At 44.0% G+C, this 72,089-nt stretch overlaps 1 protein-coding gene and 1 long non-coding RNA gene across 2 annotated transcripts; one reads left to right on the top strand and one right to left on the bottom strand.

The window, feature by feature from the left end:
* The first annotated feature begins 15,407 nt into the window (after nt 1-15,407).
* On the top strand, nt 15,408-52,001 carry LOC307200755 (uncharacterized protein C14orf132). The gene is made up of 2 exons (XM_079949637.1): nt 15,408-15,880; nt 51,540-52,001. The coding sequence occupies exons 1-2, from the start codon at nt 15,854-15,856 to the stop codon at nt 51,762-51,764; spliced, it is 252 nt and encodes an 83-aa protein (XP_079805763.1). The 5' UTR covers nt 15,408-15,853; the 3' UTR covers nt 51,765-52,001.
* A 3,558-nt stretch (nt 52,002-55,559) lies between these two features.
* LOC307200901 lies at nt 55,560-56,870 on the bottom strand. Its single transcript, XR_013832470.1, has 2 exons — nt 56,776-56,870; nt 55,560-55,678 (listed from the first exon to the last, which is right to left on the bottom strand). It is a non-coding gene; the product is annotated as an uncharacterized lncRNA (long non-coding RNA).
* Between the last annotated feature and the right edge of the window lie 15,219 nt (nt 56,871-72,089).

Here is a 72,089-nt window from a genome sequence, read left to right as displayed (position 1 = left end):
ATGCTACGTATTTATTCTTGCCTTTTAATTTTACCAGCAGGGGAGAAGTTGGTGTAGATGGGAATGGGGTCTGCCCATCCCTGGTCTAGACTATTGTGTGCCACACAACTGACAAAACCACCACTCATCAATAAAGCGACCCCAAGCTGTCATTCTGGAGGAAGAAGTGAACACTCTTCCCTTGTAAACTCACCCAGAGTCCCAATAAATCCACGCTACCAACCCCCTCCTGCTGTTTTATGTTTGCTTGGCGGAACTCATCCAGGAGGCAGGAATGCAATCCTCTTGTTCAGCTGTAAATCAGTTGTGCCCTACTCATTGGAGACTCTGTGAACAGGCATCTATCTTCACGCTGCAAAACTAAACATTGCAGTACAACTGTGTGCCATGTAAGATTGTCGCCTGCTTCTCTGGGTTGCAAAGCATCCTCAGGAGGGAGGGATTTGCAGGAAGAAAGGGGCAGAAGGGGATCTGGTGTCCATTGCCATTCCTATTTCTCTCTGAAACATCCTCTGCCAGCTGCTTTTTCCTTCCAGATGTTTCATAGCTATGTGTATTTTGCAGTGTGGCTCTGGAATACCATGGAATGAAAAACGGCTTGGTGTTAAGAAGTTTCAGAGAGAAACTTCCTCCTCCCTCCCTCCCCACCTCTCTCTCCCTCCTCCACCTCCTCCCTTCCTCATTGAAAATAATCACTCCAAGGGTATTTTTCAAGGGAAAAACAGCCAGTGGGCTTACATTACATGAAGCCCTTGCTGCACATGACTTGTCAAAGAGGCAAATGATACTAGGATTTTTTTTTAATCAGCATCACTGCAATATGCTTCCTTATGTCATCTTTCACTTCAAGGCTAGGAATGGCATCTCAACCAATCTGCAGGGCACCATAATAACAGCTGATTCTGAGAAAAGAGGGAATCAGCTACCGTTGGGGAGAGAAATGAAACAAAATTGGTCTCTCAAGGTGCTAGATGCACATGAGAAAGTTGCTGTGATAATAATGGCTGGTGTTGGGGTTATGGAACGATTCAGATCCCTTCTGCTGCCTTACCTTTTGCCTGCTGCTTTCAGGAGTCACCATGATGGCTATCCAAGTTGTAGTTCAGTGGTAGAACATCTGCTTTGCACCCAGAAGGTCCCAGTGTCTCCAGGTTGGAAAGTCTGGAAAGTCACTGCCAGTAGATGTAGACAGTACTGAGTGAGATAGGCCAATGGTCAGACTGTATATGGCATTTATTGACCTGACTAAGGCTTCTGACACTGTAAATTGTAATGCCCTGTGGACTGTGCTTCTGAAAATTGGCTGCCCAGATAAATTTGTAAACATCATTCAGCTCCTCCATGATAATACGACAGCAACAATCGCAGATAACCATGGCTCTCAAAGTGAACCATTCACAGTGGGATCAGGTGTTAAACAGGGTTGTGTTTTCGCCCCAACTCTATTCATTATCTTCATTGCCATGATCCTATACTTTGTCAAAGGGAAACTCCCCACCGGAGTAGAAATCATATATCAAACAGATGGAAAGCTCTTCAATCTGAACAGGCTGAAAGCAAAGAGTAAGGTTACCGTAACTTCCATTATAGAGCTTCAGTATGCTGATGACAATGTAGTGTGCGACACTCAGAGGATGACCTCCAAAACATCCTAAATATTTTTGCAGAAGCTTATGAAAAGCTTGGCCTATCACTCAACATCCAAAAAACCAAAGTGCTGCACCAACAAGTACAAAATAACCCCTCTTCAGCACCACAAATCCAACTCAATGGTGTAACGTTGGAAAATGTCGATCACTTCTCCTACCTAGGCAGTTATCTTTCCACAAGGGCCAACATTGATGCCGAAATCCAGCATCGCCTGAGCTCTGTGAATGTGGCTTTCTCCCGATTGAAGTGCAGAGTGTTTGAGGACCGGGACATTCACAGGGAAACCAAAATGCTTGTTTACAAAGCTATTGTACTACCAACCTTACTATATGCTTGTGAAACATGGACCACTTATAAACGCCATCTCCAACTCCTCAAAAGATTCCATCAATGGTGTCTCCAAAAAATTTTACACATCACTTGGGAAGACAGGCGAACTAATATCAGTGTACTGGAAGAAGCAAAGATCACCAGTGTTGAAGCAATGATTCTTCAACATCAACTTCATTGGACTGGTCATGTTGTGCGGATGCCTGATGATCGTCTTCCAAAGCAACTACTCTATTCTGAACTTAAAAATGGAAAGCGTAATGCTGGTGGTCAGCAAAAGAGGTTTAAAGACTGTCTCAAGGCAAATATATATTAAAAAAAGTAGTATAAACACTGACAACTGGGAAACACTGGCCTGCGAGTGCTGCAGTTGGAGAATAGCCTTTACCAAAGGTGTCATGGGATTTGAAGACACTCAAACTCGGGACACAAGGGACAAACATGCTAAAAGGAAGGCACGCTTGGCAAATCCACACCGTGATCAACTCCCGCCCGGAAACCAATGTCCCCACTGTGGAAGGACATGTGGATCCAGAATTGGCCTCCACAGTCACTTATGGACTCATTGTTAAAAGCATGTTTATGGAAGACAATCTTACTTGGCTACAAGCGATCGCCAAAGAAGAAGACTTCTGTTAGGAAGCCTGTCATTTGCAGAAGGTGGTATCAGCTTCTCCAAGAAAACATCTGGAGCAATGGACTCTGATCCAGGCTCAGGAATGCAATACCTCATGGACCGCCTCTTTCCATATCAACCTACCTGGACCCTGAAATCATCTTCTAAGGCCCTTCTTCGTGTGCCTCCTCCTTGAGAGGTCTGGAGTGTGGCAATGCAAGAACAGGCCTTCTCTGCAGTGGCTCCCCATCTATGGAATGCTCTCCCCAAAGAAGTTCGCCAGGCGCCTTCATTATACACCTTTAGGCATCAGGCAAAAATGTTCCTTTTTAACCAGGCCTTTGGTTGACCTGATCAACATCCTATGCCCTTTTAAAATGTGGCTTTTTGGGGGAGGTATTATTGGGTTATTGTTTTTATTTATTTATTTATTTATTTGTTTATTTATTTATTGTGATCTTTTTTGTGAACTGCCCTGAGACCTCTGTGCATAGGGCGGTATATAAATTTAATAAATAAATAATAATCCAGAGTCCTAAAAATGCCAGTGTTCTGGATGGCGGTTTACAGTGCACATCCTTAAGTCTGAATTGCGCACAGACCCAGGACAAGGATTAAATATCCTTTTGATGGTGCTGTATTGGGAAACAGTCCTTGCTGATCTACTGTAAATCACCCAGAGAGCCATCTGTAGATCTCCGTTGACCTTCTACTTATCTCTGGTCTAGGTGAGGCCATAAAACTGGGCCAGGCTACGCAAAGAGTTTCATTAACTCCAGGGTTCCAATTAAGCTAATTTATTTAGGAACAAATGAGAAAATCGATTCTGAAATGGGGGGGGGGGGAATAAAACAAAACACAAGAGTTAACTAGCTAACCTTTATATGTGAGCCAAAAATAGAACAGTGTGCATTTCAAAAGAGCTTACAAGCAGGGTCTGGGTGTCTACAGGCAAAGAGTCAGGCCTCTTGACCAATCCCAAGAAGAGCCAGGAGAGGTGGGCACTGGAATTCCAATGGTCCAATCAAATAGCAGCAAAAGGCCATGGTCTTTGGTACGTCCTGCGCATTCCTTTAGATAACAATTTGCTGAGTCATGCCAAGGCCTTCCGCTGATTCAGATTGTGGTGCCTACAGATGCCTGGGCAGGCCTATGCATAGTTTTAGCTCAGAGGCTTGCTATAGGAAAGAGGGAGGGACCACTGGTTCATCACAAAGGCCAGATGTCGAGATGAGTTGGGACCTTTCTTGTAGGGTAAGGCTGGAGAATCTTTTCCAGCCTGAGTGAAGCATTCCTTCCAAGGGGAACCTTCCAGTGGGGCTCTGTATTCCAGTATGGAGGGGTAACAGATACAAAGCCGTCAACGTTTCCCCTTTTTAAAGGGAAATTCCCTTATTCCGAATAGGATGCCTCGCAAGAAAAGGGAAAAGTTGACAGCTATAAACAGATATGCTTCTTACCTCTGTAAAAAAAGTAAAGGACCCCTGACCGTTAAGTCCAGTTGCAAACGACTCTGGGGTTGCGGCAATCATCTTGCTTTAGTGGCCGAGGGAGCCGGCGTTTGTCCACAGACAGTTTTTCCAGGTCATGTGGCCAGCATAACTAAGCCACTTCTGGCGAAACCAAAGCAGCGCACGGAAACGCCGTTTACCTTCCCGCTGGAGTGGTACCTATTTATCTACTTGCACCTTGATGTGCTTTCGGACTGCTAGGTGGGCAGGGGCAGGGACCAAGGAACGGGAGCTCATCCCGTGGCAGAGATTCTTACTTCTGTACAGTAGACTAAATTCCAGCTGTGCAAAAGCCAGAGGTTTGCACAAATACACACGCCCTTCCATCCTGGCACTATTGCAGTTCAAGGACACATAATAGCCAGCCAAAAATATTTTGAATGGGCTGCAGAGCAGGACCAGTGAGAGGTGCGGACTGGGAAAGGGAGTGTTGCCTAGTCAGAGCCCCAAGGGCAGACAGGGAACCGGGGGGGGGGGGCTGCATTTGGCCACCAGGCCTGAGGTTCCCAACCTTTGGCCTAGTGGACCCTACTACACGTTCCCTACCCCACCAAGATTCAGGTGGACCTGCCTTACAGGAGCTCTGCCATTTTGGAAATACTAGTTTCCTTTGTCAGGCTTTTAAGCAAGAATATACGTACAGTGGTACCTTGGGTTAAGCACTTAATTCGTTCCGGAGGTCTATTCTTAACCTGAAACTGTTCTTAACCTGAAGCACCACTTTAGCTAATGGGGCCTCCCGCTGCCACCGCTCCGCCGGAGCACGATTTCTGTTCTCATCCTGAAGCAAAGTTCTTAACCCGAGGTACTATTTCTGGGTTAGCGGAGTCTGTAACCTGAAGCGTATGTAACCTGAAGCATATGTAACCTGAGGTACCACTGTATTTCATCTTCCCGGGGTCCTTTTTTGCTGTTTGAGGCAAGATCTCTGCCGTGTTCTCCTTTTTATTCTTATATGATTTTTTCCCGGCTTACATTTTGTGTTTACTGTGCTCTTATCTTGCAATCCCCCTGGAAGGCCCTTTTGATGGAAAAGGTGGCACTGAAAGCAGATGAACAAAAGAGAAGGGGCAAAGAGCACCAGCTTCTTCTCTCTGCATTTTCACTTCACAGATCATGCAACAATGTTCTGGTGCGTTTCCCCCCATTGTTCCCCTAAAATACCTGTGCAGGCACATTTCTGTCACATTACACGGGTGGGCGGCTGGGAATTCCATCAAATTACCGATTATTTATTCAGGTCCCTAAGTGGTGCTGAAGGATGAATGAAAAATGTAAAGAGTTCCTTAAGTGCATTTTCTTCTGGCAATTCAATCCAATCAGGCTCTGGTATTAAAAATTCAGCATCTCTCGTCTGCTTTCTGTTGTAAGGAAACAACAGGGGGGGGCGGTTTGGCAGACATTCTGCACTCTGTCTCCAGGCAGGGCTCCTCAGATCCATTTGGACGGGGCTCACCAAAGGCAGCAAACCTCCAGATGCTTCGCTTGGGTGAATCCCATGGGGCTCCCTAGTGCAAAGCACAGAACACAATAAAAATGGGATGGTGTTCATGTAGGGACAGTGTTTAATTGACAACACTGTACATGAATTCAAAGGTTACCACTCAGGATACAGATTTATTTTGTGTTAAGTGTGATGGGTATTCAGCTAGGTTTTACTCAGAGAATAGGCCCACTGAAATTAATGAACATGGCTAAGTTGGGGCCATTCGTTTTGTTAAAAGAATCCTAAGGTCTCAAATATAAATTAAATGTTCATAAATGCACAAGACGAACACATGCGTAAGTATATAAACCACATGTCTGAAATAGTACAGGAGAGCAATCCTGACTCTCCCAAATTGACCTCAAATATTTCTCTGCAAGGAGAAAGGAAATGGGAAAACCCGCCCCGCCCCCCTGTCTTTGCTTACAGATCATGTTTAAAGGATGTATTTGTGTATGAATAGGGTGAGCTTGTGACCTGGATTCAGGAACTAAACTATTAACCATCACAAAAGAATGGCCAGGCTGCCTAGGTAAAGCAATCAGTGACTATTATCAAGTATCCTGGCAAGCAGAATTTCTGTTGTAGACCACCTCCTTCAGTAATGTATGTATGATGTTTCAGGGGGGGTGGTCTTGGGCTACAGGGTGTTGTTGTTGTTTAGTTGTTTAGTCGTGTTTGACTCTTTGTGACCCCATGGACCAGAGCACGCCAGGCACTCCTGTCTTCCACTGCCTCCCGCAGTTTAGTCAAACTCATGTTGGTAGCTTCCTGTCACTCCTGTCACAAAGGAGCCTCTACTGAGGCAAGATGGACACAGAGGAAGCCTCTCTGTGGAGACGGACATGGAGATGCCAAGCAGTATCCTGAACAAACCTCGCTGGCCCTGCCCACTTGTAGAAGCACACATTTACTTGCCCAAAGCAGGAATGCTTGCCATTTGCTATGTTAAGTCTTGTGTCTGCCCCACTCTTCAAAAGGAAGAGGCAGGGGGATGTGGAGTCTGTTGGATCAACATCTCAGCTTGCAATTAGCCATGTGATTCACCCGCTGCACATGTAAACCTTGTCTTGTCTATATATATATATCACCCAGATCTATACATTTATTAAACACTGGCAGAAATAGAAACCCGAGTTCGAGTTCTTCTGGCAGCAAGGGCCAGGACACACTCTGTATAGTCTACCTTTCAACCAACAAGTATTGCCAGGATAATAATAATAATAATAATAATAATAATAATAATAATAATAATAATTATTATTTTATTTGTATGCTGCCCATCTGACTGGGTTGCCCCAGCTACTCTGGGTAGCTCCCAACAGAATATTAAAAACACGATAAAACATCAAACATTAAAAACTTCCCTAAACAGAGCTGCCTTCAGATGCCTTCAAAAAGTCTAACAGTTGTTTATTTCCTTGACAACTGATGTGAGGGCGTTTCATGGGGCAGTTGTGACTACTGAGAAGGCCCTCTGCCTTTGCCCTATTGAAAGATTAAAAGGAGGGAGGAAACTGAGGACTGGTGGTTCCCCTGTTTTCTGGGTCTGCCCCACTACCAGACCTTCACTTCTCTAGTCCAGAGGCAGAATACAATTGTGGGTGGATGGTTCTCTCCATCTTGTGAGATTAAAAACAGGGAACTTTGCTAACTGGGCCATGAGTCCCATCCAGCAAGCTAATCCTTGCATTCCAAATGTTTGTATTGTTTAAAAGAGGTCTAAGAAAGGAGAACTTTGAATTGCTTTGGAGACTAGAACACGACATACAGTAAACGCAAACACACATAAATACGAGCACATTTTTAAAAAATCCTCTTTGGAAGCCAGACTCAACTGTCAAATTTAGTTAGATCTGCTTTATGAAGCAAAAGCAGAGCTTATGCACACATTCAGTGCAACAAAGGATTTCCTACTATGCCGCAGGAAATCTGACAAACCCAACGATTCACTAATTGACGTATGTTCCAGTGCTCTGAGCGGGGAGGAGGGGACGACAAAACCCTGTCCTCCCCCTTTTGAAGTAAACAGCTTTAAAGCAAATATTCACGAAGCACTCTAATAAACCATAGTCTGTATTTGAGTGAGTGATGCATAGATGTCTATGAGAAGGTTCAGTTACTCCCTGGTAAGCATGTATAAGATAGCATGTATAAGATATTGCAGCCTGCATTTGGCTTCCCAGGTGATGTCGAGTTACATATTGCATAATTCGTCCAATGCACGAAGTCAACCTTTGCCAACCTGGTGCCCCCTGTTGTCTGGTGGCAATGGGAGTTGTAATCTAAGCTACCCAGAGGTCACCTGGTTGATGAAGGCTCTTCTAAGGCATGGGGATATTTTATTTGTTTGTTTCTTTATTTAGGAGAATTAATTAGAGAATCCCTTATGAGGAAAGTGTTAAGTTGTGGGTGAACATATCAGACGACACAGCAATTCTTCGGACAGCTCTTGTTTATTCACAGGCCAGAACAGAACTGAACTGAAGGGTTCAGCCAGCCTGCTTATATAGAGCTCCACTACAACGCAACAGTAACAACTTTCTGTAACTATCCAATCACTGAACGTCACTTTCAATTCCTTATTTGCATATGTGGACCTGAGTGAAAACTATCTACAGTATCCTCCTGCTGGCCCAGGGTGAGAACTTCAGTACATAACAGAAACTTTGCAGCACAAGGGGACAAGAAGGAAGTTTTATAAAATTATTCATGGCCTGGAAAAAGTGGATAGAGAAAAAGATTTCTGCACTGCTACAACACCTGAGCCTCTAGTGACAAAGCTGCATCTAGGAGCACTGCTAAATCACGTACCTGCTCCTTCCAAGGTAGGGCACCCAAATCCAGACAGGCAACTGATCTTTTTGTCAGGCATGAGAGCCACTCACCCACAGAGCCCTCCCCCTTCCTAGGCTTCATACTGAATTTCTCCCCTCGTCCAGCTCACTGCAGCAACGAGGCAGTGCACTGGTCCAGGGCCACAAAACTACAAACAATAGGAGTCCCCACATAGGGTAACACAAACAGCAACATGACCTGGAACTTTGTGAAAACTTAAAATGTACATATATTGAAGTCTCATGTCTGCAATGTACTTTACAGACAATGAATAAACCTACCAATAGTGTGGAGTGCTGATAAGGGTTGGTTTTGACATTATTATTATTATTATTATTATTATTATTATTATTATTTATATACCGCCCTATACCCGCAGGTCTCAGGGCGGTTTACAGAATAAAATCAAAATATAAAACCACAAAATCCATAATCGAAATAAGAATAACAATCTAATAACACCTCCTCCCAACCCACATTTTATAAAGCCATAGGATGTCAATCAAATCAACCAAAGGCCTGGTTTATTAGAGTGTGCATGTGCACAGGCACAAATATAGATGAGAGATGCTTCATGAGTCATAATGTCCTTTTTGCCCATGGCCCCATACTCCAAGTTACCTTGCCGCTTCGAATGCCATAAAGTGAACCCTATATCCATGTTCTCAATGCTGAGTAATAAACAAGCCATAAATCTAGAAGAAGTGAAGTTGGGGAGAGTCAGCTAAATTACTTTCATTAGAGCAAATTTTATTAAAGTGTATTTTACCTATTTATGAAGCGCACAGAATGCTTTTCACCACAGTGTGGTCCACACCTCACAGCTTCCAATCAAACACAATAAAACCAGGACAATTAACATTAACAATACAGCAGCACAGACTTGGCCTGAGAGAACAGATATGCTTTAACTAGGCAGAAGCAGAGCAGCTTATCAAAGGTGTAGCCATCAATATTTTCCTAGGCAGGGAGGGGGGAAATTCCAGAGTTAGGGTCCTCTTAATGATTGCAGTCCGCCTTGCATCTTCCCAGACAGCAACATTTGCCAGTGGGATGAGAAGGGCTTGCTCTGCCAATCTCGAGAGTCCAGGTTAGCTGTAATTCAGATGCAAACCTCCATATCTTCACCAAGGTGTCCATACAAGTAGAAGAAGAAGAGAAGAGTTTGGATTTGATATCTCGCTTTATCACTACCCGAAGGAGTCTCAAAGTGGCTAACATTCTCCTTTCCCTTTCTCCTCCACAACAAACACTCTGTGAGGTGAGTGGGGCTGAGAGACTTCAGAGAAGTGTGACTAGCCCAAGGTCACCCAGCAGCTGCATGTGGAGGAGCGGAGATGCGAACCCGGTTCCCCAGATTATGCATCTACCGCTCTTAGCCACTACACCACACTGGCTTTCCAGTGTGGAGAGTAGGTCTGCTTGGTTAATGTAATCGTTGTCAAGTTTGTGTAAGTCCCAATTCCCTGGTGAAAATTCTTCTCATTCTGAGTTGCATTTAGAGATTCTGTGTAGTTGTAATAGAATTCCTCCTGCTATGAAGCAAACCACAGACAATGCGGTTTTCATAAAAAGCCGGTCTTCAGAAGCCCAATATGTTCAACCATGGAGGCAGAGCGTAGTCAGAATGGCTAGTAGCTCCTAGAATCATAGAATCATAGAATCGTAGAGTTGGAAGAGACCACAAGGGCCATCGAGTCCAACCCCCTGCCAAGCAGGAAACACCATCAGAGCACTCCTGACATATGGTTGTCAAGCCTCTGCTTAAAGACCTCCAAAGAAGGAGACTCCACCACACTCCTTGGCAGCAAATTCCACTGTCGAACAGCTCTTACTGTCAGGAAGTTCTTCCTAATGTTTAGGTGGAATCTTTGGTCTTGTAGTTTGGAACCATTGCTCCGTGTCCGCTTCTCTGGAGCAGCAGAAAACAACCTTTCTCCCTCCTCTATGTGACATCCTTTTATATATTTGAACATGGCTATCATATCCCCCCTTAACCTCCTCTGCTCCAGGCTAAACATGCCCAGCTCCCTTAGCCGTTCTTCATAAGGCATCGTTTCCAGGCCTTTGACCATTTTGGTTGCCCTCCTCTGGACACATTCCAGTTTGTCAGTGTCCTTCTTGAACTGTGGTGCCCAGAACTGGACACAGTACTCCAGGTGAGGTCTGACCAGAGCAGAATACAGTGGCACTATTACTTCCCTTGATCTAGATGCTATACTCCTATTGATGCAGCCCAGAATTGCATTGGCTTTTTTAGCTGCCGCGTCACACTGTTGGCTCATGTCAAGTTTGTGATCAACCAAGACTCCTAGATCCTTTTCACATGTACTGCTCTCAAGCCAGGTGTCACCCATCTTGTATTTGTGCCTCTCATTTTTTTTGCCCAAGTGCAATACTTTACATTTCTCCCTATTAAAATTCATCTTGTTTGTTTTGGCCCAGTTCTCTAATCTGTCAAGGTCGTTTTGAAGTGTGATCCTGTCCTCTGGGGTGTTAGCCACCCCTCCCAGTTTGGTGTCATCTGCAAATTTGATCAGGATGCCCTTGAGTCCATCATCCAAGTCGTTGATAAATATGTTGAATAAGACCGGGCCCAAGACAGAACCCTGTGGCACCCCACTAGTCACTCTTCTCCAGGAGGAACCATTGATGAGCACCCTTTGGGTTCGGTCAGTCAGCCAGTTACAAATCCACTGAGTGGTAGCATAGTCAAGTCCGCATTTTACCAGCTTCTTTACAAGAATATCATGGGGCACCTTGTCAAATGCCTTGCTGAAATCAAGGTAGGCTACATCCACTGCGTTCCCTTCATCTACCAGGCTTGTAATTCTGTCAAAAAACGAGATCAGGTTAGTCTGACACGACGTATTTTTCAGAAATCCATGCTGACTATTTGTGATCACAGTATTCCTTTCTAGGTGCTCACAGACTGTTTGCTTAATGATCTGCTCCAGAATCTTCCCTGGTATTGATGTCAGACTGACTGGGCGGTAATTATTTGGGTCCTCTCTTTCTCCCTTTTTGAAAATAGGGACAACATTTGCCCTCCTCCTGTCTGCCGGGACTTCGCCTGTTCTCCAGGAATTCTCAAAGATGACTGCCAGTGGTTCTGAGATCACATCTGCCAGTTCTTTTAATACTCTTGGATGCAGTTCATCTGGCCCTGGAGACTTGAATACATCTAAACTAGCCAAGTATTCTTGTACTATCTCCTTAGTTATTCTGGGCTGTGTTTCCTCTGCTGAATCATTTGCTCCAAATTCTTCAGGTCGGGCATTGTTTTCTTTATCGGAGAAGACTGAGGCAAAGAAGGCATTGAGGAGTTCAGCCCTTTCTGTGTCCCCTGTTTGCATTTCACCATCTTCTCCTCTGAGTGACCCCACTGTTTCTTTGTTCTTCCTTTTGCTACGAACATACCCATAAAAGCCTTTTTTGTTGCTTTTAACCTCTCTAGCAAGCCTGAGTTCATTCTGTGCTTTAGCTTTTCTGACTTTGTGTCTACACGTGCTGGCTATTTGTTTGAATTCCTCTTTGGTGGTTTCCCCCCTTTTCCATTTTTTGTACACATCCTTTTTAAATCTTAACTCAGTTAAAAGTTCTTTAAATAGCCACCCTGGCTTCTTTAGGCACCTTCCATGTTTCCGTCTCATTGGTATTGCCTGAAGTTGTGCTTTTACTATCTCCCTCTTAACAAACTCCCAGCCATCATGAACTCCCTTTCCTTTTAGTATTACTGTCCATGGGATCTCACCCAGCGCTTCCCTAAGTTTTATGAAGTCGGCTTTCTTAAAGTCAAGAAATTGAGTCCTAGTATGCTTGGCTGCTCCTTTCCGCTGTATAGTAAACTTCAGAAGAGCATGATCACTCGCGCCTAATGATCCTTCCACTTCTACCCCACTAACCAGGTCGTCAACATTGGTTAGGACCAGATCAAAAATGGCTGTTCCTCTTGTTGCTTCTCCCACTTTCTGGACAATGAAGTTGTCTGCAAGGCCAGTGAGGAATCTGTTTGACCTTATGCTCTTGGCTGAGTTTGACATCCAGCAAATATCCGGGTAATTGAAGTCCCCCATTACTACTATCTCCCTTCCTTTTGCATGCTTGGCCATCTGTTCCAGGAAGGCATCATCTATGTTCTCCGTTTGGCTTGGGAATCTATAGTAAACTCCCACAATGAGGTCCCTGTTATTCATCTCTCCCTTAATTTTGACCCAAATGCTCTCTTTGGCTTTGAGATTCTAAATCTTGGATCTCTTCACAGGTATACACATCCCTGACATATAACGCCACTCCTCCTCCTTTCTTGTCTGGTCTGTTTCTCTGAAATAGATTGTAACCCTCCATTATTACATTCCAGTCGTGGGACTTATCCCACCAGGTTTCAGTGATGCCTATTATGTCATATTTAGTTTGCTGTACCAAGAGCTCAAGCTCATCTTGTTTATTACCCATGCTTTGTGCATTAGTGTACAGACATTGAAGTCCATTAATCATTCCCCCGTGTCTCTTATTTAAGGATTTTTTCCTCCCACCACTAGGTCTGCGTGCTGTTTGCTCCATTTGGTCTATGACATTTGGATGATCATGTTCATCAATTGATAGACTCCTACCTTCAGGAGCACTGTCTTCCTCCCCCACATTAGTCAGTTTAAAGCCCTCCTGATGAGGTTTCTGAGATTTTTGGCAAAAACATTCCTCCCAACCGTTGTGAGGTACAGCCCATCTCTTGCCAGAAGTCCATCTTCAAGAAGGACTGACTTTGCTGCTCGTCTTCATATACCTGATCGACTGTAACGAGGGAGAGATCCTCAAATGGAGTCTGCTCTTCGTCTTCCATTCTAGGGGAGAGGACCTAAAGCGATTGTGTATTTCTAAACAATCAGAGCGAACCCTGGGCCTCCTACCTCTTTGAGTCACGTTTCTCCATATATTTGGCTCCTGTGTTGGTGAACTAGCCTCCTTCTCAGGGGAGTCCCCTGTCTCCTCCTTGGTGGAGACGGTGTGCTCTGTTGCTTCCAAGAAGAGCTCCAGCTCTCTAATTCTTTGGAGCGTAGCCACACGTTCCTCCAGTTGCTGGACTTTGTCTTTTAAGAGGGCAATCAACATGCAATTGCTGCAGGTAAAGCTGCCTGCAACCTTTGGCAAGATGGCAAACATTGTGCAGGAACCGCAGGCGACTGCAGCTGTTCCCTCACTCTCCATCTTGAGAACGTGTTGTTGGGGCTGGCTACAGTGGTCCTCCATAATAAGAAGCGTGCAGACAGGACAAGTAACTCCCCCCCCCCCAAAAAAAACCTAGGTCTCCCCCAACAAACGTTTGAGACTAGCTCCCCTAAATCTAAAGATAGATCAAATTGTGCGCGCCACTAGGCGCGCGCCGCTGCCCTACAAGCTCTGATAAGCTCCTCCCACAGCTAATCACCTGCCTCAACAGAAACCCTGCCCCCTCTGACCTTTGCACAGGGAGAGCAGCTAATCAGCCACAAGAAACACACACAGGAGAAAACCCTTTTGCTCCTTCTTCAGCCGCTGCCCTACAAGCTCTTGAAATTCCCATCCTCCGTGCACCCTCTTTTAAAGCCATCCAAGTTGGCGGTATATCACTGCCTCCTGCAGGAGTGAGTTCCATAGTTTAACGATGTGCCATGTGAGTAAATATTTTATCTGTCCCAATTCCTCCAGCCTCCAAGCTTCATTAGATGCCCATGAATTCTAGAGTTATAGGAGAGGGAGACCCAATGAGCATATACAAGAAATTAAGGTTTCACCCCAACATATACAACTTTACACTTTTCTTTTACGCTGAACTGCACTTGCCAATTTACCACCCATTCACTCTGTCATCCTTTTGGTGCTCTCCAGGGATGCAGGTGGTGCTGTGGGTTAAACCACACAGCCTAGGACTTGCAGGTTCGAATCCCCACGACAGGGTGAGCTCCTGTTGCTCGGTCCCTGCTCCTGCCAACCTAGCAGTTCGAAAGCACGTCAAAGTGCAAGATAAATAGGGAAGGTAAACGGCGTTTCCCTGCGCTGCTCTGGTTCGCCAGAAGCGGCTTAGTCATGCTGGCCACGTGACCCGGAAGCTGTACGCCGGCTCCCTCAGCCAATAAAGCGAGATGAGCACCACAACCCCAGAGTCAGTCACGACTGGACCTAATGGTCAGGGGTCCCTTTACCTTTACCTTGTTTTCACCACCCTGAACCATTTAGTACAGGGCCACTCCTGATCATTGTGGGGTGAGGGGTGGGGACACTCCATTTCTACATCTCTCCCTGCAAAGAACTGTTCCTTTATCCTTACTCTAACCAAATCCTGATACAGGAAGTCCTCTCCTCTTGAATCATAGAACTGTAGAGTTGGAAGAGAGTCGGAGGATAATCTAATCCAGGTAAGTCCAACAGGTAGATCGTGATCTACCGGTAGATCACTGGACATCTGTGGTAGATCACCGGTTCCTCCCAAAGAAGCCTGCACCCCTTAAAACGAGGCTTTTCTCCTCCCCCAAAAAGCTCAACAGATTACTGCCTGTTTTGAACTCTGGGAGTTGATCGCAGGGTCTTGGGAGCTGGCCACTCACCCCGATTCCATTGCAGGAATACGGGGATCGAACCTGCAACCTTGTCATCATCAGCACCGCGCTCTAACCAACAGAGCTATTTCTTATTCCATAACTGCGCAGTTTGCTCAGGAGTCTTTGGTGAGGCGCCTTGTAAAAAAGAAAAAGATAGAAAGCCTTTTGAAAATCTAATGAGTGCTTACGAACAACGGAGATGCTGTAAGGCTGGGAAAACAGAAGTGACCTGTTGAACGTCTGCCTGCCTCTCATATCATCCGGGCATTTTTTTTAAGGCACAGGAGACCTGCCAAGGGGGAACACTGTCACACACACTCCATCTGCGTGTGCGTAATGTGTGTGTGTTTGGCATCGTAGCTGGGGACTCAGGTGGTTGGCTGGCTTAGCAATTTCCTTCGCACGAGGCAGAAGCCGGAGCAGGAGGCGGAGAGGGGAGAGCCTGTCCCCCTTTGTCTGCTGCTGCTGCTGCGACTGAGCGGCCCGGGAAAGGGGGCGTGGCCAGGCAGCAGCGAAGGCGGCTCCTCGCGCGGACTAGTTGCTTGTGGAGACTCCAGCTGGCGCCGCCGCCGCCGCCACAGCCAGCATCGGGGCGGACCATGTTCCGAGGAAGCTGGGGACAGCCAGGCAGCCGCGCGGGCTCCGCCACCCCAGGGAGCTGGAACTGGTAACGCGCCCCAAGCTGCTGCTGGGGGAGGCCCCTCCCCAGCCCCCCAGAGACGAAGCCACGCCGGGGGGCAGCAGCAACCTCAGCACCAGCTTCACCGCCAGCTCGGCGAGGAGCACCAACAACAACAGCGCCAGCAGCAGCAGCAGCAGCAGCAGCACCTCGGGATCCAGCAGCACCATGGATCTCTCCTTTATGGCCGCGCAGGTAAATGGCGAGAGGCGGCGTCCCGACCCCACCCCGTCGAGGGTCCGCTGAGCCTTTGAACCGCCCCTCTCCGCGCCCCCGAATATTGGGAGGCGGGTGGTTTGCAACAGCGGACACCCCCCCCCCAAGATGCGTGGGTCATCCGTCTCTGACATCCATAGCCGTCGTGATGAATGAAAGGGGATTTTGCGTAAAGCGCTTAGGATTCCAGCGGAACAGCTTTGAGGTTCTGGGCGACTAAGCGGGATACAAGTCCCGTCGAGTGAATACAGTGAAATGAATGGAGGAGGCTTTGGATAGAGGGGCGACATCGAAGCCGCCCCTCGCTAGGAAAGGGTATTGCGGTTGCACAGGTTTCTGGGTGGATGCTTTGAGATGCACTGACCCCCCCTTCCTTTTCTATTTTTAGGCGAGGAACAGGAGGAGGGGAGTGGGGAAGCCTCTCTCTCCCTCCCTCTCCCTCTCCCTCTCCCCCTTTGTTACTTTCCAGTAACAAGAGGTTTTAGGGCTTAGTGAAATAACCCCGAAAAGAACGTGGGGATGGGGGGATAAAGAGGTTTGTGCAAGATTTTTCTTTTCCCCTTTATTTTGAATGCAACAAGCCGATTTCCCCCTGAAGGAGATGAAGGGCTGCGTCTGCCTTGCAGCAGCAAATAATAGAATTCTCCAACTGCACTGATTTCTTTCATTTGCTTAAGATGTTTCTGTCCCACTTAATAATTTGCATTTCTAATAATAATAATGTATTACCCGTCCGTCACCCTAAGGTCCCAGGGTGTATGCAAAATTCAGTATGCTTGGAAACCTGTTAACTGTGGGATAATTAGATTTGGTGGTGTGTAGCATGAGTAAGTACACCTCCCTGTGGGGATAGAGCAGATGGGTAGGAATAATTTTCAAAATCCACCCCCCAATACTTCTATGTATATATAATGTAACAGCACTATCCTCTATGTTTACTCAGAGTAAGCCCCACTAAGTTCAATGGGATTTACTCCCCATTATATAGATATAAGATTGGAGCTTTACCTGTGCTTGTCTACTGAAAAATAAGCCCCACTGTCCTGCTCTGGGCCTGATCCAGTCATCTTTCCATCCTCCCTGTCTTGACCTACCCATCCAGCACAGCCATGCTGACTCTGGCTGATGGGATTTGTAGTCCAAAACATCTGGGAAGTATCAGGTTAGCAAAGTTCGATCTACTGTTAGATTTCTGGCTTGCAGTAGATAACCAAGGATTTCCAACACACAGTTGTTTAACAATAGCAGCAGCAGCAACAAAAACAACAACAACACCACACACACACACACACACACACACACAGAGTTAGCTGCTGATATGAGTGGGGGACAAGGACTTAAGGGAAAACGAGTGCAGTTTTGTATGCAAAGACTGAGAACTGAGTTCCTAGACATGCATACCACAGATGCTCTGTTCCTTAATTCTAAGGGTGTATCCACCCCTTTCCTAAACCACTATTTTCACAGAATCATAGATATGTATTCTGGACTGGACTGGACTGGACTAGGCTCCAGCTGGCGAACTTCAGTATTCTAGGGTAAAAATAAGTCGATTTTGCAAGCTTGATGCCTTATGGCAAAAGGTTTAGTAGAGCCTCAATGAAGGATTAAAGTTTAATTTCCTATATGGAAGGGAGGAAGCTCCTGCTGATTCTTATCTCCCCAGCTGGTTTCTTGACTGACCTCATATAGTGTCACTATATGATGATCAGTGTTAGGAACTGAGATATGAAAGCTAGGAGCTAAATGGCACCTTAAACCTAGGTTATGGGCACAACAACGGAATGTCTCGGCACGCTTTTTAAATAACAAGAATACAAAGCTGAAAATGAATGAAATGCAGCTAAAATAATATGTTCATTTTTCACATGGTTTAGTCTTTCCCCTGCCCACCCCACTAACATTCTTAAGAGGGTCTCTTCTCCAGTCTTCAGAGAGTATCTGGAAGTGGGGAGGCAGAAAAAGTCCTCTTTTCCTTCCACTCTGAAGTTTTAAATCTGAAATCTTAGGCACAGAGCTCAGAAACTGCTCGCGCTAATGAAATTCCTCGTCGCAAAATGCTCCTAGAACATTGGGAGTTTCAAACACTGAGGGCAATAGATCTGGTGTAATCCTACTGTTCTTGTAAAAAGAAGAAGAAGAAGAAGAAGAAAAGCAATCTTTTGGCATGACCAACCAAGAAATCCTCCTGCACAGTCCTAGTGAAATGAACAAGAGGTGCATGAGAACATGGGTGCGTTTTTGCATGGTTCCCATAAATTGAAATGGACTGTGTGTAGGTGTATATCTTAGAAAGGTGTATATCTTAGAGTGCTCATTGTTTGGAAAGGTGGGTTGTGTAAGTACCCAGACTATGTTTTGAAAAGTTTTCTGTCTTTGCCATAAGGGCAGCTGAAGTTAGAAATCGCAGTAATAAACAGCAACTCCAGTTGTCATTGATCATTACTGGCACGCTTTCTCTCCCTTTTTCTCAAACATGGCATCTTAACAGTAGCTTTAGGAGCACAGCCAATATATTCTTGCCTGCTGGTTACTATCTAGCTGTCTGGCCCATTCATACTTATTGCAAAGCTTTGAGCTTATGTCAGGTGATTTCACGTTAAATTGAATTAGGCTGCATTAAGGAGAGATGAAATATTTGTCTGCTGGTAATTCTGACAGGCTTCCCTGCCCCCCACCTGACATAAATGCCTGTCTCTTCTCTCAGGAAGGGAAGAAGACCAGTTGCAAAATGGCTCTCCAGTTACTCAGTTACATTTTGCATGATGTATTTTGGTAATAGGGAGAGCCAAAAGAATGTGGTTGTTTTACACCATAGCTCAGTAGCTTTGCATTCAAAAGGTCCTAAGTTCTGCTCTTGACATTTGTAGGTAGGGCTGAGAGAGAACCTTGCCTAAAACCTGACTTAGTATAGTGGTACCTCAGGTTACAGACGCTTCAGGTTACAGATGCTTCAGGTTACAGACCCAGAAATAGTACCTCGGGTTAAGAACTTTGCTTCAGGATGAGAACAGAAATTGTGCGGCGGCAGCAGCAGCAGGAGGCCCCATTAGGTAAAGTGGTACCTCAGGTTAAGAACAGTTTCAGGTTAAGAACGGACCTCCAGAATGAATTAAGTTCTTAACCCGAGGTACCACTGTATATAAGACATCTTAGAATCGCAGAATTGTAGAGTTGGAAGGGATCACAAGGATCATCTAATCCAACCTCCTGCAGTGCATGAATAATAATTTTCTTATTTTTATACTGCCCATCTGACTGGTTTTGCCCCAGCCACTCTGGGCGGCTACCAACAAAAGCATAATAAAACATCAACGATTAAAAACTTCCCTGTACAGGGCTGCCTTCAGATGTCTTTGAAAAGTCAAATAGTTGTTTATTTCCTTGACATCTGATGGGAGGGCGTTCCGTAGGGCGGGCGCCACTGTCAAGAAGGCCCACTGCCTGGTTCCCTGTAACCTCACTTCTCACATTGAGGAAACCAGTTTCTATGTATCTTACATTGTATTTAGTTTATGTATTGGATTGTATATTTATCATACCCTCTCTTTGTTCTACATGTGCACTGCTCTGATACAAACATGAAATAGTTCCCTACTATAAGAACTGCTTGCAATATTTATGAAAATGTCTGGAATTTTTGCCCGACAAGTGGCCTATATTTATGATAAAAAAATAATCGGTTAAAAAAAATCTATAGAGGGAAGAATGCAAACTGCAGCGTTTGGGGGCAAGAATGAACTTCCCTCAGTCCTGATTTGCTTGCATTTTGCAGAGCAAGATTCAAACCCTGCTTCCCATTCACAATTCACAAGCCTACTGAATTGATGTAACTGAAGCAGAGGTCAATATAGCTTGCTCTCATAAGGTCTACTATCTCCTTGAATTGCTTTTGCAGGAACACAGGTGGGACCTGCAACAAAAGGTTGCAGCATGGAGTGTTCCTCCTATAGATTTCTCAATTCCATTACAACCCCTGTCCTGGTATACACATAACACTAAGCCATAGTTTGGTTAACAAACTTTGAGTTAACCATGAATTTCCCCACAGTTGATCAAACAAACCATGGCATGCTTCTCTAAAGTTTAGTTTGTTTCCCAGCTATTCTTGTCTTGTGCCTTTGTTGCTTGGTGAGAGAATGGGAAGGGGAGCCACTGGAATAATTTCCTATTTCCAGGGAGCTGTTTTGCTTCCATAATCATAGAACCATAGAGTTGTAGTGTTGGAAGTGTGGGAATGTTGAGGAAGGTAGGAGAGGATATATTGATTCAATATTATCCCTCTTCACTCACGCTAGTGAGCAAGCAGCAGAGAACATTCCCTTGCAGATTGCTGGAAGCAAGTTGATGGATTCATTTAAATTAAGCAATCCAGTCTGGATTGTTCCTGGTAAGTTTCCCCTTTATTTCCCTCTTAAAATGATAATAACATGACAGTCTTCTTTAAAAGTAAGAGTAAAGTTTACTTACCTTCAGTTCACAGCAGTAATCTGAAGTCAGGCTTTATCTTGTGGTTACAGTTACATTGTAGAGAAAAGAAGTCTGAGCTAGGCTTTATGGCTTCCATCCTCTGTAAGGATGAGCCATGTGCTGGCTAAGAACCAGGAAAGGAGTCCGAAAGGAGAAAATGGAAGAATGGAAGATGGCTGCATGGCTTGTCCTTTTACAGGGTCTGCTAGGGTCACGCCCATCTACCTAGTTACACACAGAGGGAGGAGACTCCAGAACAGGTATGTTAGGAAGTCCTCCCTGTCTGGAACTACATTCCCCTGTGTGTCCACTCCAGGCAACAGGAAAATGTTGTCTTTGACTGCTTCGGTGAAGATACATCCCACAGGAAGAGACCACAAAGGTCATCTAGTCCAAATCCCTACAATGCAGGAATCTTTTTGCCCAGCGTGGGGCTCAAACACAAGATCCTGAGATTAGGAGTCTCATGCTCTGCTGACTGAGCTATCCCTTCAGCATTCCCTTACTCTAGGCCAAGAGTTTTCCCACTTCATGCCTTTGAGTGTCTCTTTCTACAGGAACTTGTGTGTTGCAGAGAGCCAGGGTGGTATAGTGGTTAGAGTGTCAGACTAGGACCTGGGAGACCAGGGTTCCAATCCCCACTCAGCCGTGAAGCTCACTGGGTGACCTTGGGCCAGTGACTCTTGCTTTGTCTAGCCTACTTCACAGGGTTGTTGTGGAGATAAAAATGGAAGGGGGGAGAAATATGGACACCACCTGGAGTTCTTTCGAGAAAAGGTGGGATATAAATGTAATGGTAAATTGTTAAAAAAGAAAAGAACACATTGTCAGTAGGCATGGAATGGTGGCTAGGTGTATTGAGCCTTATTGTTGACTCTCGGGAGCTAGGAACGATCATTTCTGAACGAGCTTTGCAAGGGAAAGTTGGTAGCTGGAGGCAATTTAAGCTCTCTATCTTTCTCTGTCTTTTTCTGAGGCACAGCATCTGAAGATCTGTGCTCTTCAAATGTTACTGAAGGGGGAACAAGGCAGAATTACTGAGCTCCTGTTAGTGGAGCTCATGGTGATTGCATGGTCCTTTTGTGTTTCTGGATCTTAGAAACAGAGGAGGAGCAAACAATGAATCCCGTCTGTTATCTGCTTGCACATGTAGGCCTTCCAAGTTTCGCTCGTGGCCTGTGTATAAGTATCCATGACAGTAATGAATGTACCATTCCCGTTTGGCAATGTATTCTTTTCTGGAACAAATCCAAGGAAACGAGCTTTAAAAAGAGAAAGAGGTTATATTTTTTCCGGGGGTTGTGGGAAAGAGAACCTGGTGGAGACGCCACATGTTAAAAATGCATGAATACCTGCCTATATGTGGCACACAGACATCGACTGCTCGGAGATGAAAAACACACAGCTTCTTTGATGCTTGGCAACAAACCTTCATAGTGTGAGTATTTGGGTTTCTCTCATGGGAAGCTGTTGACCTGGTTCCTAAGATAAGTTAAGGAAGTTCATGGAAGGTACCTTAAGATGTAGATTTGAATTTGTGCAATACAGGTTATGTCAGTACAGTGGTACCTCAGGTGAAGTACTTAATTTGTTCCGGAGGTCCGTTATTAACCTGAAACTGTTCTTAACCTGAAGCACCATTTTAGCTAATGGGGCCTCCCGCTGCCGCTGCGCCGCCGGAGCACGATTTCTGTTCTCATCCTGAAGCAAAGTTCTTAACCTGAGGTACTATTTCTGGGTTAGCGGAGACTGTAACCTGAAGCGTCTGTAACCTGAAGCGTATGTAACCCAAGGTACCACTGTATATGGCTAACAGGAAACAGTAAGTAATTGGTCCCATCGCTTGGCTCTGGGGTGCCATTTTGCACCGGTTTCACCTGCCTCCCAAAGCCCCAATTTTGCACTTGGTTTCATTTGGGGGACCTCAGGCTTCCGATGGGTAGGGTGGAAGCAAAGTCAATTCAGCAAACCTGATTTGTCAGTGCCATTCCAATGGGCTTCGCCAGATGCCTATCCACATAGCTTGCTCTGTGTTAGAAACCATGGTCTTTGGAACATACTTGTCAGAGCTGCCTCCAGGTCCCAGCTCACAGAGGACCAACGCTAGGCTGTAGTTATGTACAAAAGTCTTTATTGAGATTCAGTTTCCATTTTAAAGCTGCAGCGTGCAGCTCTACGTCTCGACCTTAGACCGGCGAAGTCCTGTCTGAGTCTCCGCCCCTTCCACACCAGTTTAAGACTCTCGCTTTGCTCCACCTCTTCCTAAGTTCCTTTCTCCTCTGGGCCCTCCTGCCCGCTAGGGTCTCATCTTTCCTGGACTCCTCTGACGCTGACCCTGACGATTCTTGCCCCTCCTTCCGGCGGGCTTTAGGACCTGGTTCCCTATCCGGGCTACCTTCTGTGCCGCTCGCCTGTACCTTTGAACTTGGCGCGCGCGCCCAGCCGGCAACTTTCCTCTTGACCGTTCCCTCGCTCTCCGATGGAGGCGTGGCCAACCCTGACTCATCTTCTCTCGCTGGTGGTGCATATGTGGGCTCTGACACCTGGGACTCCTCCCCCCCCCACTACGCTCTGGTGGGGAAGCTGGTCCTGATTTCCAACTGCTGCTCTGGGAGTCCCTGCTGGCCCCTTGCTTCTGGGGTGTCCCCCTTGGGTCGCCCCTTGCCCTGCCCATCGGCGCCCCCTTCTGTGAATCTTCCGATTCGCTGGAGAGGCTCATGGAATCTATCGGGCTGCTGTCATATTCTCCTACGCTGCCCTCGGATTGCTCCCCCTCGCTCTCCATCTCCTCTCCTCCCTGCGCTCCCGCTGAGTCCCTGACAATACTGCATGACTATGTTGTTGTTTTGTGCAAGAGATGACCGGACAGTCACCCCCACTAAATTGTTTTAGTTCTTTAATTCTTAACAGGAATGTGTCTGTGGCTTTCAGTTGCATTAATTCTCTCCTATATGTACCGTATTTTTCCATGTATAAGACTATATTTTTTCCTAAATTTTTAAAGTTTAAAATAAGGGGTCATTTTATAAATGGATAGTGCATGGTGCGTTTTCTTAATTTTGGGTTAAAAAAGTAGGGGTCGTCTTATACATGGGGGTGTCTTATACACAAAAAAATACAGTAGCCTGGTGGGGAGGGGAGAGGGGTGCAGCTACAGTCATGCATGCTGGCCCCTTGGAAGGTGGGGTGGAATCTAGAAATAACTGTAGTGCAATGTCTTTTATTAGGACCAACTAAATATCACAAAGCAGTGAGAAATCGTTTGCCACCTGCTGCATATGCCTACCTGAACCTCAAGGCTTGGGGCTGCAAGAAGAACTGAAAATATGATTCTTCTTAGAATCCAAGCTGTGATCAAGGCTGCATGGCTCGGGGTAGCTGTTAGGGGTACCTGGTAGGGGTGGCAGATCTGGCCTTTGTGGAGCACAGCCAGTGGGCAGATGCAGGTAGATGCGGGCACAAAGCAGAGGAGGAGGCAATAAACATCTGCATCCCCTTGAGAAAACACCCTGGGAGATTTTCTGGGAATGTTTTTCCCACATTGGTAGTGACAGACGAGTAGTTTGATCCAAATTGCATTAAATGGTGAACCTACGTAATTCGCTCTTTCCGAAACAATGCACAAACCGAAACAGCCCTCCTTTGAAATTTGCACTTCTCTGAATTTTGCCACACATTTCTCCAGCCAAGCAATGTGCACAAAAATGCAGATACTAGGGTAAAGTGTGGGTAAAGGTGTATATATTAGTGAAAATAACATGCAGAAATGCATGATATTAAGGGAAAGCGTATTGCAAAAAGAAAAAGTGCATGTTAGGCAAAATTGCATGTGTATATCAGGAGAAAATTGCACTAAAATGCTGATGAATTCTCATTAAAACTCTCATTAAAACTTTTTTTAAAAAAATGCAAAGTGAGTTGGAAATGTGGAGAACTGGATTTAAAAATTGACAGATTTGCCAATCCTTGGTCCAGAATCTATCAAACTACCTAATTGTACCACTGTAGGACAGCACAGATTTCTATAACACAGCAGAAGACTCCATTCTGGCTGCCATACAGACATTTTGAGGTGGGAAGCCTCTGCATAGCTGTAACTTCCCCAGTGGGGCTTTAGAATGCTTTGGCTGAATCATGCCTGTAGGGGCTCCCATAAGACCATTGTGTCCAGTATCTAAAATTGCCTAATTTCTCCATTGGACATTGGCCTGCTTGCTTAAACATCATTATCTATGGCAGTGTAAGCAGGCAGTGTTATGTCTTCTTAATGGACCCCTGCTTTTCTTTTCTTTTTTTGGGGGGGGGGGTAAAAAGCCCTGTCCACCCTGGATAGTGCTGTATTAACTCTTTGGCAGGGAAATCTGTGCCATTTTGCAGTCTGCCAAATTGAAAAAGCATGCACACATCATTCACATCCCCTGATGTAACTGAAGGGGTGATCATCATTTTGTATTCTCGACCCCATTGCAAAGAGCTAAACTTTCTAAACAAGCATGCCTACTGTGGCATGCTAAGATTTCTTTTCTCTATATCCAGCAGGGTTCAGTTCTTGACAATTGATTAGTTTCAACGATTGGGTTAAAGGGGGGGGGGGGAATCTCATCCCAATCATAATTTTGCAAGCCAAGCATTTGGTCTAAAGTGGGAATATTATTCTACCTGGCTCTTGTTAGGATGTCATGTGTAACGGTCTCATTTGACAACCCCCATTTAGATCCTTGAAGTGAAATGCGGCGATGTGGAAAATTAGAACAATGTCGCCAGGAAGTTCAGCAGTGACCAAATGTGTTAGCGCAGGCAGCGCTTCCACATGAAATGCTTCGTGGCACGAAATCCCTTCAAGGAGTGTGGAATGTTAATCCTTCGACACTCGGTTGATCCATCAAAACCTCCAGCTGTCAAATCTTCTAGGTCCTCGGTGAATGTGATGCACCGTAGCACAAAAGTGGGGCATCGCTGGTGGCAAAGCACTAACCAACCTGTGCTTTGGAGACAAGATTAGGATTGTCCAAGGTGGAAGTATCCTTTTAGGTAATTCACTGTCCAGCCAGAAGGCCTTGGATAAATAGCATCAGTTGTGTCTTCTCCTACATACACTCAAAACAAAAATGTGGTTGCTTTGGCGGTAACTTTATGGGAAAGGGCCATAGCCTGGTGGTAGATCACATGTTCAGTCCCTGGCATCTCCAGATAGGGCTGGGGAAGACTCTTGCCTCAAACCCTGGAAAGCCATTCATCACAAGGAAGCTTCCTGTGTCCAAGATATATGGAGTAGTGGTCGGTGTGTTGGTCACTCAGATTCCTACTCAGTTGTGAAGCTCACTGGGTGACCTTGGGCCAGTCATTTTCTCTTAGCCTAACGCTCTTCATAGGATTGTTTAGAGGAGAAAATGGGGAGGAGAACATTGTATGCAACCTTGAACTTCCTGGAGGAAAGGTGGGATATAAATGAAAAAATAAAATAAATATAAATCTATCTTAAATGAGATTGGTAGGATCAGCAGTAGTGTTTGCTTTTGGGGTTTTGGTAAATAAATTTATATTAGTTTTTCACAGTTACATTTTCACAAATAAAAACAAATACCTTTTCACAAACCTTCTCTGAGATTCTTTAAATCTCTGGACTTCCCTCGTTACCCTCTTCTGGTTACTTATATTAACCAATTTCTTCTGTATATCCATTCTTAAACCTTTTCCATTATTATTTCCCTTAATTTTATCTAATTTTCTACTAGTTGCAAGCATTTACTTAAAATCCTGCCAATGTTTCAGCTTGTTTACAGTATTTTTGCACATAAACAATAAACAATTCCCACTCTTTGTTAAATTTCACGTTATGGTAGTCTCTGAGCTTTGCCATTAATTTTGCCCTTTCGACATAGTCGAATCTGCCATTCTTCTTTCGTAGCTTGATCTGCCATTCTTCTTTCGTCGGTGTCTTCCCTCCAACTTTGGGCTAACAGTATTCAGGCAACTATTGTAGCATACATAAATATTTTCTTCTGTTCTTTAGGTAGTTCCGTTCCTATCCTAATAAGAAAGCTTCTGGTTTTTTAACAAAAGTCATTATAGATAATTTCCCAGAAGCTTTTAATAACCTTACATTCCCATCACATATGATAGAATGTACCCTCCCTTTCTCTACATTTCCAACACTTATTAGAAGTAATTTTTAAGTTTCTCCTGGATATTTCTCCCTCCCTCCCTCCCTCTCTCTCTCTCTCTCTCTCTCTCTCTCTCTCTCGTGTGTGCTCACTTGCTATTCACAACGCATTTCTGAGAAGAGTAATACACATAGGGTTGCAGTTGGCTTTTTAGCAAAAAAGGTTAATCTGTTTCTCAAATCCCAATTAACCCCTATTTGTAGGTTTATTTTATTTTATTTTTTAAATAATTTTTATTAACTGGCCAATCACATCAAATTAAATCACATCATATAAATTCTGAATTACAAAGCCAAATTTTTAAATTTTGTTGGGGGAACCCATACTTCAAGATCCAAAGGGGAATTCAGATCATCTTCTTATTACTGCGTTAATGTCCAAATCAGTCCCAATCAGTCCAAACAAAGTTCATAATTCTATCCAGTCTTATCTTGGTGTTGCCACATCATATCTTGTTCGTATAATTTCTCTTTTTCCTTTACGATCTCTTCTGTTAGTCTCCTTAAGCCGATAGCAAGTGTAATAATCCTGTGTGGATTTCCTGTTCCTTCACTAAGTCCAGATGGTTTCCATATATCTCCTTCGTAGATAACATCACTTTATCCATCGTAAATTTTGGCATTTGTCGCTCTTAAGTCCCACCGAGGAGTTGATTCACGATATGTAAACAACTCTATTTCTCTCTTTCTCCTCCCAGACCCAAGAGCTCCCACAATGCCTCACAAAATGGCGAACGGCATTTTTTCCTGACTGCGTCACTCCAAAACTCTTAGCTTTCCAGCTTCATCTTGAAACATTGCTTTGGATCGAAAGTTTATCTCCACACAGCCTTAAATCCACAGCTTAAGTCCTTAATTTCTGACTCATTAGGGGAGGGGGATTCTTGTTAAATCACATAAAAAGTTAGAGGCAGGTTTTCCCCCCCTCCCCCCTCAGTCATTACCGTATCTTGATGTTCTTCTCGTATTTTATTGTTGTCTTGTTATCAGAGATCTCTTCTGTCAGCAGTATTTACTCCCCTTTTTCCTTGATGTATGTGCAATTAATCATGTCCAAATTATTTCTTTTAAAGATCATTGCAACCAGCGGCGCGAATCGGGGACGGCGTCGAGGAGTGCCGAAAATCCCACAGGAGGGCTTTGTGCCTAGTGCCCCCACCCCCACAAATTCGGGGGTGGTATAGGGCACAGCAGGCAAGGGCCGTCCCCCCTCATAATCCTGGGGGGGTTAAGGAGGCTAATTACCCCCATCATAGCCTCCAAATTACCTCGTGTGGGTCGGAGAGATGTTATTGTCAGCCATCTTCCGATGCGCCACCTAGTGGCCCCCCCATTTGTAGGTTTAAACAGATTTTGCATGTCTTCAAAGTACAACTGAATTTTTCAGAAATTTCACATAGTGTGCATAGGTTTATATGAATGAACACACATGTATACCTGCTTCAATTGTTCATCTTTCGATAGTTGTGTTTTGTTTGTGGTGATAATGTTCCCTTTCTGCTGTTAACCCAATTACCACTCATTCCCATTTGAGAGTGAATTTTGTACTCACTAGCCCTAAAGGTTCCAGCAGTCAGCGAGTTGGAAAAATGCTTTAAAAATTCTGTTCACATCCCTTATTGGCTACAAGCGTGTTTGAAATCATAAGTTGATAAGAAAGGCTGTCCTGGCTGCAAGAGGCCAAATCCCTTGTGGTGTCTGAAAATTCAGCGCTGTACATTTTTAGTCATAACTGGAATTTCTCTTTCTGAGTTTCCTAATGCCCAGCAGGCTCTGAATCTAGAAAATGAAGAATACATTACAGCTGAATTGCCTGACCTGCTTGCAAAATTATGCAAGGTGCCACCCGAAATACTGATACAAGTCTTCTGCAGCCTACATTTCAGATATCTTGGACCATTATCTGTGCTGGCTGAGGCTGATGCAAGTTTCAGTCCACAACATTGGACTGGGGGAGGTTGGGCAGTGTCATTGTCTGGGGTCCAAGTTTGATTTGCAACCACAAAGCAATGAGTGCCAAAGCAAATGAATACAGTGCAGTCTAATGAGCTTACGGAGCAATCCGATACATGGCTACTGAGAAGTAAACCCCACTGAATTTAATAGGGCTTATTCCCAAGTATAAGGTTGCAGCCATACTTGAACTGACATTAAAATAAATGAGTTAATGTCCCAGTAACGCTGTTGGGGTTGACAATGTCCGTTGCACAGATCAGGAAACACCCCAGCACCCCAAAAAGCAGGTACGATTCCTAGATTTTGTAAGCTTTGGTTTCTGCTTGCACAGGCAACTCCTCTTTAGGAATTTGCCAGGATGATGGAGACTGGAGAAAAAGAATACCCCACACTAGGTGTGACACAACCTAGCTTGTTTGTTGGGGTCATAACCAACCAATCAGGAAGTGGCATGGGGAAACAGGGCCGGGTGTGACCTGAGTGGAGGAACTCCTTTCCTCTGTTCTGCTCTCTTGGGACTTAAAAGCTAGACTTCCTCAAACCTAGTTATAACATTTCCAAAACGTACAAAGCATTTTGCCCTGGGTAATAGAATGGAAAGCATTGTTGCTGTTGTTGTTGTCATGCCAATCTGGCTGGGCTGAGCTGCCCCAGCCACTCTGGGTGACTTCCAACACACATAATAATAATAATAATAATAATAATAATAATGGACACCAAACATTAATAATAACAACCAGATCCTATATAAAAGGTCACAATAACTTTAAAATAAACAACTTATATCAAATAAAGCAACATTCAATAATCCATTAGAATCCAATAGTAAACAGTAAAATTAAACATCAGCAAATTATAATTAAACAGTTAACACTTATCAGTTGCTTACTTTCTCTCCCTCGATGCTTAAAAAAGGGGTGACACAGCAAATTTAAATTCCTAACATTTCTAAGCTGTCCTCTCTTAGGAAACAAATTGCAATCGCATAAATTGTTTTTCTTGGGATGTTGGTGTAATAGACTTGCCTCTTGAATAATCACAGGGGTAGAGAGCTCATCTGTGTAATGCCAAACTATAGTTTGTTGTTACGTCTGAACTGAGTGACAAAGAAGGCTCAGCTGCCTGAACAAGTCCATTCTTTCTCATTGAGTTTGTTGATTCAGTCTTCCACAACCTGGTGCCCTCTGGAGATGATTGGGCTTCAGCTCTTATCATCCCAGGTCATAGGTCATGCTGGCTGGGGCTGATGGGAAATTGGGAGTCACACAACCTCTGGAAAGCACCAGGTAGGCAAAGGCTGATTTAGTTTTTAGACCTACTTAATATGTCTCTGCACATGGTTTTGGGCACACGTCAATCATGGCAACACAAACCATTATCTAAGAGTTGTGATGCCATGATTCACCCACATGGCTCAGTACGCAGAGCTGTTCCATGTAGCACGGTTCTGCTTTGCGTTTAGTTTGTGCAGTCTTCTACCCCATCGCTTTTAGTTAGCCCTCCTCTCCCGGTTTAAATCCCAGTTCACTATAATGGTAAGAAGCAATGAAAGGGCATGTGAGGACGCAACTGAAACAGATGTCTTAGGCATTGCTAGCACCTGTGAAATGACCTATTAGTGGAATAGCCTTTGCCAAAACAACGAGGTGGGGGGGGGGAGCTGCCATTTTTGCAACTCTTAAATTTCACACTGCTAGCTTGAACATACCATGGAAATGACAGATGGCTAGGAGACTGAAATCAGACATTTTAATGACAGATTTCGTGCTGAAGGTAAGGCAGATGGCATGCTTTCCTGGCAAGTGTGCTCAGAGATGGAAAAAACAGGAATCGGCCAATAGAAACTTTTGCTGCGAAACACCTTGCCTTCCTCTGTAGATCATCAGCCTTGCACACAGAATGCAGCAAAGTGTGTGTGTGTGTGTGTGTGTGTGTGTGTGCATGCACACACTTTCTTGGAAGTCTCCATACAATACTGAGGCACCCTTGAATATTTTTACAGAGAGGCTCAGGATAGAATTCATAACAAATTGGAAATACTTGCAACAAATATTTGCAAACTTTCTAATGGAAGGGCAGCCTGCCGTATGGTTTAAGACGTTTGCTCTTAAAAACAGATTTAAGAGATGTTTCACAGGCCCATGGCACAAATTTGCATAGATTTTTATAGAGTGCCTCTGGGCAAATTAAGGTGGCAGGTGGATGGGTGCTCTGTCGCAGTGGCCCATCAGTATATTGAATTTTAAGTGCAGGACTAAGGGGCATGAGGTCTGATGCCTAACGTAGAAGTTCTGGTGCTCAGACCCTCTGGGGAAACCCATTAACAATGTCCTCTGTCCAGCAATATCAGCGGAACATAGAAAAATGTCATAAACTTAGTCTGATGATTGGTCTATCTAGCTCAGTATTATCTGTACTGGCTAGACCCCGCTCTCCAGGGTTTCAGGCGATGGATTGAATGTGAGACTTTTTCATGCAGACGAATTTTCATGCTTTATTACTGAGCCAAGGCCTGCTAGGCTCTCAGTGTGACGGCTCTGTATCAAGTGTGGGGGACATTTGGCCTTCTAGAAGTTGCTGAACCAAAGCTCCACGCAGCCCCAGAAAGCATGGCCAATGGCCAGGGGTTGCTGGGGGTTGCCATTGTTGTTGGCATCATGGAGTGCACCTCCAGGAGTGAAGTTGAACCACTGCATTAGCAGCACCAAAGTGGTGTAGTGGTTAAGAGCGGTAGACTCATAATCTGGTGAATCGGGTTCGCGTCTCTGCTCCTCCACATGCAGCTGCTGGGTGACCTTGGGCTAGTCACACTTCTCTGAAGTCTCTCAGCCCCACTCACCTCACAGAGTGTTTGTTGTGGGGGAGGAAGGGAAAGGAATTTGTTAGCCGCTTTGAGACTCTTTTGGGTAATGATAAAGCAGAATATAAGATCCAGACTCCTCCTCCTCCTCCTCCTCCTCCTCCTCCTCCTCTTCTTCTTCTTCTTCTTCTTCTTCTTCTTCTTCTTCTTCTTCTTCTTCCTCCTCCTCCTCCTCCTCCTCCTCCTCCTCCTCCTCTCCAGATTTGTGTGGGGTTTACTGCTTAGCCTTTTCTTCTCTCAAAGATATCCTGCAAGGCAGTAGAGGTTTAGGATCAGAGTTTTCCTTCTCCTAGATGGGCTACTTTCCCATGTTGACGAACCCCATCTGCCCCTCACTACAGCATGTGCAAAAACTGCCTTCTTGACTGTTTGGTCTTGTCCGCTCAATCTGCCAAAGCCCATCTTCGCATGCAGGTTTCATCTAGGCCAGTGTTACCTGTACAGACTGGCAGCTTTGCAATTGTAATGTCATGTGCTTTAGAGTCTCATAAGTCACTTTGTGAAAGCAGGGCACCCTGAAAGTAAAAACAAACAAACCTCCATTGCATCTCTGTTAATTTTCACTTGGTGTGATCTCTGTACAGGTGGTTGGCTGATGGGGAGTGAGAGATACCTGGGATGTGTGAGCTCCTTCCTTGGAGACCTTGGACTGGGGAGAAACATGAGAGTCAGAGTTCTCCTTCTGTTCCTCACTTCCCTCTACAGCATTTGCAGAAGCCGCCTTCTTGACTGTTGGACCCACTATTGGTCTCATCCACTCAATCTGCCAGGGCCTGTCTTATACCCACTATTTTAAAAGTTCTTAAAAGTGGGGTGGGACGCAGGTGGCGCTGTGGGTTAAAGCCTCAGCGCCTAGGGCTTGCCGATCGAAAGGTCAGCGGTTCGAATCCCTGTGGCGGGGTGCGCTCCCGCTGCTCGGTCCCAGCGCCTGCCAACCTAGCAGTTCGAAAGCACCTCCGGGTGCAAGTAGATAAATAGGGACCGCTTACCAGCGGGAAGGTAAACGGCGTTTCCGTGTGCGGCTCTGGCTCTGGCTCTGGCTCTGGCCAGAGCAGCGATGTCACGCTGGCCACGTGACCCGGAAGTGTCTCTGGACAGCGCTGGCCCCTGGCCTCTTAAGTGAGATGGGCGCACAACCCCAGAGTCTGTCAAGACTGGCCCGTACGGGCAGGGGTACCTTTACCTTTACCTTTAAAAGTGGGGTAACAATGCCTCTTGACAGGAAACGCTGAGAATTGTAGCTCTGTGAGATAAACAACAGCTCTCAGCACCATTAGCAAACTACAGCTCCCATAATTTTTGGGAGAGGAAACCATGACTGTTAAAAGCGGTAGCTTTAAATGTACAGCAAATGTGGCCTACCTCTCCGGTGAATGGAAGCTGATGTAGGAAGCAAACACAACCCATTCGTAACGGTAAAGACTTCTGTAATGCTTGTCTCAAAGGTTGCTAGTTGAATTCTACAGACAATATTTTTACCACTTCAGATCATTCACTCCGTTGTATCTGTGCTGTGTTGGTGTTTGCTGACTGGGTCTTAATTGGAGGACGCAACTTGGGACGCAAGCCAAGTTCTTGTGTTAAAATAGCATATGTGGTGGCCGCTTGGAAATAGAACTGACAGGGCCTTGCTTTTGTGTGGGAAGCAGCTACCCATCTTGCAGTCGCTGTGTTAGCTATGGCTCACAGCAGCCACTCCTTCAGATGAAAAGCTTTGTAGCGTGGAATGGAGCAAAAGCAGATGTGCTGGCAATAGCAGCTTGGAGAAAAACCAATCAGGTCACATAGATGCATCTTAGAGTTCTAAGCAGGTACATTTTCGTGTAATGCAACAAGTCTTTGTTTCTTTGCTGAAAGCTATACATTGGTATATTTACCCATACTTTTCGTTTCTGGGAAAGGCCATTGAATGAACAAGTAAAGAAGATGATTTTTTTAGCTTATAAATATGGGAGCATCGCTCTTTGTTTTTCTTTCATCTGATTCTTTCATCTGCCACCATCTCTTCCTTGCCTTCGAGCCATTCTATTTACTCTTAAATGATCTCATTCTTTCATCCATAACAGCACAGTAGTGCTTTAAGAGAAATAATGATAGCACCATCAATAGCTTGTTGGACTGGGTAACTCTTTTGATAAGTGTCAGGGAACTGCCATCGGCTCAGGGGCGAGAGAGGGAAAGGCGGATGGATTACAGAGAGCCCCCGAAAATCGTGGGAAGCAGCACTTCCTCAGCGGAGGATGGAAGCCACGCCTCTAGTGGGGAGGAGATGCAGCGCTCGGAGGATGCAAGGCGGTGCCAGGACACCTTGCCTGAGCAAAGCAGGGAGTAGGGAGGTCCCCCTTTACCCAAGCCTTCCTTGCGCAGTAGGCCTTCGCGCAGAGAGGGGAGGTGCAGACTGGGGGTCAAGAAACTACTCTGCTGGCGAAGATTCAAGGACCACCCACTCTCAGATTCTGCTGGTGAATGAGCAAGACATGGAATAGAGGCGCTCTGCATTGTAAAGGTTTTTAGCACCAATAATGAAGCTTTAGAACAGACCAGTGAGGCATCTTGCCTGATTGCTCTCGAGCAACCACCCGATAGCCTTAACAATAAGCTTCTTAATCTGAGCATTTTTCCTTTTCATCCAAGTACACCAGTAGCTTCTCCTGAGCATGCTAAGCCTTTGTTCAGAGAGCAGCGAAATCATAGCAGTTTTGCACACGTCACTTAAACTGTGCACCGGGAGCCAAACTGGATGTTTTCCCAAGATCCACAACTGATCTCTAGACTTTCCTTTTTAAATAAAAACTAAATGCAGTTGGGGGTTTTTGGGGGGAAGGGGTGTGTGCTTCTAATTGTGATTGGTGACAGAGTGAGCAAAAAGGTGCAAGACTGCAGTCTAAGACAGTTCTTCAAGTTGCAGCTGTAGAAATTAGAATCATAGAATAGTGGGGTTGAGGGACCCCAAGGGTCCTCTAGTCCAACTCCCCTGTAATGCAGGAATCTCAGCTAAAGCGTCCATGACAGATGGCCATCTAACGTCTGCTTAAGAACCTTCAAGCAAGGGGAGTCCACAACCTCCTGAGGCACAGACCATTCCTGTTAGCTCTTCAACCATAGTTTAGAGGTCCCGGGTCCTAAGGAAGTCAGACTGGCCTCCACCAGAGCCAGGGCCTTTTCACTGATGGCTCCGACCTGGTGGAATGCTCTGTCCCATGAGACTAGGGCCCTTCAGGATTTAACCTCCTTCCGTCGGGCCTGTAAGACAGAGCTATTCCGCCTGGCCTTTAATTTGAACTCAGCCTGATCTTTTATTTCCCTTCCCTTCCCTCCCCCTCCCCTTTTATGAAGATCACCCGCTCTGAGACCCAACAGCTAATTCTCCCCTGGCCTCCTCGCTGGCCCAGGTAGGACCAATTCAGCCAGCTAGCCCTGGGGATTATCTAATGCTTGTTTCCCCTAAATTGATTTTTGAATTTTATTGTTATTCATGTTTTTATACTGTATTTTATGCTGCTTTTATAATTAAGTGTTTTAAATTTGTTGTTAGCCACCCTGAGCCCAGTTTTTAAACCGGGAAGGGCGGGGTATAAATAAAAAATTATTATTATTATATTATTTATTATTCAAGTTTAGCAAAGTCCTTCCCCTGGATTCCCATCCTCTTTTAGGCAAATGATGAAATGGGAATGCCAGCAACTAAAATTTCTAGGGACTCACCTTTGTACTAAGACCATAGGAAGAGCCTTCTAGATTAAGCAACAGTCCTTCCAAGGCCCAACTTGTCCAGCATCTTGTTCTCACAATAGTCCACCAGATGCTGCTGAGAAGCCTGAAAGCAGGACGTGAGCACAACAGCGCTCTCAGCAACTGGCATTCTGAGATGTACTACCTCCCATAGAACATAGTGATAGTGTTGAGTTGCCATGTGTCCTCTTCTTCCAGGACACGTCCTTTTTTTCAGGGGTAAATATTGTGTCCGGGTGGATTTTTTAAAATTTGCCCAAATGTCTCTGCCTATAATTTCTGGATGGGACATAGACATAACTGGTGGCTAAAGACTTGCTTTCCTCTTCTCTTCTCCTGCCCCCCTCAGCAGTAGACCACAGCTTCTATAGCCTACATATAAGGTAAAGGGACCCCTGACCATTAGGTCCAGTTGTGGCCGACTCTGGGGTTGCAGCGCTCATCTCGCTTTACTGGCCAAGGGAGCCGGCGTACAGTTTCCGGGTCATGTGGCCAGCATGACTAAGCCGCTTCTGACGAACCAGAGCAGCGCACGGAAACACTGTTTACCTTCCCGCTGGAGCGGTTTACTTGCACTTTGACGTGCTTTCGAACTACTAGGTTGGCAGGAGCTGGGACTGAGCAATGGGAGCTCACCCCGTTGCAGGGATTCAAACCGTCGACCTTCTGATCAGCAAGTCCTAGGCTCTGTGGTTTAACCCGCAGCGCCACCCGCATCCCTAGCCTACATATAGTAGGGCCATTTAAACGAGAGTCGTTCATAGCCCAACAGTCACACAGCACATAGTTAATCTATGAATTTGCTCCCAGTAGAGGTCGTGATGGCCACCAAGCCAATGTGCCTTCAAGAGGATTATACCAGTTCATGGAGACTAACACTATCAGTGGCTACTTCTTCTGTCTTTACTGGCAGCCAGCATTCTAGGTTACCGCAATTGAATCTCTTTATGCTCTTCCTTAAATCATTCTATCATGCATTGGTGTTTTTATTTCAATGGAAATACTGTACCCAAAAACCTATCATTTACGCTCATTATGGTACTGGGTTTCGAGCACATTTCCCCCACCCCTTTTCATTATACACTGTAAACATTTTCCTGCTAGGAAGGTAAACCCCATAACCCTCTGAAATCAGTGACCTAATTATGTATGACAGTCATTAGCCCAGTGGAACAGCAGCCTGCCTGAGAGCATCTGTTTGAGAAAGCCCTGTGTTGCCGTTTTACTCTGATGCATTTGAAATGCAAATCGCAGCGCTAATTAGACAGCCTTTCTGCATCGAACCACATAGCTCTTTTCTCTTGAAGCTTGTATGCAACTGTCAGGCAGGCTTCAGAAGAGTTTGGGGGGTTTTTGCCTGTCGCTGTCCGCAGCATTCTCGTTTTCCCAAATGTGCAAGAGCGTTTCTTATGAGGCAAGTGATCTGAGGATGCATCTCTGTAACCTTGCATGCTCACAGAGCCACTCCCATTTCTTGGGGCCCTTATCTCCAAATCCTTCCATGCAGATGTGGGGTGTGGTTCTCCATGAAGCCGCAGTCAACTGAGCCTGTGTGCATAAATATTGTTAAAATAGCCGCTCTCTTAGAACAGCCTCCTAGCTACAATAGTCACCATACGCCTCCTTGAATAAAAGACATCTTTCATTGCCTGTAGGGAAAGTGCTCTCTCTGCTGGGCTTCAGGGGACATCTGTCAACAATGGAGGTAGAGCATCTCTTCAAGTAAAGACTCCTAAACCAACCTAGTTGCATCATTTAAGCTCTACCGAATGTTTGGGGAAGGGGTCAGCAAACTTTTTCAGCTGGGGGCCAGCCCACTGTCCCTCAGACCTTGTGGGGGGTCGGGCTATATATGTTTTTTTGGGGGAGAACAAATTCCTATGCCCCACAAATAACCCAGAGATGCATTTTAAATAAAAGCACACATTCTACTCATGTAAAAACATGCTGATTCCCAGACTGTCCGTAGGCTGGATTTAGAAGGTGATTGGGCCACATCTGCCCCCCGGGCCTTAGTTTGCGTACCCATGGTTTGGGAGAACGGGAGCTCTGAGGCAAGGGGGCAGCCTTGTGGGGAGGAAAGCTTATCAATGGCCCACATAAGGGCGGTCTCTTATGTATTGGCAAAATGAACTACATCAGCAAAAAGAGGTCAAAAGAGGTTACAGATTCAGTGTAGTGGTGAGAGTGTTACGATACGATATCTTTATTGTCATTGTCCCTTGTGGAACAATGAAATTGCAAAACTACATAAAACTACATAAAAACTACATAAAATTACCATAAAACTACATAAAAACTACATAAAACTACATAAAACATTCAAAAACCCCTAAAAAACTCTAAAACCCCATTTTAAAATACACTATACTACAGAGACCCCTTATGTTGGACTAGGACTTGGGAGACTAGGGTTCAAATCCTAACTCAGACATTATACTCTCACTGGCTGATCTTGGTCCAGTCACTGCCTTTCAGCCTAACCTACTTACAGGGTTGTTGTGAGGAACTAATGAGGGAGAGAACAACCTTGAGCTCAATGAAGAAAAATATGTACCGTATTTTTCCTCTATAAGACGCACTTTTCCCCTCCTAAAAATTAAGGGGAAATGTGTGTGCATCTTATGGAGCGAATGCAGGCTGGAGGCTCTGCTCAGTGCTCCCTTTAAAGAGCCGCGTGGAGTGTGTGTGCGGCTCTTGGGGGCTTTTCCCCAAGGAGGGAGAAAGGCAGCCCTTCACCCTCCCCTGGGAAAAGCCCCTAAGAGCCACACACACACTCCGCACGCTCTTTAAAGGGAATGCAGCACTTGGGGGAGCCTTAGCCACGTGCAGCCTCTCCCGGGCAGGGGATGAAGGCTCCCCTTGCCCGGGAGAGGCTGCGCACGGCTATCCCATAAGCCAGGACAGCAAGAGGGATCGCTGCGCAGCGATCCCGCTTGCTGTCCTGGCTTCTGGGATTCAGAATATATTTTTTCTTGTTTTCCTCTTCCAAAAACTAGGTGCGTCTTATGGTCTGGTGCGTCTTGTAGAGCAAAAAGTACGGTAAATGCAATACATAAGTAATAAATAATCTTGTGTATCAGTCAAAAATTTCTTTTTGCCTGTACTCAAACCATTGATATATTCAGGCTGTCAGAGCTGCTTGTTTGTCTGTTTTAAGCATTTTATTTTACATGTGCTCATCCATCAATAAGGCTCTCGGAGAAGCTTGCATAAGATCAGTAAAAACCAGACAGCCTTTGCCCACTGGCTTGCACCATAAAAGACACCATACAAAGGGGAAAATGGAGAGGGAAAGTAAACAAGGAAAGTCAGCTACTAGTTCTCGAAAGTCTTAAAATAACCAGCTGGAATAGAAACAATTCAAGGAGAAAGACCTAATGGAGCTCATCTCACAGTAGAAAGTCAAGATAGGGTGCTATGTGTGGCCCTGATCCAATTCAAAGATGTTATTGGCATCAAGCTTCAACTCATGAGGTGAGGGGAAGACCCCATCTGCCGAATCACCCCGATTTACCTTGTTACCCAGTCACCACAAAGAGTCAATGCATACCTTGAATCAATTACTGCTTCAAGTTATTTCAAGGAAGAATGCATGGCAGCCATTTTGGGAAGTCATGAGTAGCATTCAACTAAGTCTTGCTCAGAGAAGGTCCTTTGAAATTAATGAACATCGCTTAAGTTAGGTTTGTTCGTTTCAGTGGGTCTATTCAAGAGTAAAAGGTACTTGAATAGCACCTCATGAAATCACATTTTCTCTCTCTCTTAAAACTGAGATCATGAAGAAACGTGCATATGTCACGAGGCCCTAGAATTAATTGGCTCACCAATGCACAGCGACGGTAATTCAATTAATAGCAAATGCTCTCAGAAAAGATTACTGAAAGGCACAGATTGAGTCATAGGTTGGGCTGGTTATTTTTCAGGCTGAATTTTCAGCACTGTGAATAAAATAACCAACAATGTAAACTTAATGTGCCCCATGCATTTTTGTTTTTAAAAAGAAATATTTACATTAACCGCACAAAATGTTAACTGCACACACATAAACAGTGCAAGGGCGAGTTTACTCAACCTCCTTTCCAGGCAAATGTTACAAAACTAAACAGATCTCTTATGATTTTTCTCTGAGGCTCTGGTTGAAGGGAAAAGCTTCTCATATGGTTCCTGTATTACATCTCAGAGCTGGCTTTTAATTCTTCTTTACAGCAGAGCTTAACACTTTATCAGTTTATTTGCAAAGATTTCAGGATGCAGTGCTCGCCAGAGGAGTACTTTGCTTATGTGTGGTGATGGTAACGGAACAGAGCTTGGTTTCTTGGTTCCATGGCTTTTGTTTAATAAAAAAAATCATGCTTCTACTTCTCAAACAGAAGGCAGGGATTAACACATGTGACCAGCTTCTGCTTTTGGTCTAAAATGGAAGGGATTAAGAACATCAAGCCAATGGCCCACCTTGTCCAGCATCCTGTTCTCACAGTGGCATAACTGGCAAGCGGGGTCTTGTGCTTCCCAGAAACTGGTATTCAGAAGCGTACTGCCTTCCAAAGAAGAGGAAAAACATGGCAAACATGGCTAGAAGCCATTGATGGCCTAGCTATGACGACTATGCGTCTGAGGCAGTGCCAGTTGCTGGAAATCACAAGTAGGAAAAGCGCTGTTGCACTGATGTCCTGATGCTTGCAGGCCTGCCGTCTCAAAGGCCTCTGCAGGATGTGAAAAAATACTTTCTTTAGCCTGTCCTGAATCTTCCAAAATTCAGCTTCATTTGATGACCTCTAGTTCCTATAATATGAGAGAGGGAGGAAAAGACTTTTCCCTTTTCTAAAGTTAACGATTCAGAACGCCATAGCTTTTCCCTGTTAAGGACAAAAGGAACGTTTGTGATATGTAGTGCATCAATGGCTGGGAAAGGGAAGGGGAAGGATAAACAGTCCTTACCTGTCACACAGGTAAGTTCAGAAGTGATGCTAAATGTGGGTTGTCAGTTTGGGGGGAAGCAGTTTTTGGGGGACTTCTGCCCAGATTTTTCTGGAACATGTTTTCTTTCCAGTGTTTAAGGTTGGTGCACTTTTTGTTGATTCGAAGAAAATACCAATTAAATGACATGGTCCTAATTTTTCGTGGGGAGGTGGGTCTAAGATGATGGTTGACACACCTCCCAGATTTCATAACCCGGATGAGTGGGGTTGGAGAAATGGCATAAATAAAAGAAATGGTTATAGCAGTTAGGCTAAGATTACTGTTATAACAACAAGGGCTGGTGCTGTGCTGTTTTTATTGTAATTATGTTTTTAATAGATCTCTATTATTTATATACAATATTAATTATATTAATGTTTAATTGTTTTTAATTATTTTTTCTCACCTTGTTTTTAGCTGTTCCTATTTTACCTGTAAGCCACCTTGAGTCCCTGTCAGGGGGAAAGGCTGGGTGTAAATAAATAAATAAGAATAAGAATAATTAGGAATGTATGAGGGTTATATCTCTATGCAGCACTGTGGTTCTTGGCTAGTGGGTCTGACAACAGTCTGGAAGGAATCAGCCCCAAATAGGAAACAGGATGTTTGACTGAATGGATCGTTAATGTCATAGAATCATAGAATCATAGAGTTGGAAGAGACCACAAGGGCCATTGAGTCCAACCCCCTGCCAAGCAGGAAACACCATCAGAGCACTCCTGACATATGGTTGTCAAGCCTCTGCTTAAAGACCTCCAAAGAAGGAGACTCCACCACACTCCTTGGCAGCAAATTCCACTGTCGAACAGCTCTTACTGTCAAGAAGTTCTTCCTAATGTTTAGGTGGAATCTTCTTTCTTGTAGTTTGGATCCATTGCTCCATGTCCGCTTCTCTGGAGCAGCAGAAAACAACCTTTCTCCCTCCTCTATGTGACATTGTTTTATATATTTGAACATGGCTATCATATCACCCCTTTGACCTCCTCTTCTCCAGGCTAAACATGCCCAGCTCCCGTAGCCGTTCCTCATAAGGCATCGTTTCCAGGCCTTTGACCATTTTGGTAGCCCTCCTCTGGACACGTTCCAGTTTGTCAGTGTCCTTCTTGAACTGTGGTGCCCAGAACTGGACACAGTACTCCAGGTGAGGTCTGACCAGAGCAGAATACAGTGGCACTATTACTTCCCTTGATCTAGATGCTATACTCCTATTGATGCAGCCCAGAATTGCATTGGCTTTTTTAGCTGCCGCGTCACACTGTTGGCTCATGTCAAGTTTGTGGTCAACCAAGACTCCTAGATCCTTTTCACATGTACTGCTTGTTGTTTTTGCAGAGTCTTTTACGCAGTGGAATGATGAGCAGTACATCGCTCTCAAGCCAGGTGTCATCCATCTTGTATTTGTGCCTCTCATTTTTTTCCCCAAGTGCAATACTTTGCATTTCTCCCTGTTAAAATTCATCTTGTTTGTTTTGGCCCAGTTCTCTAATCTGTCAAGGTCGTTTTGAAGTGTGATCCTGTCCTCTGGGGTGTTAGCCATCCCTCCCAGTTTGGTGTCATCTGCAAATTTGATCAGGATGCCCTTGAGTCCATCATCCAAGTCGTTGATAAAGATGTTGAATAAAACTGGGCCCAAGACAGAACCCTGTGGCACCCCACTAGTCACTCTTCTCCAGGATGAAGAGGAACCATTGATGAGCACCCTTTGGGTTCAGTCAGTCAGCCAGTTACAAATCCACTGAGTGGTAGCATAGTCAAGACCGCATTTTACCAGCTTCTTTACAAGAATATCATGGGGCACCTTGTCAAATGCCTTGCTGAAATCAAGGTAGGCTACATCCACTGTGTTCCCTTCATCTACCAGGCTTGTAATTCTGTCAAAAAACGAGATCAGGTTAGTGTGACATGACTTATTTTTCAGAAATCCATGCTGACTATTGGTGATCACAGCATTCCTTTCTAGTTGCTCACAGACTGTTTGCTTAATGATCTGCTCCAGAATCTTCCCTGGTATTGATGTCAGACTGACTGGGCGGTAATTATTTGGGTCCTCTCTTTTCCCCTTTTTGAAAATAGGGACAACATTTGCCCTCCTCTAGTCTGCCGGGACTTCGCCTGTTCTCCAGGAATTCTCAAAGATGACTGCCAGTGGTTCTGAGATCACATCTGCCAGTTCTTTTAATACTCTTGGATGCAGTTCATCTGGCCCTGGAGACTTGAATACATCTAAACTTAGCCAAGTATTCTTGTACTATCTCCTTAGTTATTCTGGGCTGTGTTTCCTCTGCTGAATCATTTGCTCCAAATTCTTCAGGTCGGGCATTGTTTTCTTTATCGGAGAAGACTGAGGCAAAGAAGGCATTGAGGAGTTCAGCCCTTTCTGTGTCCCCTGTTTGCATTTCACCATCTTCTCCTCTGAGTGACCCCACTGTTTCTTTGTTCTTCCTTTTGCTACGAACATACCCATAAAAGCCTTTTTTGTTGCTTTTAACCTCTGTAGCAAGCCTGAGTTCATTCTATGCTTTAGCTTTTCTGACTTTGTGTCTACACGTGCTGGCTATTTGTTTGAATTCCTCTTTGGTGGTTTCCCCCCTTTTCCATTTTTTTGTACACATCCTTTTTTAATCTTAACTCAGTTAAAAGTTCTTTAGATAGCCACCCTGGCTTCTTTAGGCACCTTCCATGTTTCCGTCTCATTGGTATTGCCTGAAGTTGTGCTTTTACTATCTCCCTCTTAACAAACTCCCAGCCATCATGAACTCCCTTTCCTTTTAGTATTACTGTCCATGGGATCTCACCCAGCACTTCCCTAAGTTTTATGAAGTCGGCTTTCTTAAAGTCAAGAAATTGAGTCCTAGTATGCTTGGCTGCTCCTTTCCGCTGTATAGTAAACTTCAGAAGAGCATGATCACTCGCGCCTAATGATCCTTTCACTTCTACCCCACTAACCAGGTCATCAACACTGGTTAGGACCAGATCTAAAATGGCTGTTCCTCTTGTTGCTTCTCCCACTTTCTGGACAATGAAGTTGTCTGCAAGGTCATCTGTACATTCTTCTGCTTATTGTGTTGCGGCAGTGATATAAACCTCATAGTACTGTTAAATCTCAAATCACAGTCCAACATCTAAAACTTGAATGAACATCCAGTTATCTCACATTAAGGCACTTCGCCAAGTTTCACTGCAGAAGGCATGTTGATATTCTTAGGGGGATATACAAGCCTTGGGCTGGTTCATTCTGTCTGGGGATGCCATTCTATAGAGGGACGTTGCGATGTATTTACTAAACTGAGTAGAGTCATTGCTGCAGGTAATGGCAGAAAATGCTTCATTCTCAACACCTGACAGTCAGCCACCTTGGGGATGCAATTGTAAATATACCTATTTAGAGACAGGTCACTGCCCACATCAAACTGTAAGCCCAGTAGCAATACTAGAATGTGAATTGTCCCTGACAGCAGGACTCTCAAAGGAGGTGTTTGGTTTTTTTGCTTTTTGTTTAAGATAAACAAAATGGAAAAAAAGAAAATGCCCACCTCCATTTCATAGTTTTAAAGGGTTTTCAAATATATAAAGTGGGGAGGGGCAAAGGGATATATTTACCTTCTGCAAAGAACTTTTAAATAATGTGTGTGTGTTGACTTTTTATTTAACATTATACTCTCATCCTGTATTCATTTCACAATGATATGGGAGGTAATTACAAGAGCAATGTGAGGTAATTAATTTTGTATATTTCAAAAATGGATATTCCATTGCTGTTTCCAAGGTCTGCTTTCTGTTATTTTGATTTAATTCGACAATTAACCAGCAATGCAAGGTCATGGATGGAAGTGTGCAAGCTGAGTTTGCCATCAACCTGTCTGTATCACTCTTGTTATGCGTTTGGACTGCTAAATTAAGATAGACCAGAATTGCTCCAGGGATGAAGCCTTAAGGGTGTCTTGGAAGGGACCATGTGAAAATATCCTTCTGGAGTCCAGAGGCAGGGTGTGGAGAGACAAAACTCTGTTTTGCAGATCCTCTCCCCCAATTAGATAGCTGGGTACTCTTCACCATTACGCAGCATGTTGTCCAAACAAATGTTCTGTGTCTAAGTAGAATCACTGCTGATTCATTTGTACAGTAAATTTAATTGATTGACAAGCTGGAACGTGTGCAGAGGAGGACGACCAAAATGATCAAGGGTCTGGGGAATGATTGAGGGAACAGGGTATGCTTAGCTTGGATAAGAGGAGACTGAGAGACGATATGATAGCCATCTTCAAATATCTCAAGGGCTGTCACATGGAAGATGGAGCGAGCTTGTTTTCTCCTGTTCTGGAGGATAGAACTCAAACCAATGGCTTCAAGTTACAAAAAAAGGAGATTCCAGCTAAAAACCAGACAGAACTTCCTGACAAGAAGAGCTGTTTGACCGTGGAATGGACTCCCTGGGGAGGTTGTGGACTCTCCTTCCTTGGAGGTTTTTAAGCAGAGCTTGGCTGGCACTCTGTCCTGGATGCAACCGCCTCAGGCGGTAGAATCCACGGGGGCAGCAGGTCCCGATGTCAATCTTTCTTCCTCTCTTGTTCCTGATGTAGATTTTTCCCCTCATTCCTTCTTCCCAGGCAGGGAGTGGGGTTCTGCTTTGGGGTCTGCCTCGGGTGCCGAAATGTCTTGTGTCGGCTCTGCCCCCTACGTTGCAGGAATCACAGCTGATCAGGGTAGATATGTAAGGGTCTGACACCAGGGAATGTGGGCAGTACTGACTTAGATGGACAAATCAACCTGATTTATTGTAATGCAACTTCCTAGGGACGCAGGTGGCGCTGTGGGTTAAAGCCTCAGCGCCTAGGACTTGCCGATCGAAAGGTCGGCGGTCCGAATCCCTGCGGCGGGGTGCGCTCCCGCTGCTCGGTCCCAGCGCCTGCCAACCTAGCAGTTCGAAAGCACCTCCGGGTGCAAGTAGATAAATAGGGACCGCTTACCAGCGGGAAGGTAAACGGCGTTTCCGTGTGCGGCTCTGGCTCTGGCTCTGGCTCTGGCCAGAGCAGCGATGTCACGCTGGCCACGTGACCCGGAAGTGTCTCCAGACAGCGCTGGCTCCTGGCCTCTTAAGTGAGATGGGCGCACAACCCCAGAGTCTGTCAAGACTGGCCCGTACGGGCAGGGGTACCTTTACCTTTACCTTACCTAGGTTCTGAAAGGGTGGCTGGGGCGGGTGGAGGAGGTACATATGTGTTGATGTATGTTGCTGTAGATTCCCCCTCCCCCTGGTTTTAGGTTTGATATTACATTAGTTACGGAACAAGGCTTCTTCTTTACTGGCCCTGATCCAGGAAGCCCCTTTAAACACATGCAAGAGACTGTACGCAAGCAATGCAGCTTACAACACATTCATGAACAGCAGCTCCTTATATAGTACCACAAACTGCCCTCCCCCAAAAGGAATATTAAAAATATTTGCACTGCAGCATGCAGTGAGGGAGGGGGCACTGTTGTCTGAAAAAATATATATCAGGCAGCACTGGTTTTTAATCTGCTAACAGATTACACCTACATTTTCTGGAATTGTCGCCCCCCCCTTTTTTTTTAGGAATTCTGTTTCTGAAATAATTTCAGAAATGTTACGCTCCATTTGGATAGGTGTTCCTAAGATATTTCTGCTTGGATACTTAAAAGGTGTTATCATAGACAGCGATCAAGGGGTGGTAATCAATTTGATTACTGCAGCAAAAATAATAATTGCTAAGAATTTGGGGGGGAGCTTTTTCCCTCTCACTACCTTTGAGTGGGTCGAGAAGATTTGGAATATGGCAAAAATGAATGAGGGAACTCATTATAGGAGAATACAAGCAGAATTAACCAAATAAATATATTTGGGGAGCTCAGGGAGGGCAGAAACTTCCCATAGAACAGAAGGGCAAAAGCTGCTTGGTATTGCTTTTCAGTATATGGAGAAATTGTATTTTTTTGATATACTGGAATAGCAAGTACAATGATAATATACAGCCTTCTGATGCTCTCCATTCATCATAATGTGGGGGTTTTCTAGTTGGAAATTTTATTACTGTATTTTAAACTTACTGGTTCTGGCTGTTTTTTGCAAACTATAACCATAAACATTGCACCACAGCATTTACAAAATGTAACTAACTTATTATTATTATTAATAAAGGACATATCCTCCACAACTCTTTCAACATTTTATTTTATTTTTCTTTTAGATACAAGATTCCCCCCCCCCCAAAAAAAAAAATCCAGCCCCACTATATATGGGATTAAAAAGCAAATAGCTTTATAAGTTATCAAAACCAACAAATTTATGATTAGTGGCCTAGTTCTTTAACTAATTTAGCACACAAATATAAGCATTTTAAAGCATGAAACATTACACATCTATCTGTTTTTTGCATCCTATTGTTATTTATAACAAAGACTATGAGCAAAAGGGGAAATAGATATTTATTTTATGATGAATTAAAATTCAAACTTGAACCTACTTAGTATGTTGCTAGTCTTGTTTGTTTCACTTTATATAATTTCATTGTTATATTTCTCTTTCAGTTTTCTCTCTCTTTCTTATATTTTGAATGTATCACGCTGAATTTATTGACAGCATCCTGCTATTTGGGGCACTTATTTTTATTTTCACTAAGTAAAACATTTTTGTACTTGACTTTTAACAATGATTTTTATCCATAGCAAAGAGATTTCCTTTGTGAGCAAGCTCACTTTCACATATACATTTCAAGGCATAAATGTGAAGGTTGCTGAGGCAAAGGGGGCCAGGAGGGGCAATATAAAAATTTTATTTCTTAGCAGAACATGGAACCAGTGGGAACTGCACACTCATTCTGAATCTCGATTGAGGAAAATCTACATTATTCCATGTAAGAATTATTAGTTACATAGGTGTCAAATGTGCTAGCTTTTGGGGGGGAGGATCACAGCATACTTTTTTTCATTATTGCATACTAATGATAAATATTTATGATGTTGGGCCTCTCTCATTTAAACAATGGTGTGAAGAGATGCTGAGCCACAAGGTCGGAATACATGGCACATGTGCAGTCGTGTGCTTTCTGAATTCAATAATTGCTTCCATAGCAATAAGTGCTTCATTAGAAAGAATTTATTCTTCCCTCGAAAAGCCTTCCTTTCCTTAATATGAGCAGGCTGCCATACCTTAAATCTTCTTTTCCTTTACATTTCTTGTGCAAAGTATTAATGTCCTGCAAGAAACCCATCCTCTCCTGACTCCTAAAACAACAATCCTCTGCAGGGCCAGCCCTCCCATTGGGCAGAATAAAGCGGCTGCCTCAGGCAGCAGTTGCAGGGGGGCCGGGAGTGATGCAAGGTCTTGGAGGACAGAGAACTGTGTGTCAGGCAACTTGCCCTGTGCCCCCTCAACTGAACTGCTGGCCTCCATTGTGGTATAGGAAACCACCAGTGTTCAAGTTCGATTCAGGGAGCATCATCTGAGAACCTGTTCCACTTTGATCCATGTTTATTTTGAATTTCTTAATTAAAAGATGTAGGGTGGGGAGATCTGGAACTGACCCCCCCTCAAAAAACAGTTCTGGGTTGTTTGCAATCTAAATTTTTAGAGTTTCTTCTGTTTTTCAGTCTTTCCTTTTTATTTCCCAATAATCTGTTGCTGAAAACAGATGTGGTCTGTTTGTACAACTTAGTCCTGGGCCAAGATCAGTTGGAATGGATTCTAGTATCCTTTTAAGCATACGAGGTTCTTAATCTTCCCCCAGAGTTCACAAATACTTGCATGACCTTGAGAGAATCTTGAAATGTACAAGATGGTGAGTAGAAAGATGGAAATGTAGGGAACTGCCTTATAAAGCAGGTCTGACTATTTTTCATATAGTCCCGTATTGGTAACTTTGAGTTGCAGTGACTGTCCACTACCTGAAGCAGAGATCTTTCACATTGCCTGCCACCTGACCCAGTTTTAAACTGGAGATCCGGAGGATTGAACCTGTGACCTTCTGGATGCAAAGCCAGAGCTCTACCGCTGAGCTGTGGCACCCCCCACCGCCATGCTCTGGTTCCCCTCTTACTGAAAGACATTAATGAGAGATTTTCCTGTTGAGTCCGGCTGTTTCTAGACCATCACACTATAATTCATTCATACAAAGTGGAGTTGATGGTCTTGCGCAACAAAGCCACTTCCAAAAGAAGTGGGGTTTTTGTGGCAAGGAGAGTGACAGGAAAATGCATTGGATAATGGCAGTGTTGGGCGACATCCTAAAACCACCATCCAAACAAGATGAATGCTCAATAAACAAGACAATCTGGCAGAGCCCTCTGTTGGATACTGCGATCAGAAACCTAAAGATTGCTTTAAACAACATTGTTCAGTTTTCCCGCAGCTAGTATATGTTTGTGCCAAACAAAATCAGTTTCCACAAGCATCATTTCATTTGTTTCCTGAGCTTTTTCTAGGGATCTTTTTTGTGAATACAGAAAACATAGACTAAAACACCCCTTTTCAAACTCTTTCCCTAAATGTCTTGTAAAGGGCTTGACACTGATCTCTTAAGATTTTCTGCCAACCCTGGGGAAAGTAAGGCACCGAGGGTACAATTTAAATGGAAAGATGATGTATTGTGGGGCTTTGCTACAAATAGCACATTGCCCAATTATAAGAATAATCTTCTCCAAAGCTTGCCTAGTAGAGACATGTTAGAAACCCAATCGGTCCCCTTAGCTATTTGGCTATCTGAGCTTAGGGCCAGCTCTGATGTGTCTTTATTCACTGATAAAGGCTCTCAAACCACTAGACTTTGAGAGCTTTCTGTAACAATGATTCACATGGACAATTAAGAAGAGTAATTCCCCCAGCTTCCCCCAAAGGAAGAGAACTCTGGGTTTTCCCAGTTGCTCATTTGAAAAGATCTGCTTCTCTTACACATTTTCCTTTTGTGCTCACTTCTTCAAATCACATAGTACTACAGAAGATTTTTAAGTATACAGTGGTACCTCAGGTTACAAACACCTCAAGTTACAAACACTTCGGGTTACAGACTCCGCTAACCCGGAAGTAGTACCTCGGGTTAAGAACTTTACCCCAGGATGAGAACAGAAATCGTGCAGCAGCGGGAAGCCTCATTAGTTAAAGTGGTACCTCAGGTTAAGTACGGTTTCAGGTTAAGAACGGACCTCCGGAACGAATTAAGTTCCTAACCAGAGGTACCACTGTATTGGTATTAGACACCTAGGGCAGTGTTCAACTAAATAACTGTGCAAGTGGAACATTTATTGCACTGGGACTTTGTCCCCATCCCTCAGTCTCTGTGTGTCCTGAATCTGTTCCAGAGAATTGGGGTAACCCCTAGAACAGATTTAGGGGGTCCACAGGGAAGAAGATTAGGGAGGGACTTTCCATTGCAGTCATCTTCATGCTGTGATTAATCCCATCCCTATTAAAATTCTTTAGGTGTGACATTTTAGGTTTAAAAACACAATAATATGCAGCGGAAGTCCACAGTAAGTCATAACATCCAAGTGAACATACAGCCACGTATTACAAAACCACACTAAGAAAACACAATAAAATCTCAAGAGCTGAGAATGTACTAACATGACTAGCAAAATACAGAAGTTAACACTACCATGAAAGCTGGGAGAACAGAAAAGGCTTCGCTTGATGCCTAAACGACAACAATGTAGGTACTCCCAAGCCACTTTCCCTTGGGTGAGCATTTCATAACCAGTACACTACCCAGCAAGAATGAATGTAAGACGAGCCTACTGGATTAGGGCCAGTGGCTCATCTAGTCAAGCATCCTGCTATTGCCATGGTCAACCAGATGCATATGTGAAGTCTTCAAGTAGCACCTGAGCACAGCAGCACTCCTCCTGTCTCTCTTGGTTTCCAGTAACTGGTATTCTTAAGCTTAAAGAACACCACTGAGAAATGTTCTCTTTCTCAAAGCCACCCTCAGCTTCTGATGAAGAAGACACTCAGATGAGGGGCTCCATTGTCAAGGGTATCATCATATGGGAGGAGACATTCCCTTGGGTACTGAGGTGCCAAGCAATGTGGTATCCCATCCTTCTTCAAACAGCTCAGGGTGGCAAAGATGGAGGGTACTGTTCTTGTTTTATCCATGCAGCAATCCTCTCTGAGGTAGATTCTGTTAACTCAGTGAGTTTTATGGCTTAGCAGCCCTTCAAGTTGAGGACTCGTCTCTTAAAAATAGGACATGAGGGCACCCCAGCTCAATCTCTTAAAGTTTCTTAAAATTCTCTTAAATGATGGGTCTTGTCATATCAGATGGTTAACTTTGTCTTAATTGACTGCAGAATTTGTGGGGAATGGTGATGGCAGAGGGTGCCTGTCATAGGAACTTCAAGCCCAGCTGTTAGCTTTCATGGCAGAATTTGTCCCGGGCTCCAGACAAGCTCTGAATTAGAATTTAAATTCATCTGAAGGAAAAGACTCTTAATTCCCACCCCCCTAAAGTACTGGTTTCTTGCCTGGGATCAAGAAGGCACTTTGACATGCTGAATTGTGTGTCCACAGGAATATATTTTCCATCTGGGCGTTTTCCCCTCCCACCAATAAACTATGTAAGATACTATGTTAGAAGCCTGAAATCCCATAACAAATATTTATCTTGGACAAGCCTTGTTTACTGAAATGGTCATTCTGGAAGAATGACTCTTGAACTGATGTCATACAGAATAGGTCTATCCTTTAGTGAGGAAAGAATCACCAGCCTGGCACATCAGGCCTTCAGAAACCAGGACTAATGGGCTAAATTAGCCACTTGCTAGCCCTCTCTCCTTCACTTCCTTCCACTAACTACTGTTACCTCACCATACTGTCCAACTTTTTCTGACACAAAACTGGGAAGTGCAACTTCCAGGATGTGCTCATAGCAAGTTACGTGACCCGTGCTTCACTTTCATCACAAAGGAAACACTTTTTCAGGGCAAAAGCACATGAGACCACAGTACCCAAAATGGCCGCCAAGATCTTGTGTGAAAAAATGGGATGGCCGTTTTTTCCCAGGGCTCTTGGAAGGTATGCCTCACTTCATGCACCTCTACTATAACACATTTGAAACCCATCACCTGCATGTTAGGAGTCCTTTTGGAACACCATGTGACACAGTCCATAAAGAGGCAGGCCCTGCTAAACTCTGTGCACTGTGGTCTTCAAGTTTTAAAGTATTCGCTTTAAGGCTCAGAACCAGAAGCACGTACAGTTTTCTTACCCTCCTACAAAGAAATGCTTGTGTAAAGTCACTGCAAAACAGAAACACCCATAGCATTTATTTTTCATGAAAATGTGCAAATCATCTTACACCTCTCTTAAAAGTATATTTTTGCAATCCTCACTATTATATCACCAGATATTGCTGGACTCCACCACAAACAGCAAATGATGGAAGTTGTAGTCCAATGGCACCTGGAGGACAGCAAACAAGTATCTATTTATGGACCTCTTCCTCCAATTCTTGACCCTAATGTTCTAAATTCTTCTTCCACAGCTTCCAGTTATGGGAGGAGCCTTCATGGATTCGCCCAACGAGGACTTTAGTACGGAATACTCCTTGTTTAATTCCTCCGCCAACGTCCACGCAGCTGCTTCGATGCCGAACCAGCCTGAAGATGCCTCCCGTTCTTCAAACGACGCCATTTTGTTATGGATTGCAATTATAGCCACAATTGGAAACATAGTTGTTGTCGGAGTTGTGTATGCCTTCACGTTCTGAGAAGAAAGGACAACAGCTTGGGAAGGTGGACAGTTGCTGTTTCATCAGCGCAGAGTGTGTGTATGTATGTAGATATATATATGCGCACATGCCTATATACAAATGTAAATCTTTTTAAATATTTGTAGGTAGACCCTTGTTAGCTAAGAACAAGCTTAACCAATAGGTGACCAAAAGATAAATGGGGGGGGGGAGCCACCCTTGAAGTCCTTTGTAAGTGATGTGGGGAGGAAGCATCTCATTGGTCCATCTAGCTCGCTATTGTCTTACTGACTCAGCAGATCTCCAGGATTTCAGATAGAGGGACTTTTCCCCGTCTCCTATCTGGAGGTGTCAGGGACTGATCCTGAGACCTGAATGCAAAGCAGAGGCTTCATGACGGAGCTACGGCCTTTCCCCATAATGCAAACTGCAACGCACACAAAAGAAAAGGCAAGTTTGCTCACCAAGGGCTCTGATGCTTGCTGGCTAGTGAATTTGTTGCTTATCTCATTTCTCTATGGTTTTAAGTATCTAATTACTCCTGAATTGGAGCTTTGTACATGAATACCTGCCTCCTCAGGTTCTGCAGCAATATCTTTCCTTGCCCTCCGTAGGCACTGGACAAGTAGACATGCAGAACTGGTTTGAATTTTTATTTTAAAATGGCAGGAAGGTTCTGGCAAGGCAGCATGTGGAGAGTCCCCCTTTTTTGTTGTCCATTCCAAAGGCACATTGAAATATTTCAATTAGTTTTGTAGATATGGTTACTTTCCTAGCAGTTCGTTCTGCCGGTGAAAGAAAACGACTCAGGTGTCTAGAAAGTTGTACGATCCAGTTGCAAAAATCTGAAAACCCTGGGTCTGGAAGGATAACATGGTGGAAGTTCAGGATCTGATAATGAAATAGAGGCTTGCAACAATATTAATAGATATTCTTGGTTACATGGGGAAACATAGTGGTGACAGCCCCAAAGCCACTCTCTCATGCACAGAGGGAGATTCTGATGTCTTCTAACCCAGCTGCATTGACCAAAGTCTGTGATGGTCTAGAACAGAATGAGATGTTATTGTGTGTGTGTGGCTCAGAAACCAATGCCACTCGTTCACCAGGTCCATAGAGATATTTGTATAAAAACTCATGTCAAAGGGAATTGGGAGAAGGCCTCTTTTTTGCTGTTGTTCTAAACCAGGGATAGAGAACCTATTCTTGTGGTTCCAGTTTCCAGCAGACCCAGCCAGCATGGGCAATAGACGGGGATGATGGGAGCTGTAGTCCAGCACCATATGGAGGGCTCCAATTGTCCACTCACTGCTCTACACTCACTGCCGTGGTTGCCACCTGCTACTTCTCCTCTGAGTCATCGTTGCTCCCTCCTGCTTGCTTGTCAGACACAGTCAAAGAGCAATCAGACAGTGATGGCTGGTTATCAGCGTCACTACTGCAGCACATAGAGGTCCAAAGGGAGTGGTGTAGTGGCCCATGGAGATGTCACCAGTCTGTTACCATTCCTCTTGTAGGGTCCCTGCCTCCAGTGTCCTAGAGTCACCCAGTCAGCATGAAAGGGGAGCTTTTGTAGCCTCTGTATGCTCTCAAGCTAAGCATTTAGGGACACCAAGAACACAAGGTGCTTCAGTTTCAGTAGAATGTTGTGAAATCAAACTTCATGGGGAAAAAACACACAACTCAAGTCACTCTGAAAGAAGATACTGGAACACTCCAAATCATTTGCCTGTGGACATGTATAGAAAATGGTAGTTCTAAAAAATTAATATTATAGAAGGTTATATAATTGTAGAAGGGATATAGCTGAGAGGGGGCATGGCTAGGACTAGCAGGAAGGGACCTGCACTTCTAAATTTGTCACTACACTCCTGGCCAAAGGTTCTCTGCCCCAGTTCCAAGCCATCGTTTGTACTGCTTATATGTCTTCTACCTCTTCCCATTCCCAAAGCTCACCCCACATTTCAGACCTTATGTGATTATTCCTCAAGAGCATCTGTATTATTTTTCTGGCCAACTTTTTGGTTCTGCACACTTGAGTGGCTGTTGTTATAAGCAGGTTAATGAGCATTCTCCCTGCATTAGCAACATGGTTTCAGTTAGCATGTCATATAAAAAGATAATCATGACAAATGCTATGAAAGTTCACTTTGTGTTTTTATTTATTATCATTTTTTGCAGTCAAATATTTCAGTGTTTCCAAAAGTGGATGTATAAATCTTGGTGAACATTTCCTGTGTTGCATTTGGAAATGCTGTGAAGAATAAGCTATTAATAAGCAATGGCCTGATTCTCGAGATCATTGCACTGTGGTTGTTTCATGGAAGGCAGGGTCAGAGGCTGCAATCCTGTGCACATATCTTCCTGGGATTGTACATTGTGAGAAAAAATGCTCATAGGACTGGACCGGGAAACTTCTGTCATAAATAACTGCAGAGATAAAGATGGAGGATGCAGTTAAACCTCTAAAAATGATGGAAGAGGTATCAGTGGAAGGAAAATATCAATTCTGGCTAGTGAATATTTATAGGCATCGTCTAACTCCCCCTCCCCCCATTTATACATCAGGCCTACCTTTCAAACAGTTGACTAGCAATACATCTTTTCTTGCCTTACCGTTATTTTCCATCAAGTCATCAGTCATCATTTGTTCAAGCAGCACCTTTGCAAAGCTAAGCAGGGTCTGGTCTGGTTTCAAATTGGATGGGAGACTGAGTGTTGAGATTCCTTCATTGCAGAAAATAGGACTAGATCACCCTCAGGATCCCTTCCAACTCTTCGATTCTGTGAGTCTACTGCTCAAACGCAAATTTTCCCAATTCACCCCTCCCCCGTCACTTCCCATTCCAAACCACTAATGAAAACTAAATGACTTTAGTTTCACGCTCCTGAGTGCTTTTTTGTTTTGTTGCAAGCCTATTGCTAGCTTCATGATTAGATTGATTAGATATTCATAGGAGTTTCAGCAGCTCTGGCACATTTTTGCAGCGAAAACAAACTTTGCACCGTCAAGAAGAGAGAAAACCATTTCACCATGGTTACACACAATTGTACTTATTTTATTTTATTTTTACCCAGTGGGCTCCCTGTGCTGCTTGATGAATTTGCTGATAACAATGCTTCGCTTGAGCTAATTTGTGGGTTTTAATCTAAGTGCAATTAACAGTGTTTGTGTTTGTTTGCCGACGGACTAGACCAAATTTTAAAAGAACATTCAGCCTTGGAAAAAAAGAGCAGACTAAAACAAATTGTGGAGAAAAGAACCAGGCTGTCTTTTTAAAGAGCGAGAGATGTAATTGCATTGCATGAGTGTACTGTTTTCAGAAAACAAGGCAGAGAAGTAGTTCTCTCCACCCCATATTTTCCATATTCACGGTTTGCTAATATTATTAGTAATGGTCTCACAAAACTCGATTACTGATTTAAGACCAAACTGCTGCTTCCCACAAGAGGCAGTGAGGGCCGTCAACATGAATGGCTGTACAATTAGACAAACTGAGGAAAAGCTATCAAAGGGTTATATCTGACTAAATTCTACTCAGAGGAGAATTGTTGAAATTAATGGACTTAGGAAGGGACAAATAAAATTGACCATCCTAGTTCAGTGATTTGTTGTGTGTTTTTCCCTCCTATGAATGCATCCTCTGCGGTATCCTAGAGATATTCAAGATCTTAATAACCTCTCCACATTTTCCTGCAGGGGAGTTATTAATGTGTAAAGCAGTTCTGTTTTTCACATCAGATAATGTAATTTTGTTCAGTGTCCTGCAGGTAATCACAGAAGTGGAGGGTCTGTGAAATGAATTCAGTTAAAAAAAGAAGAAAAAAAACCCTTTGGAAAAAATTAATTTTGCATTTAGAGTTCTCACAGTTTGAATCTGCATCTCTTTGCTTAGATAATGAAGAGCTACCCATTTCTAGTACAGTGGTACCTTGGTTTTAGAACAGCTTAGTTTATGAACAACTTGGAAATACAGTGGTACCTCTGGATGCGAACGGGATCCGTTCCGGAGCCCTGTTCGCATCCAGAAGCGAACGCAACCCGTGTCTGCATGTGTGCGGGTCACGATTTGCCGCTTCTGCGCATGTGTGTGATGTCATTTTGACCGTCTGCGCATGCGCGGCAAAACCCAGAAGTAATGCACTCCGTTACTTCCGGGTCGCCGCAGCACGCAACCCGAAAATACTTATCCCGAAGCTACTTCAACCCGAGGTATGACTGTAGAACACTGGAAACCCAGAAGTAGATGTTTCGATTTGTGAGCTTTGCCTTGGAAGCTGAACATGTTCTGCTTCCTGTTGAGTGTATTCCATTTGTAAATTGAGTCCCCCGCTGCTAATCAGACGATTCCTGTTGAGTCAGTCAGCTGTTGAGTCCCAAGCACCCACACAACACAGAGGTGATATTTGGAGCCTTTGTTTTTGCAAATTTTTTGTGTTTTTGTTTGTGTGACTTTTTCGGTTTTTTGACTGTGACTTGTTCTTCGTTTTATGGGACAGACTTGTGACTGTGGCTTGTGACTTTGTTTTTGTGACTGTGTGGAATTAAGTTCAGCTCCTGGTTGATTGTGTGACTGCAGAAATGGATAAACACCCCCTATCCAAACAATGACTATCATCAGTGCATGTAAGGGGAAAAAAATAATTTTTATTTTTATCATCTGCAATACTGTCTTATTTATTTTATAGTACAGTACATTGATTATTGCTTTCACTTTATGGATCAATGGTCTCATTACATAGTAAAATTCATGTTAAATTGCTGTTTTAGAGGTTGTTTTTAAAAGTCTGGAACGGATTAATCCATTTTGCATTACAGTTACACCTCGGGTTAAGGTAGCTTCAGGTTGCGGTTGCGCTCCGTGGCGACCCGGAAGTAACGGAGTGTGTTACTTCCGGGTTTTGCTGCTCACGCATGCGCAGAAGTGGCAAGTCATGACCCGTGCACGTCAGACGCGCAGATGCAGGTTGCGTTCTGCTCTGGATGCAAACAGGGCTCCAGAACGGATCCCATTCACATCGGAGGTACCACTGTACTTTCTATGGGAAAGCACGCCTTGGTTTTAGAATGCAGACTTCTGGAATGGATTAAGTTTGGGAACCAAGGTACCGCTGTAATGCTGTGATGGATGGCCACAGCTGTATAAGGAACAAATGTATGAAACCATGCACTGTAGCAGCTTCTTATTAGTGAGAGCATAAACTTTTAATCTTAAGTGCATGAACTTTGAATACTATGTGAGTGAGTGCTTAGCCAAACTGTGGAATTTACCAGCACAGGAAGTCATGATGGCCACCAATTTGAGTGCCTTCAAAAGCAGGTTAGGCAAATTCATGGAGTTTGAGTCTGTGTTACCCTGTTGGAGGCAGTATGCCTTTGGGTGCCAGTTCCTGGGAGTCACAAGTGGGGACTGTGCTGTTGCATTCAGGCCCTGCTTACAGGCTTCCAATAAACATCTGGCCGGCCACTGGGAAAACAGAATTCTGGACTAGATGGGCCATTGTTCTTAGGATGCATTGGTGACTTAAAATCCTACCCACTTGTTCTTTGCATGTAATGGCTTTTAGCCATCATCACTATTCCTTTCCTTCGGAAAATGTGTGTTAGGGTATGGAGTCTGCAGAATGGGTATTAGGGTATGTGTGTTAGGGTATGGAGTCTGCAGACCTTGCTGAGATCAGGGTTTGCTGGTACAGAAATGATCAGGTGCTGATCTGTGTAAGTCTCCCCCATTTCTGGGTGGGGACAATTCTCAGTGTGTTCCCCAAACCGGGTTGTTTCCAGAAGTGACCTCCAGTGGCGTGGAGAGACTACACAGTGGGGATGGCAAGTGTCAGAGCTGCCCCTAGGTCCCAGCTCACAGAGGACCAACGCCCGATCGTCGTTATGTACAAAAGTCTTTATTGAAGTTCAACTTCCATTCCAAAGCCGCAGCGCGCAGCCCTACGTCTTAAACCCTAGACCGGCGAAGTCCCGTCTGAATCTCCTCCCCTCTGGCACCAGTTTAAGATCCTAGCCCTGCTCCACCTTTTCCGTTGTTCTCTCCTCCTCTGGGTCCTCCTGCCCGCCGGGGCTTTCCCCTTTCTGGACTCTTCCGACGCTGAGTCGGCTGACTCCTCCCCCTGTCTCTGGCGGGCTTTAGGACCCGGTTCCCAATCCTCATTCTCTGCTGCCCCGCGCTCCTGTACATTTGAACTTGCCTCTCGCGCCAACCCAGTTACCTTCCTCCTGACTGTCACACTGCTTCTGTCACTGCTTCCCTCTTCCGGGATACTGCCCGGATCTGACCTCCCCTCCGTTGTCTGGCTCTCCGATGGAGGCGTGGCCAGCCCTGACTTATCTTCACTCCCTGGTGTGGAATCCTCTGCCCTCGATACCTGGGACTCTTCCCCCCCCCCACTATGCTCTGGTGGGGAAGCTGGTCCTGATTTCCAACTGCTACTCTGGGAGTCCCTGCTGGCCCCTTGCTCCTGGAGTGTCCCCCTTGGGAATCCCCTTGCCCTGGCCACTGGCGCCCCCTTCTGTGAATCTTCCGATTCGCTGGAGAGGCTCATGGAATCTCTCGGGCTACTGTCATCTTCTCCTACACTGCCCTCAGATTCTTCCCCTTCGCTCTCCATCTCCCCTTTTCCCTGTGCTTCTGCTCCTGAACCCCTGACAGCAAGCTTGGGCTCTTTAGCTCTCCTGAGTCTGCTCATGCAGAGAAGTTTCCAGTATTAATTTGCCCCTTTTATAAATCTGCAAATGCTCTGTTATTTTTAACCAACGTAAAATACTGGGCTGTTTTTGAAGCCATCAATATAGAAGTAGAGCCAGTTGTTTTGATAGCCACAAACAAGTCTGGTATGGGATATAACTGGGTGTCTCTTTTGCACTCCAGTTACTCTCCTTCAGAGCTTGGAAGCCCCGTTAGGGGCAAAGCATACATAAGGTTATGCACTCTTGGGATTCTGGACACAAATCAGAATTCTGATGTAAATTTCTCATGTGGATCGTTCTATGGTAAGTGGGTGGTTAATCTATTTATTTTTCACTATTTTGCAGAACTTTTTTTTGGTGAGTGTATGTTCTTTCTCTCTCCCTATTCTTTTGCAATGTGCTGAAAGCTATCAAGGTGTTTGTGAGGTTTTGCACAAAAGAAGCCATCAGTTTTGCAAAGCATGTTCTTTCCGCTTTTTTAAGTAGTCTTAACGTGACAGGTGTTCAACTACAAAGAAGAATCCTGTCATCTGTACTGTAGCATGTGCTCCCAATGAAGTCTCTGGCTGCAGCACCCTAATACAGTCGTACCTTGGATCTCAAACGCCTTGGCTCCCGAACAAATCGGCTCCCGAACGATCAAAACACGGAACGTTCTTTGCAACCCGAATGTCCAACGGGGTTTCCATGGCTTCTGATTGGCTGCAGGAGTTTCTGCAGCCAATCCGAAGCTGCACTTTGGTTTCTGAACATGTTGGCAGTCAAACGGACTTCCGGAACGGATTCTGTTCAACTTCCAAGGTACAACTGTACTACTAAGGCAGGTGGAAGAGTTTCTGGATGCCATTAGCTGAGATGCTTTGAGCCTAGAGAGTGGCCAACTGCCGTGGTGCCACCATGTTGGTTGCTGAGGAAGCTGCCTAGTACTCTAGGAGGGCCTTCTACTCACACCTGCCCTGGCCCCCTTTACCTTTAAACATTTTTCACCCAGCATTTGATGCAGGCCAGGCAATTTGAGTATTGGAGCGGCCATTTTTTATTTCCAACAATGCCCCTTCTCAATGTGTTGTGGGAAATTCAAATGGTTTCTCCAAGATCCAGCTACCAGTTCATCATTTCAGCACCGTGCTGCTGCTGTCAGGTGATCCTTCAGGAGAAGCCACATCATCAGAGGTTCCCTTCACCTGAGCTAGGTCTTGCGGTCCAGAGTCTTGTGATGGAATCTTTATATTCTCTCTCTCTCTCTCTCTCTCTCTCTCTCTGATAATCTTTTTCTTTATACAGCTTGGTTTCTTTGGAAAGGTCAACAGTTGTACCATTTTTATCTTGTATGAATTGTTCTACAGAAACTTATTCTTGTAATAAAACATGTTCTTGATAACGGGGGTTTCTGAACAGAGGGCAAAACATTGAGAATGCTTCTGTGTTTTACCCGGGGTTTGCATAACATCTTGTATACATCTTGAACTGGTTTAAGCAAACCAAATGTATACTACTTTTTCACTACTACAGTGCTCCTTGTTGTTTATGAGCCTCACTATACATGTAATTATTGATATTATACTATTATTATTATTATTATTATTAATTGGGTAGGGTGAAAATGCCTTTGTTAAAGTACAGTTATATTTGTGCTTTTCTAAAAAAAAAAAAAAACAACTATTAAAGTTATCAATGTTTGCAAATGGTGATATTTTGATTCTTTTCCTATAGTTACATTTTTTCTTTTATTTTACAAAAATGCAATGCATCTGCAGTCAGGTAATGTGACTTTATACTGGATTTTCTTCCCTTATCAGGTTATTTGCAAATCAGGACAATTCAAATGGGGGATGAGGTAGGCAGTGCAGGCTGCAATGTGGATAAAGAATATATTGTGTGGATGCCACAAAACTGAAACAAACACAAGCAGCTTCAAACCCACCTTAAAACCCCAGTGTGAATGAGTCCTCTGTCTATGTCACAAGCCATGATCTAGCTCATTACAATGTGTTACACTTTGCAGATGCCATTAGACTTCTCCCTTTTTACCTTCACAGCAATTGTCAGTTGTCTATTACAGGCACATCCTATGCATGGCACTCTTAGGTTGCCAGTACTCCCAGCTGAGGGATCCATACTGTGGTTTAGACAGGAAGCATTTTGCCCTGAGGCTCTGTTCTGACTCACTATCCTAAATCCATGTGCTGCTGCTGTAACCCTGACGCCTGATGACAGGGTTGATTCACAGCTGTGGGCTCTGGAGAAATCCTGGTTGAATTACTGCCCTGAAAGTCGGCGTGCTCAACTGTTTCTGTTGCAGCAAACATTAAATGATATGTCTCTTAAGATCTTCATGGAAGAAATAACTTCAGTTCACCGTAATACGTTGCAATAGGTTGAGAATTTACATTGCCAGCCAAAAGAATAAGTCTGGGGTGCTTCATTGGATATATTTTCACTGTGTGTTGTTCCCTCCCATCAATTTCTTCTTCTTCTTCTTCGGTGATCATTCTTAGCTAAGTAAGATTGTCTTCCATGAATATGGTGTTAACAGTGTGTCCATAAGTGACTGTGGAGACCAATTCTGGATCCTCATATCCTTCCACAGTGGGGACATAGGTTTGCGGGTGGGAGCTGATCATGGTGAAGATGTGCCAAACATGCCTTCCTCTGCAGTCTCGTGGTCAAGCCCATTCCTTGTAGGCACCTGGGTGGCCACCGTGAGAATAGATTGGCCATTGGCCGGACCCAACAGGCACTTCTTATGTTCTTAAGGCCCCATATTCATTCCCAAGCATTCAAAGAAAACCATACAAAGCTAGATGGACACAACATAAGACATCTTCATATGCAATAAGAGGACAGTTGCCTTCAGGGAACTCCCAGCAGAAATGTGATCAATAGACGTCATGAACAAGACCAGGCTTAATTCTGAATGGTTAGTGCCAGGAGAAGATTTAGGCACTCCCCAAAAGAGTGTCCTAGTGCACCTCTCTACTTTTGTCTGTAGCCAGAAAAGCCAACGTGGTGCTCTCTGGGTGTTGCTGGACTCCATGTCCCATCATCCCCAAACCAACATGGCCAATGGTCTAGTAGGATGGGTGTTGTAGTCCATCGGCATCTGGAAGGCATATTGGCTGCCCCTGGTTTATGGGACTGAATGACAGTCTACGGGGTAAAGTGAAGCACTATATGTGGAGAGACCATTGCAGGCATGGCATCTCCAGACCTGACACAGGATACCCCAGACACAGTTAAAGGGTTCCTATATATAGTGCAAGGGATGCGGGTGGCACTGTGGGTTAAACCACAGAGCCTAGGGCTTGCCGATCAAAAGGTTGGCTGTTTGAATCCCCACTACGGGGAGAGCTCCTGTTGCTTGGTCCCTGCTCCTGCCCACCTAGCAGTTTCAAAGTACGTCAAAGTGCAAGTAGATAAATAGGTACCACTCCAGTGGGAAGGTAAATGGCATTTCCGTGGGCTGCTCTGGTTCGCCAGAAGCGGCTTAGTCATGCTGGCCACATGACCCGGAAGCCTTGAGATTTTGACCAGCTTCGGCTCATCTGAAGCTGAAGCTGATACAGGCTAGTGCCTTATAGTTGAAGGCCTCAATTTCTCCTTTACAGAGAATATAAGAACGTCATTGCTGTGTAAGACCCAAAGTCCAAATCAAGACCAACATCCTGGTTTCTATGCTTCCTGTTTGCCATTTGTATGTAAGGTTTCACCTGTGGGCATCTGCCGAACAGTTTAATTTTTTAAGGCCACCGTCTTTTTTTTATAAGATACGCTTTTTTAACTTTTTGAAGATGCAAATTAAAAATAAAATAAACAGCTAAGCAGCTACACATATGAATGATCTTAATACTTTCTTCTTTCTATTTTCTTCACAGGGTTTTCTTTGCCAGATTTTTTATTACAGGGTTTCGAGATGGCTCAAAAGATCCATATTCCAGAGGATCTCAAGGGTGCATTACCTTTTACCTTTGTGTTGTCAGTAAGCAGTTTCCATATTTTCTCAAAAGGGTCTTTTATATTTTGTCCCCTATTTGCCCGTTGTTTTGTATTAATTGCTGTCAGAGGGCATTTTGATACCGCTGGTCAATATTTGCATTTTGCAGTTACCTTCCAATTCTAAGCTCTTGGTGCTCATGAAGCCCAAAGTAAGTGATTCAACAGCTCTTTCTGATCAAGATCTAGATTTCTTATCCAAGAACACATTAAGCAGCACCAAAGTCAGATTGTCCATTGATCTCACTGATCTCCTGGTATAAGAGCTTCCAAACACTTGTACCACAATCTTCTCAAAGTTTCACCTTGAGCACTTCTCACTGTTGTGGAGGAATAGAGCTGTTGGTTTAAATCAGACTCTGTTGGCATAATCAAGAGTCTCATCTGCACTATACATTTATAGCAGTATCATATCACTTTAAACAATCATGGCTTCCTCCAGAGAATCCTGGGAAGTCTGTGTTCTTAGGAGAGGCTGTTTCCCCTCTCAGAACTAGAGTTCTCAGTTTAACAAATCAATTCCCTCTTCCTTGGGAACTTTGAGAATTGCATCTCTGTGAGGGGAACAGGGGTTTCCTATCAACTCTCAGCACTCTTAACAAACTAAATTCCCCAGGATTCTTTTTGGGAGTAGCCATGACTATTTAAAGTGGTGCCCTACTGCTTTGAATTTATAGCACAGACGGGGTCAACGTCAAGGTGACACAAGCATATTCCAGCCTAACTGTGTTGGTAAAAGTCAAGTTAGGTTTAATTTGCTTCTTGTTCTGTATACCAAACATCTGCTCTTCACTTCTGTATTCTGGTGACTGAACCAAAACAGAATTAAAGTTTCATTGCCAGCTGCAACTTGCTGTTTATTTCAACCAGCTGTCCATCTTTTTTCTAAAGGCACTCGTGCTAGTTAAGGGAGCAGCATAGAGTTCTCTCATGGGAGATACATTTCTTGAGAGATGGAAGAGTGGCTTATTTAAGTTGAAGGTGGCAGACTTGGGGCAACTTCTTGTGGATTTGGTGCTGTTAAGATTTTCTGCAGCATCTGCTTACTGTTGTCTTCATCGACATGCCAGCCTGTATTCTTTCCCAATTTAATCTGGATTTTTCTTTTCCGTGGAGAGCCCAACCATTGTTAAAACATCGGCACCGGTTGCCCATTTACTGCTGATCAAGGTTCAAAGTCATTGTGTGAATTCATAATGCCCAGAACAATTTAGGTCTAGGGTACCTGAGGGACTGCCTGAACCCTTATATCTCAGCTAGATCACTCAGATCATCTGCAGGAGCCTTGTTGGCTGTCCCCTGAGTTGACAAGGTTCATTTGTCATGGAACGACCTCCCATCAGATGTCAAGGAGATAAAGAACTATACAGGGACTCTAGTCAAAGAACAGCGTTTTGCATACATTATAAACATGCAACACCAGAGGGTGCCGTAGAGCAGAAAACTTCTATGCGATTTTACATAGCATTTTTTTCCTTTTGTTATAACGATTTAATTTCTGGCTTGTAGCGTTTTTTCCTGCCTGTAGATCCACCCCAACTTTTAGAAGAAACCTGAAGACAGCCCTGTATAGGGGAAGGTTTTTTAAAAAAAGTTTTATTTTGTTTTTATATCTGTTGGAAGCTGCCTAGAGTGGCTGAGGCAACCCAGCCAGATGGGCGGGGTATAAATAATAAAATGATTTATTATTGTTGTTAAAGCCAAGCCTTTAATGCCATTGGCCCAGTCTTGGGGAATCTTCTTCCAATAAAGATTCAGCAGGTGCCTTCTGTTCCAACTTGTAAACTTTTAAAGGTGAGTGCAGTACTGAATTCAGCACAGGATCACATTGTCTTGAGACCAAATCACATTGACTTGAGACTGGCCTGGTGTAACTTTTCTGGCTCCTGCTTTGCTTGTTGTTGTGTATGCTAAGCAGTCTTCTCTGGTGGTGCTGGAGATACAGCGGTACCTCTGGTTACGTACTTAATTCGTTTCTTAACCTGAAACTGTTCTTAACCTGAAGCACCACTTTAGCTAATGGGGCCTCCCGCTGCTGCTGCTGCACCACTCACAATTTCTGTTCTCATCCTGAAGCAAAGTTCTTAACCCAGGGTACTATTTCTGGGTTAGCCGAGTCTGTAATCTTAAGCGTATGTAACCTGAAGCATATGTAACCTGAGGTACCACTGTAATTATCTTGGTGCTGGGGGTGGGGTGACGGTTTTGAATCTCTTCTTTGTTCTTCATTTCCCATAGGGATGGGGTAAGCTAACACCAAGTTTTGCCACTAGGGGTCACTGTTTAAACTAGTTGAGACACTAACTTGACCCCATATCAGTTCCCATGAAAGGGGAGGGGGAATGCAAAATATATTGCAACAACTTGCACCTGCAAACAAAAAGAAAAACCATGTTGCAGTATGAAATGCTCCTGTTCAGCCGTGCCCTCTTCCAGGATTCTGCCTCCTACAACTTTTTACTTCCTTTTTCCAGCTTCTTTTCAAAAGAGAGCTCAATAATATGTTTTCTTGGGCACTGTGAAATCAGACTAGAATAGCAGGGGGCCGGTCCACTGTCCCTCAGACCTTGTGGGGGGCTGGGCTATATTTTGGAGGGGGGGGTGAACGAATTTCTATACCCCACAAATAATCCAGAGATGCATTTTAAATAAAAGGACACATTCTACTCATGTAAAAACACGCTGATTCCCGGACCGTCTGCGGGCTGGATTTAGAAGGTGATTGGGCTGGATCCGGGCCCCGGGCTTCAGTTTGCCTACCCATGGACTAGAACTATGGACTAGAACTAGTACATTTGTTACATAATAAAAGGTAAAGGGACCCCTGACCATTAGGTCCAGTCGTGACCGACTCTGGGGTTGCGGCGCTCATCTCGCTTTATTGGCCGAGGGAGCCGGCATACAGCTTCCGGGTCACGTGGCCAGCATGACTAAGCCACTTCTGGCGAACCAGAGCAGCACACGGAAACGCTGTTATATCTTCCCGCCGGAGCAGTACCTATTTATCTACTTGCACTTTGATGTGCTTTCGAACTACTAGGTTGGCAGGAGCTGGGACTGAGCAACGGGAGCTCACCCCGTCGCGGGGATTCACACCGCCGACCTTCTGATCGGCAAGTCCTAGACTCTGTGGTTTAACCCACAGCACCACCCGCATTACATAACACACCTTCTCAAACTTTACATTCAAAAACTAGCCCAACCCCTTGCACCCCTTTTTGAGGGAGATGTCAAAGTGCCCAGTAATATAATATCTGGGGAAAGTCTTTGAATCATTCTGGTTACCTAAATCCAAGACAACTCCCCCCACAAGAGACATTTAGGGGACATGCTCTTGGGTCAAGGGCTAGTTTGTTGCCTTTCAAGCAGTATTTGTGTTGGAAAACCAAAACTGAATGCACACAAAGGACTCATTTAATTCCCTCCAAACCAAGTGTTGCTTATACAACACAGCAAACAAGGTCATTTGCAGTCTTGCCCCTAAAAATGTCCTTTCTGGCATGGCACAGAGAAAGAACCCACCAATTTTAAACAATTTAACAACACTGGCCAGACACATCGGCACTGTTCTGTCCCAAACAATCCCATTGCAGTGTAAACCCAGGGATGGGATCGTGTAAGCTCTGCATATGAGCTGTAGCAATAATAAATTCCCCAGTAATTACTACTGAATTTTGTAAACAGCAGATGGCTCAGTGAGCTTAAGCAGACTGCATCAAGACTGCTGAGCACTGTCAACTGCTTTCAGGACATTCCCTGCAGCATTTGTCTGCTATCGATTATCCCCTTCATTTTCTCACTCTCAACAAGAGGCTCTCTGCCTGCTCACTGCCACCTTCTAAAGTTTTGTGTGCTCTTATTTCATCACCCCGAGCAGCCGCTAACCAACCAATTCCGGAAATCCATTTGCATAGAAGGAAGTTCTGGTCAGAGTAGACCACTGAAATCAATGTAAAGAAAAAGAAGGTACCTTTTATCATATGTGGTGATCATGTAAGGTAATAAAACCTTTCTGGGAAATGATAGATAATGAATTGAAAAAAAATTTTAAAATAACTTTTGTGAAAACAACAACAACCAGAAGCTTTTTTTTATTAGGAATTGTAGGCACCAATATCCCAAAGGAGCAGAAAAGACTATGTATGCAACAGCTGCATGGAAGTTGCTAGCCCAGAGATGGAAAGAAGATAAGGGATGGCAAACCAGGCTGATGGATTATGGCAAAATGGTAAAACTGACTGGAAAGCTCAGGAATAAAGAAGACAAAAACTATAAGAAAGAATGGGAAAATTTTACCATTTATTTAGGAGACCACTGTAAGCAGATGAAAACATTGGCAGGATTTTAATAACACTGTCTTCTGTGGGTTACATTTGAAAAAAACAGAGGATGTGAATTATCTTGATTTTACAACCCAGAATGGCAAACACATCTAATGTGGAATAATGTTGATGTGCTACAAAAACATAAAAATGTAGTCTTCCACTGGAAATCTATCTTCTATCAGCGATTTCTAATTATTTCTCCAGGCAATAGAATTACATTATTTGGGAAGTCAGGTTGGATGACGATATGGACCAAGGAGAATATTAGATTATAATGGCATTAGAGCTGAACGTTAAGTCAACATAAAAAAAAAGAAATCAGCTTCAGAACTGTTGTGCAATCTTCAATGGATGATTCATAGATAGGGTAATTTGCATTATTCATAACGAGTCTTTGCAATGCTCCTAAATCAAATCTAAACAACGAATCTTGTGGCATTTTACAGGCTTATGATGTTTGTTATGCCATAAGCTTTTGAGAATTTGAGTCCATTCCATCAGAAGCACACAGCGTTATCATCAGTTGCAAATAGATATTCATGGTGAGCTGGTGTGTAATTGTTAACAGTGAGGTCAGAGGGACATGAAATGAAGAAAATACCATGTGCCGACTCAGTGAACTGGCATGAAAAAAAATGACGTTCATTAAGAATATTTTTGTGTGTGTGTGTGTAACTCAAGATGGGGAAATGAACATTCCCATCCTCTCTAAATGACATTTTTGCCCAATCAAGTTGCAAAATCCCGTGGATAAAGTATGCCTTAAAAGGGCAGGAAACCAGTTCCAGGTGGAACAGGGCAGTGGAAACCTGAGTTAAGTAGGACACCAAGGAGGTGTGAATATTCGCAAGACTGTTCTTTGAAAAATTACACTAATAGGACCTGTTGCTATAGCAACATTGGAAGAAGGGGCTCAGCTTTCTCCTTTTCTCTCCACGCGTCTGCCTGCATATCATCATCAGTGACCTCCTTTCTGCTCACTTTGTAGAATGGGATGGCAGCTTCAAGAAGTACCATTCATTTGGAGGGCTACAAATGGAACCCCAGTTGACTTAGGACAGGGGTGAGCAAACTTTTTCAGCAGGGGGCCGGTCCACTGTCCCTCAGAGTTTGTGGGGGACCAGACTATATTTTTGGGGGGACATGAATGAAGTCCTAGGCCCCACAAATAACCCAGAGATGCATTTTACACATTTTACACATTCTACTCATTTAAAAACACGCTGATTCCCGGACTGTCCGTGGGCCGGATTTAGAAGGTGATTGGGCCGGATCCAGCCCCCGGGCCTTAGTTTGCCTACCCATGACTTAGGATCTCTAGGCTTAGACAGGGTGATAATACAGAGCAGCATTATATAACGACCCTGTACGGTTCCGCAGTTGGTTGTGATAGGCTACTGGTTACTGCAGAGATAGTGAATGCGGTGTCCTCTAGATGTTGCTAAGCTACACCTCCCATCATTCCTAGCCCTTGCCATGCTGGGTGGGGATGATGGGAGTTCGGCAGCATCTGGAGGGCACCATGTTTTTTTAATTTTTTTTTTTTTTTTTAATCTGTAAGGTGCCTTGAGTCCTGTTAGGGGGGAAAGCAGTGTATAAATAAAAACATTAAGAAAGTTAAGAAAGAACAAAAGAAGGACGGAATTGTAAATTTATGTACAGGGTGGAGAAAGCGGATAGATAGCACTAAAATGAACCCCCCATTTTTATTTTTGCAGTAGATTCAGGGCAGACATTGCCCCTTGACCTGCAAATGGATCCCATACAGGACATGATTATCTTGTGGAATTCACTGCTGTAAGATGTGATGATAGCCAGTAGATGGTGATCAGGCAAATTCATGGAAAGTACTATCTGGCTTAGTAAAACCTCCATGTTCAGGATGATGATGATGATGATGATGATGATGATGATGATGTTCAGAAGCAGCGTTCAAGGGCTATAGCCTTCATGACCTACTTGTGGGCTTTTCAGAATTATTCGGCTGGTCACTGTAGCAAACAGGATTTTGCACTAGTTGGCTTGATCTGGTGGATCCCTTCCTCTGCTCTTGCATAATGCTTTACGAAAGAATGGTTTTGAGCGATGTAATATCCAGCTGTTTGGCATGTCATTTTGACATGCACATTAACAAAAATAACAATTCACAAGTGCAGTGGAACTATTGCACACTAAAAACAAACAAACTTCAATGCATGCTTTGAAATTATTATTTTTTCTTAAAGAAATATGCTCCGCCAATTTTGAGCAGATGTCTGCGCTCTGCCTAAAGTTCTTTTCCTCAAGGCATATGATCCATGGCTTTGGTTTTCTGTGAGCAAACCAATGTGTCTAGGGAGGCATGAGAGAGAAATGTTGGGATTTGTTCTCTTTCCAGTTTCTAGATCCAATTGTTTCAGGCTCAAATTTCATGCCTGGTTTAATCGGCTTTGATCCTTTACCCAGGATCTCTCTGCAAAGATTATACTTGCATATGCAACACATCAATAAAAATAAGGAAAATCTCTGAATGATAGAATTGAACTATGTGTTTAGTGATAAACTGGGGGGGATGGACCACACATAAAAGCACACATTCTACTCATGTACAAACACCAGGCAGGCCCCACAAATAACCCAGAGATGCATTTTAAATAAAAGTAACATTCTAGTCATGTAAAAACACACTGATTCCTAGACCGTCCGTGGGCCAGACTGAGAAGCCGATTGGGCCGCATCCGGCCCTCAGGCCCCTGGTCAAAACCAACTGAAGTACCATCAGACACTTCCTCTGTTATTATTGTAGGAAAGCCCTTGTGGAAGGTCCAATCTGGTCGAAACACACTGGGCATTAATAAAAAGTGCAACACTCTTCAGCAGAAGGAAAGATTCCAGAAGCTGGCTGCTGGGACTGCAAGACACCTAAGAATGGGTGGATCAGTCTACGTATGATTCATGTCAGTTTCACTTTGTTCATTCATAAGTCCAGTTCCTAGCATTTCCACATCAACCTGTGGAATTTTGTGCCCCCTCCATCATCTGCTGCCAGTCAGTGGAGACAATGCTGGTCTAGATGGGCTAATGGTCTGATTTAGTATAAGGCAGTTTCCTGCGTTCCTCCTATGCTCCTATGTTTATATGCATTTTTAATGAAATTTTCAAGCTGAAAACAGTATCACAAAATGTAAAAGTGTAAAAAGTAAAGGATAGCTGCATTCTGAATGAGTTTGGAAAGTCTGAACCAGGCAAGTTCATTTAAAACTGCAGAGCATCCTTAGGGACTAGTTGCTTACAGGAGTTCATTTTGCCTCTTTCCCAGGCCCAGTTGTATCACCAGTGCTTTGAAGTATATACCAACACTTTATCTTCTTTTCGTTCTTCCGTTCAGCTAGAGTTTCTTCAATGTGCAGCTCCCTCGTGGTGACCCTTGAGTCATTTTTTTATGACAGTTCTAAGTACCTTCGTCCCTTTTCTGGGAAAGGAAATGGTTGCTCACATCATCATCATCATCATCCCAGCATACTTTTAAAAATGGATCCTGGGGCAATCCAAAGTTTGTTTTTCCTTGATTATTTTACAGCAAGCAAGCATGAATGCCAAGTTACATCCGAAGAGTAATCTTAGAAAAATTACAAGCAAGTGGAAACATTTGTAACTGGCAACTAAATATTAACACCCAACGAAATTTCCTGCTATGCTTCGGTAATTGTTAAAGCATTGCTCTTGGTGTAAGAATTTCCTGGTAGTGAAATATTTGGAACTGTTAACTTCCTTCAGGAAGTAGCAAATGCTCATTGAGAACTCTAGTTTTTCCCACACAATTCTGTTGGGAGGCATGAAGAATTGTAATCCATTATTCAAATAATATATTTGGTCTTTCAAAAGATCACAATGGATTTTAGGCAAATATATTTGTATTTTATACATGAAATCCTTCTTCAGAACATAAGAAGAGTCTTCTGAATCAGGCCAATGGCCCATCTAGTCCAGCAATGGTTCATAGAATCATAGAATTACAGAATTGGAAGGGAGCACCAGGGTCATCTAGTCCAACCCCCTGAAATGCAGGAATTTTTTTGCCCAGTGTTTAGGGAAGTTTTTTTTTTTTTTAATTCCTTTTTATTAAGTTATAACTGACAAAAACAACAAACATGCCAACAAACATACAAAGTACACAACCGAGGATGGAAAGAAAAGGAAAGAAAAAGAAAAGAAGAAAAACATAAAAATGCATAAAGCATAAACACATCAACTTACATTAACTCACGTGACATTGATTGACTTCCCTTCATCTTGATTTCGGAAAGTATTATATTATTTTTCTATCTGCAATTTCTTTTCCTTAAAAAAAAAAAAACTTTTTGCGTCACAAGCGTTGTCTCATACCTACTGTGATTTTTACATATTTTTTGTTATTATTGTTATTGTTTTTAATTTTCCTTTGTCTGTATTTCCATGTATACCCTGAATTTATCCCAATCATTATTAAATTTTGTACTTTTTTGGTTTCTTATTTTCTGTGTCATTTTTGCCAATTCTAGATAATCAAATAATTTAGATTGCCACTCATTTATAGTTGGGGTTTTTGGGGTTTTCCAATACTGTGCTATGAGGGTTCTGGCAGCCACCGTTGCATATTGAAAAAGTGTTTTATCTTCCTTTTTTATTTCCTCTCCGATTATCCCCAGCAGGAAGGCTTCAGGTTTTTTACTGAAGGTATATTTAAGAAATTTTTTTAATTCATTATAGATGGATTCCCAAAATTTTCTAAGTACCTCACATGACCACCACATATGACAGAAGTCGCCCTCCTTGCTCTTGCATTTCCAACACATTTTGTCACCTGTTTTGTATATTTTTTCCAATTTTACCGGCGTTATGTACCACCTATACATCATCTTATACATGTTTTCGTGTTTAGGGAAGTTTTTAATAATTGACATTTTAACGTATTTTTAATCTCTGTTGGAAGCTGCCCAGAGTGGCTGGGGAAACCCAGCCAGATGGGCGGGGTACAAATAAAAAATTGTTGTTGTTGTTGTTGTTGTTGTACAAATAATAAGTTGTTGTTGTTGTTATTTGGGGCTCGAACCCATGACCCTGAGAGTAAGAGCTTCATGCTCTACTGACTAAGCTGGCCAACCAGATTCCTATGAGACATCTGTAAGAAAGGTCCACGTGCAACAGCGCTCTCCTCACTTGTGATTCCCAGTGACTGCTAATGCAACTGCCTCTAATAGTGGAGGCAGATAATAATAATAATAATAATAATAATAATAATAATAATAATAATTTATTATTTATACCCCGCCCATCTGGCTGGGTCCCCCCAGCCACTCTGGGCAG

The sequence above is a fragment of the Podarcis cretensis genome (genome assembly GCF_951804945.1).
Source record: "Podarcis cretensis genome assembly, chromosome: 1".
In the NCBI taxonomy this organism is placed as follows: domain Eukaryota; kingdom Metazoa; phylum Chordata; class Lepidosauria; order Squamata; family Lacertidae; genus Podarcis; species Podarcis cretensis.
Note: the sequence above shows the minus strand (reverse complement) of the source record. Positions and strands in the feature narration are given on the sequence as shown.

Coding starts and splice junctions, on each gene's coding strand:
- LOC307200755 (XM_079949637.1), top strand. CDS start 15,854: ATGGATCTCTCCTTTATGGCCGCGCAG. Junction 15,881..51,539: donor TCTCCTTTATGGCCGCGCAG/GTAAATGGCGAG, acceptor CTTCTTCCACAG/CTTCCAGTTATGGGAGGAGC.